This window comes from Nycticebus coucang, chromosome 4 (assembly GCF_027406575.1).
Source record: "Nycticebus coucang isolate mNycCou1 chromosome 4, mNycCou1.pri, whole genome shotgun sequence".
Lineage (NCBI taxonomy): Eukaryota > Metazoa > Chordata > Mammalia > Primates > Lorisidae > Nycticebus > Nycticebus coucang.
The window spans coordinates 36,770,238-36,842,326 of record NC_069783.1 but is presented as its reverse complement, the minus strand read 5'-3'; the positions used below and the strand labels follow the sequence as shown (position 1 = coordinate 36,842,326).

Genomic DNA, 72,089 nt, shown 5'->3' with positions numbered 1-72,089 from the left:
TTTCTCTGCCCCACTGCATGTGCTGATTCTGTCAATGCAACATAAGAAAGTGTCTTCAACTTCTAAATCTAGCACTGCTTTTCAGAACCCCCTAATGAGTCCACAGAACCAAATGAATTGGGGTAAAGTAGAGGTGAGGGGCGAGAGGCCATGTTTTCCTTTCTACTCTCTCCAGATTCTACCCTACTCAACCCCAGCCAGGGACAAGTCACTGTCCTTGCACTGTCAGTCCCAAGTAGCTGGAACTCAGTGCACTCCTGCACTGTCACTCAGGTTGTGAAGCAGTGGCAGAATCATAGCACACTGTACCCTTGAACTCCTGTGCTCAAGAGATCCTCCCACCTAGAACTGCAGGTTCATGCCACCATGTCTGGCCTCTCTCCAGATTCTTGTTCATAGCCTTTTTCCTTTTCCTTTCTTCCCCTCAAGTCTCCAGGCATAGCCCTCTAAGTCAAGCATCAAATACCCCTGTGGTTGTTTACTGAATCAAATATTATATATCCCCCAGAACAGGAGAGGGTGTGTGTTAACCATTCACAGCTGCATCTCTGTCAACTTTAGGTCCACTTGGTCACTGCTTATCAGAATAATGTTATTAAGACTAATAAAAACAGTTTTGGTTTTTTTTTTGAGACAGAGTCTCAACTATGTCGCCCTTGGAAGAGTACTGTGGTGTCACAGCTCACAGCAACCTCAAACTCTTGGGCTTAAGCTTCCCAAGTAGCTGGGACTACAGGCACCCACCACAATGCTTGGCTATTTTTTTTTTTTTTGTAGTTGTCATTGTCATTTAGCAGGTCCAGGTGGGGTTCGATCCCACCGGTGTATGTGGCCAGTGCCCTAACCACTGAGAAGCAAGCCTAAAAATAGTTTTAAATTAAACAGTTATAAAGGAGCAAGGAATAGAATGGCCACGTGAATGTTGACAATAATTTTATTTATTTATTTATTTATTTATGAGATAGAGTCTCAAGCTGTCACCCTGGGTACAGTGCGCGTCACAGCTCACAGCAACCTCCAACTCTTGGGCTTCAGCAATTCTCATGCCTCAGCATCCAAAGTAGCTGGGACTACAGGCGCCCACTACTACGCCCAGCTAATTTTTGTTGCAGTTGTCATTGTTGTTTAGCTGGCCCAGACTGGGTTTGAACCCGCCAGCCTTGGTGTATGTGGCTGATGCCATAACCACTGTGCTATGGGTGCCGACAATAATTGTATTTTCCCCAGTCCTACAGTAGCCTCTACTGTCTCTGTTCCATATCACATACTTGCCATGTTACTCAGCACATGCTCATAACTATGGTTTATTTTTTCTTGTGCTTAAATTCATTAAGTCAGAGAACGAACACTGTATTCTGCAAATGTTAAATGCTGTAATCCTTACCACATTGTTTTATAAAATTGGGAATTATCTAAATATTTTAGGTAACTTTTCTATTGCTGTCAAACATACATTAAATTCTTACTTAAAATCCCGTGCTGGGTATCACTGATAGAATAATTCTGAATTCATTTTGTAATACAAAATTTCCTTCGAAATTTCTTCTGAATCTTGGCAAGCTCCAAGAAGTATTCTGCAGAATAATTATGCCCAGTACTAATGAATCATTCTGTCCTTCTCCATTTGAATCACATGCCAGTTTTGGCTATATGGGTCTTGAAGAAAATGATTTTGCAATCATCTAAATATAGTTTATTTATTTATTTTTCAGACAGAGTTTCACTTTGTCACCCTTGGCATCCTAGCTCACAGCAAGCTCAAACTCTTGGGTTTAAGTGACTCTCTTGCCTCAGCCTCCCAGTCAGCTGGGACTATAGGCGCCCGTCACAAAGTCTGGCTATTTTTAGAGACAGGAGGTCTCACTCTTGCTTAGGCTGGTCTCGAACTCCTGAGTTCAGGCAATCCACTCATCTCAGCCTCCCAGAGTGCTAGGATTACAGGTGTGAGCCACTGCACCTACCTTAAATGTAGTTTCTTATGATGTTATTATAGTGGGAGGATTAAATTTTTCTCCAATCATAAAAATATATAAGTTTTCAAAATTAGAATTTCTTACAGAAGTTTGTGTATCTTAACAGTATTCAGTTTTTAATCCCCTTTAATATTTTTCTTTCTTTTTTTTTTTCTTAGCAGGCCCAGGCCAGTGTATGTAGCCAGTGCCCTAACCACTGAGCTACAGGTGCCGACCCCCCTTTAATATTTTTCTTGCAAAAATATTAGAGAATGTTTGAAAACTTCAATAACTTTATCATCCTATTAAAAATGTCCTTTTGATTTTTCCAAATCTCCTTCCAGCTTTGTCTATATATGCACGTATTTTACAGAGTTGTAACCATAGAGTATATACCCATGGTTCTCAACTGGGGGTAGTTTTGTCACCTCATGGAGAGTGGGGATACCTGGACACATTTTATCATTACTGTGCATGATAATGGTGCAACTGGTATCAGGGAGTAGAAGGCAAGGATGCTGCTAAACATTATGCAACATACAGCCCACCTCTCAGCAAAGGATCATCTGGTCCAAAATGTCAGTGGTGCCAGTTTGGAAAACCCTGGTATACACATACCCATGCGCATTACATTTTTTGTATTAGACTTTAAAAAACTTTCCAATAAATAACAAATCCTTTGTCATAACAGTTTCATTACCCCCTTAATACATCTAGTTAACAATCATAATTTAACAATTTTCTTACTCTTAGATGTCATAGATAATGTTATGACCACGTCGAATGTTTATGGCTTCTACATAAGTTCGGATTAAACTTAAATTCTTCTGAGTAATTACTCTGACAAAGGGTATTATCGTTTTTATGACACTTATATTTGATACAGGGATCTTATAAATGTTAACTTTGGCAAAACATATTCATAATTAAGTTTATCAAAGAGAATTAAAGTCTGCCTTTGACTATAGTTTCTAAAGCTATTATTTTGAAAGTGGGAAGTACCGGGGGAAGAGTCGACCTGACAGTTTTAACTTTTGAGTAGACGATGTGATTTTAGGCACAGGGTGGATATCTTTTTACCCACTCATGTTACCCACTGTGTTTGCAAAAGGTATAACCATCTGCTGTAGCCTTCTTTACAATATGTGCACTTGGCACGGACACAGAAAGGGTTGGAACTGTGTCTTATTCATCCCTATATCTGGGCCCACCACAGGATCAGGTTGAAGATGTATATCATAAAAGTTTGCTGGCAGGGGGTGGTGGCTCATGCCTATTATTCTAGGTAGCACTTTGGGAGGCTGAGGCTGGAGGATTATTTGAGCTCAGGAGTCTGAAACTATCCCGAGCAACAGTGAGACTCCATCTCTACTAAAAATACAACAAAAAAATCAGTCAGGTGTTGTGGTGGGTGTCTATAGTCCCAGCCACTCTGGAGGCTGAGGCAGGAGGATCACTAGAACCCAGGAGTCTGAGGTTGCTGTGAGCTAGGCTAATGCTATGGCATTCTAGCCTGGGCAACAGTGTCAGAGCCTGTCTTAAACAAACAAAATTTGTTGAATGTAGAAATGGTAATACATGAAGTAACTAGCTGAATGTAACTGACTTCACTGGGGCAGATGAGATGAAAGCATAGAAAGCTTTCCATAATGATTTTATGGAAACAGACAAAAGCCATCACCTCATGATTAGTCTTTACAGTTATCCTTATACTTAATGATTTAAAGATTGTTGCTTTTGTTATCAGACTCTGCTAGAAATATATGCTAAGGTTGGTGGTGGGAGCCCAGGTATCAAAGGTCTGGGGACAAATACATAGCTTTTCCTCCCAACCAAGACAAAAAACTCTAGGAAGATAATATCAATTTTTGTTTAATTTAACAGGATTACAAAGGCATTAACAAACGAATGGATTGATGGATTTTTAAAAACTAGAGAATATGCGTACTGGCACAAAAAATTGAAAAGTATACAAGAATACAGTATATAGAAACAAAGCTGTGGTTTCTAGCAATTCCGTTTCCCTGCTTGGAGGCTTACCATAGACATGTTAGGTATAGGCGAAAACCTGCTATAAATAACAGATCCCAAAATAAGGTACTTGAGCAAAATAGAAAATTGTGTCTCTCATGTAACAGTCTGGAAATGTGAGTTCCAGGCTGGGAGTGGGGGTGGTGACTCTGCTCCATAAAAATCATGCTGGCATAGAGTGCCTTTAATCTTACAGCAAGTGTGTGGTGGGAGCTGAGCACCTCATCTGTTCTCCTGCACGTGGGAAGGAGGTAGAGAGGACATGGGGGACAAACAATTTTTTTGAAGCAAATGATGCACAAGATGTGCTATCATTTCTCCTCATATTTCACTGGCAAGAACTTTGTCACACGACCACACCGAGCTGCAAGGAAGGCTGGGAAATGTATTCTCTAAGTGGGTGGCTGCATGCCAAGCTGAAACTCTTACTGCAGAAGAAGGAAGGCTAGAGGAGAAGGCTAGAACAGGAGTTGAGGGCAACTCATTTTGTAGCTGTGGGTGTCTGAGAATGAGAAACATTCTGTCACAGAATTGTATCAATGCTATCAACTGGATTATGAATCACTGAATCCGACCTAGTGTTGAACTGTGATGCCTGCAATGTCACAGATCCCTCCAAAATGCCAGGAAGTAAATTAAGTAGCAATCAATAGAGGCTTGAAGCTTCAATCCATTTAAAGTCTAGATCATTTGTCTTTTTTACCCTATTTAGCTCTGATATTTGAACGTAAGAGTGGGACTTAGATAATCTGGAGGACATTAGACAATCTTCCTTCTCCATGACAAGACTGGGCAGATCTAATCTTTTAAAAAGTTGTGAAGTAGATTAAATCTCATCTTTGATAATCTCAGTTTTCGTCACCCTTCTTTCCTCTTCTGGTGTCTTCCTTCCCTGGGTACAGTGTCCAGTGCCCTGGCAGGGTCTTGACCATTCAGAATGTCACATTACAGCGCACGTATAACTCCTCTGATTCCTCTTTAGCAAGGCTGTGGTTACAAAACTCTCTTCTTTTGTCACCCAGTATTTACTTCCCCTGGTGCTCCGCCTCTAGATGGTTGATGGGGCTGGGAAGTGTGGGGGGCCGGGTGGGAGGGGGGGCAGAAGAGGAGGTTACAAAGTAGTTGAAATGTTGCCACTTAGGAAAATAATTCCATCTGAGTAGGTAGAACTGTTGCCTTACCTAGTTTATAAAGATTAGAGTTTGTCTCACAGTCTGCAGGACCAGAAAAAACAAACAAACAAACAAACAAACAAAAAAACTTCTACGTGTCAATTGCAGATATACAAGTTAGTATTCATGTAGAAATGTTCCCGAGTCAATTCTGTAAATTTTCATTTCTTTTCAGTAAAAACCATTGAACTATGCAAACAATCATGCATATTAACTTTCTTCTTCATTCATATGGTCATATTGATATCATTTGTAGAAATGAAGCCATCTCAGAGGCCATGTTTTCAGATTGAGATAAAATGATATTAATACTTTTCTTCTCACTGAAATCTTATAATAAATCTTTATTATAAGAATCAATGTGGTGATACGCTAGTGGATTACTGCTATTTTTAGATCCTTAGTTCTCTTAATGTGTTCCAAGAATATTTAATGTTTTTTTCAATTTCTCTTTTTTTCTTTTTTTTTTTTTTTGTGGCCTGGGTAGAGTGCTGTGGCATCGCAGCTCATAGCAACCTCAAACTCTTGGGCTTAAGCGATTCTCTTGCCTCAGCCTCCCAAGTAGCTGGGACTACAGGCGCCCACCACAACGCTTGGCTATTTTTTGTTGTAGTTGTCATTGTTGTTTAGCTGGCTCGGGCTGGGTTCGAACCTGCCATCCTCCGTGTATGTGGCTGATGCCATAATCACTGTGCTACAGGTGCCAAGCCCCTCAATTTCTGATGCTAATAAAAGATTTGAAAAAGAGCATGCATGTTGGCCAATATTTGACCAAGACTCAGTAACTGGCATATTTTATTCAAATAGTGCAATGCTTCCTGTGTCATGGCACAGATAGAGAATATTAATATTTGTATGGCATACTGGTGTAAGAGTCAACTGGCCTGGAGGCTTTGCCTGAAGCTAACCTCACTGAGTTGCCCCAAGGGTTGGGAACATTATCTTAGCGTACTTCATTCACTGGGCAGCTGGGATGGAGAAGGCTTATCTAAAATGCTGCTATTCAAAATATGGTCTTCTCAGTCTGGGCTGGGTGGTTCATGCCTGTAGTCCTAGCACTCTGGGAGGCTGAGGCAGGTGGATTGCTTGAGCTCTGAGTCTGAGACCAGCCTGAGCAAAATTGAGACCCCAATCTCTACTAAAAATAGAAAAACTGAGGCAAGAGGATTGCTTGAGCCCAAGAGTTGGAGGTTGCTATCAACTATGACGCCAGAGCACTCTACCAGGGATGACAAAGTAAGACTCTGTCTCAAAACAAAAACAAAAACAAAAATAAAAACAAAATATGGTCTTCTTGTCAACAGCATCAGCATCACCTGGGAGCTTGTTAGATATGTAGAATTGCATGCTCCATCTCAGCCTACTGAATCAGAATTTTCATAAAATTTCCAGGTAATCTATATGCACATTGAAGTTTAAGAGTACCAATCGAGAAAATAGTGGGCAATATAACTAGACGGGATGTTGAACTTACAGGACATTAACAAAACAGCAAATCACTAAAATGTTCTTTTCTCCTGGTGGAACTTTTCCTAAAATGGCACTTCCTGGGATTTGAGGTTTGTTTAACCCTATGAATTTCTTTTCATCATGGAGTTTCTCTAATACATATGAGTAAGATTTTTCAGTATTCTACAAATGTGCAGTACGAAGTGTATGGTCTACTTAAACCAAACATTCAATTTCTTCAGGGAAGTGTGGAGGATAAAAAGGATTCACCTAATAGCCATTTCAACCTCCTTCAAGTATGCTTTCCTGTCTTAGAGACAGGAAAATTGCATCCTCCTGAATCTCTTGCAGCTATTATTATGCAAGTACTTAGGTTTCAACAACTGGATGCCTCTTATGAAGTATGAGATCTGGGAAGTAGTTTCTCATTCTGGGCATGGCTGTGGAGGCATTTTTTTCTTCTGTGACAGAGGTATAGAGGTTCTGATGTTCAGTTATTAGCTTCATGAACATCAGGAAGCATGGGTGGTGCATCTATTTTGCTGGTGCAGATTTTAGTTGGTGTGGTGTGATTCTGGAGCCGGCCACTGAAGTAGCAGGTTCCTGATCATTGTGGCTTCCAGACTGTGGCCACAGTGGTGTAGTGTTGGAACTGTCAGCTTCTCAATGAGGACGAGCATAGCTCTTTAGGTTTTCCAGTTCTGAGGAGTGCTTTTGAAAGTTACTCCATTAGTATTCTCAATTTCTCAAGTGCTTTAATACTTCTAGCTTAGATTAAGTGCAGGATATTATAGTCTCTGCAACTAATTGGCTGATATAGTCTGCTCTACCTGTTTGAAGGCTAACGCATATATTCATTGAAATTTTAGCATATATTTATTGAGGGTCTTATATAAACAGATACTGAGACAGATATTTTTTTCTTAGAGGTGTAAAACAATAGTTTTAGTTCACATAAATTATAGGTTGCTTAAAAAATTTTATGTCCAGGAAAGTAGATCTGTAGATCTACTTGTAGTAGATCAAATAGGGCAGAAAAATTTAAAATTTCAATTCCCATGTAGTCCATAGATAGTTCATATGTACTTGTTGATATAGTGAAAAGAAGATGGGAATTAGAGACCAAAGATTAGTCTTCCTGAACTTCATCTGCCAAATGGAGACAGAAAGGACCTGCTCTGTCTACTTCATAAGGTTTCTCTGAGAATCAAATGAGACAATGCATTTGACACTGTTTTGTGTATAGTGCTGTACAGGGCTGGTTATTTAATTGTGATTAGTAATAATACTAAATTTATCCTACAATGTTTTCAATTTCAGATGGTTATCATAACATCTTCAAAGAAAACTACATTTGTTTGCCTAATTCATCAATTCAGTGCAAATTCTGATTTTTATATAATGATGTATTTATTTATTTATGTATAATTTTTTTTTTTTTTTTGTAGAGACAGAGTTTCACTTCACCGCCCTTGGTAGAGTGCCATGACATCACAGGACTCACAGCAACCTCCAGCTCTTGGGCTTAAGCGATTCTCTTGCCTCAGCCTCCTGAGCAGCTGGGACTACAGGCGCCCACCACAACGCCCGGCTATTTTTTCGTTGCAGTTTGGCCGGGGCTGGGTTTGAACCTGCCACTCTTGGTATATGGGGCTGGCGCTATACTCACTGAGCTACTGGCACTGCCCATAATGATGTATTTAAAAGAAAATCAGAGAGTACTTGCTTTGTAAAGGAATTTTCACTTTTGAAAATATTCACAATAGGAAATTTTGTGTTCAATGCCTCTCTCACATTTATTATAATCAGTTGATTTACAGATTTAAATCATATGTATTTTGGTACATCTGGTACACAAAATGAGTCCTATCTGGTTACTTGAAAAATGAGGTTATATTTTAAAAGTGATGAGTAAGGAGAAAATAAAATTTTAGATCAGTCTTTGAGACACTTCTATAGACATAGTTTGTAAAACTTATGCTTTGTTTCCTGTGTCAGAGAAAGAGAGGCTTAATTTTATCAACAAACATCTAGTCAGTGCCAGGCAATGTTCTAGGTGTTAAAAACACAAAGATGAATGAGATACAGTTATTCCCTATGCTACAGCCCAGGCCAAGCCTGTCCAATGCGGTAGCCACTTTTTATGTGGCTGTTGATCACTTAACGTGTGGCTACTGGGACTCTGTGCATCACTCCTGTAGCTCCCATGTGTTCTTTGTAGTTTTTTAAAATTATTTGTTTATTTATTTTTTTTTGAGATAGAGCCTCACTTTGTTACCCTTGGCAGAGTGTTATGGCATCCATAGCTCACAGCAAACTCAATCTCTTGCTCTCAAGCGATCCTCTTGCCTCAGTTTTTCATTTTTAGTAGAGAAGGGGTTTCGCTCTTGCTCAGGCTGGTTTTGAACTCCTGAGCTCAAGCAATCCACCCATCTCGGCCTCCAGAGGGTTAGGATTAGAGGCGTGAGCCACCGTGCCCAGCCTCTGCAGCAGTTTTAAGTGTTTATGTGTGTTACTTGAAGAAGGTAGTGAAGACTCAAAAAACATGATAGTGAAGTTCAAAACTGCACTGACTGCCATTTAACTAAAATTGTATACTGCACTTATGAAGCTCTTTAAAAATATAGTCAAACTGTGTTATAGTAAGCAAAGTTTGTCTTTGTCTTAATTTGCTTTTAATTAGTATATTTCGATATTAAATTCAAATCAATATAGAGTTTATGGTACGGCATGGTATAGTATGGGGTATAGAATTAGTTAGGCCTATTTTTAATAGTAACTCTCAAGCAAACAGAAACCACATTTATTTGTAATCTACCAATTCCCATGGGTGCTGGATAAAGAGGAGATTACTGTAATTTAAATATTATCAATATTATTTTAAGATTAAGGTTAAGTGGCAGTAACCAATAACAAGAATCTGAATTTTGCCTGCCATTATCTGGTACATGTGTGAGTCCTTCTGAGGTCAATCTTTTATTTTTTTATTTTTTATTTTTTTGTAGACACAGAGTTTCACTTTATTGCCCTCGGTAGAGTGCCGTGGCATCACACAGCTCACAGCAACCTCCAACTCCTGGGCTTAGGCGATTCTCCTGCCTCAGTCTCCTGAGTAGCTGGGACTACAGGCGCCCGCCACAACGTCCGGCTATTTTTTTGTTGCAGTTTGGCCGGGGCTGGGTTTGAACCCGCCACCCTCGGTATATGGGGCCGACGCCCTGCTCACTGAGCCACAGGCACCACCCTCAATCTTTTATTTTTATCTTTTATCATAATTAATTTTTTTTTTTTTTGTAGAGACAGGGTCTCAGTTTATTGCCCTCAGTAGAGTGCCGTGTAGTCACACAGCTCACAGCAACCTCCAACTCCTGGGCCCAGGTGATTCTCTTGCCTCAGCCTCCCGAGCAGCTGGGACTACAGGTGCCCGCCACAACACCCGGCTATTTCTTTGTTGCAGTTTGGCCGGGCGGGGCTGGGTTTGAACCTGCCACCCTTGGTATCTGGGGCTGGCGCCCTGCTCACGGTGCCACAGGTGCCACCTGAAAGTTTTTTAACTTTCTTTTTTAAAGGCCACTGTGGCAGCGGGGGCCCCAGAGCAGCTGTGCTTGACAGTTTCTGACAAGAGTATACCACTGTGGTTACACTACACTGCACCTGGAGATAATATTGCTCAGGGCACTTCCTGTAGGGTGCATCCTCCTGGAGCTGTGGCTTCTTTTGACCATAACTAAGCAAATGTGGGTAGAATGAAAAGGGCTACTTTCAGCAACAGCACCAGAGTACTCCTTCTCCGTGATTGCTGTCAAACAAGCAAGGTCATATTATCAGAAATAGTGCACTCTGGATTTAGCAAAATTTCATAGAAATTAACTGATTTGTCTGTGAATAGCTGGATTTCATATTAAACATGTTGTCTTGATCATAACCTGTTTGGCTCTAATCCTTTGGAAATATGGCTCATAGTAAGATGTACATGAGGCTTTATTTGACTTTCATTATACAAGAGTTGAGGTAGGAAATAAGTTTTGTATAGTCAATGAAATGACAGCAATTTTTTCGGTGTGAAAACCTCACAATTTGCATTTCAACCTGTTCAAAGGAAGCATTTATTAGAAAATGGTGACACTTTTCACATAATTTCTGGGCTTTTTCTATAGAAATTAAATGTAAAAATTAACAGTACATTGTACTTGTAATTTCCTATGTTAGTAAATTGAATTTCCTTATATAATTACAAATGGTGAAAACTAATCTTTTTGGCCCTTCCCAGAATTACAGCTGCATAAATCCAGGTATAATTTAGAGAATAAATTAGTGACATGTTAAGTGACTATAAATTAGATCTATATGTCCAGGGGGTATTAAATAACACAATATTTAAATCATCATCCTTTTGATCAAAAGTACTGGCTCTGGAATCAGATTGCTTGAGTTCCAATCCTGGCTCTCCAGTTTATTAACTCCGACTGTAGGGGAGATTAGACTGTTTTTTTTAATTGCATAATGAGTAGAGTAACAATAATGCCTCTGGTAGAGGGTTTCTCTCAGAATTGTTAGCACAGTGACTGGCACACTATATGTGGTTGTTATTATAATTGCATGGGTATTATTGTACCTGTGCCTTGTAGCCTACCTCTTGGGTCTGTGCCCTTGTTCCTTTAACTCAGCTGCAGGTTTCAAGAGTGGGGGGACCAGCTCATACAGTTTTCAAGACCCCTCATCATCTAGCACAGTGTCTTATAAATTAGTTTACTTAGGTCAGTAATGAGATTTAAAACTAAGGGCAATTTAGGGATAAAGGCCCTTGAGTCTCAAGTTTCCGGATGCCTACCCTAGGCCTGTCTCCCACTCCAGTATTATTCCTGAATCCTCTTCAGGATGTGGCAATGGGAGCTTGTGGTTGCTGCCTGCTCTATTCAACAGCAGCCAATTCAATCAAGCACTCAGAAAGTTGGCCAAAGGTAATGCACAAGATGTTCCAGATGGTCATAGCATTTAGGAGTTGTTTCTCATTTTCTTGGGCATTTCTGGCTATTGGGCAGTGTGTCATTTATCTAGTTAAGTGAACCCATGCAGAATGCAATTTATGTCCTCTCTCTTTAGCTCTTCTCAGGACATAGTGATGAGCTAGCTAGCATTTTCCTTATCAAAGAACTTATTGTCCTGTCTGAACAACTCATCTACAACAAGCTCAAATGTCATTCACAATCAGCGAACTGACTGATGTCCTTTAAAACTGCTTCCTAAGTTTTACTTGTTCAATAATTTTTACTAAACATTTTGATTTGGACTAGTCATGAAAAGAATAAAGTTGAACATAGGCATCTATCTATCTATCTATCTATCCATCCATCCATACACACATATATTTTTGGAGGCCGAGTCTCACTCAATCACCCTGGGGTAGAGTGCCATGGTCTCATAGCTCACACCAATGTCCAACTCTTGGGCTCAAGTGAACCTCTTATCACAGCCTCCCAAGAAGTTGGGCACCTGCCACATTGCCCAGCTAGTTTTTCTACTTTTAGTAGAGATGGGGTCTGGCTCTTGCTCAGGCTGGTCTCCAGGAACTCCTGAGCTCAGGTAATCCAGCTGCCTTGACCTCCCAGAATGCTAGGATTACAGGCATGAGTCACCTCACCCAGCTTAATACAGGCAGATATTGACTCTTAACGTACTATGAGTAAAACGAATGCTGAGGACAGCAGAGTAGGTTTGGCAAGGCTGGGTTTCCTTACATATATAAGAGTTACATTTTATGACCTTGGTATAATCCATAGGTGAATTTAAAATATTTTCACCATCACATGTAATATTTGGATAGTTTGTATAAAACCTAATAAATTCACAGTTGGGAGTAAATCGAATTTACTCAAACTAAATTTACCTTGCATATGAAAATATAGATAACATTAACAAATTGTCGCTCATACTTAACAAAAGACAGTAAGTGCCACTGATCATTCTTAAATACCTCATGGATATTCTATTGTTTTGTTTTTTCTAGAGAAAAATAAGTCTAAGTTTTAAGCTCCCAAATTTTCTGTCTCTTTTAGTTTGGGCAAATTTAAAAAAGTCTTGGGAATGGCCTATCTCACTTCATCAAAGAAATTTCCTTTGTAAGCAAGTTTGCAAATTGATTCATTCTTTCCTGATCTTTGATGCTGCTGACACTACCACTAAAAGCACACTGTATTCTAAAGATAACACATAAACAAGGTTTTGGGTTTTTTCCCCCCTAACAAGCTCCTGCTCTGTCACCCAGGATGGAGTACAGTGGTGTCACCATAACTCACTGCAACCTGAATCTCCTGGGCTCAAGTGATCCTCCTGCTGCCTGAGAAGCTGGGACTACTGGCAGGTGACACTATGCCTAGCTAAATTTTGTATTTTTTGTAAAGTTGGGATCTACCTCTTGCTCAGGCTGGTCTCAAACTCCTGGCCTCAAGCAATCCTTCCACTTTGGCCTCCCAAAGAATACTGTGCCTGGTCCTAAACTAGGATTTTTAGACCTCAGTTTTTTGACCCTTTCTGTCTTAACATTCTGAAGGCCAGGCAATGTCACTGCATTCTGAATATGTTAGGCGACATTTAAATCAATAGACTAGGCTTTAAACGAAATTGTATAGTTGTTTCCCTTGTTGCTATTTACTTTCCCAAACCATTGCAACATTTTCTGCTGATGACATTTTTTCTCATCTATAGCCAGCTCTGTAGCTCCCTCTTTGATACTTCCATTTTATTTTAATTGAAAACAATTAGAATTGTTTTTTAGTTTATACATCTATCAATGCATACCTGCAGCCGCACACAAATTTGATTATGGCTGTACTGCGTTGTGGAACATCTTACAATTGGATTCTAAATGACAGGCAATGTAAATTATGAAGTACAAAACAACTTAAGTTAAAGCATTGTCAGCAATAAATAAAAATAGCTTTTGGGGAGGAAGTAACTTTGGAAAGGAGGGAACTGGGCTGGAGGAGGCAACAATCCACAGTTAGGAAAAGGGCACTTCTGAGAGAGAAGGACAACAGAACACAAGAGGCTGTTGATCTCTGGCAATCCTACAAAGGCTAACAAAGGGCAGTTAGGTTGCCTTCGACTTGCCAGTTTCTCTTCTGAAAGATACACTGGACTTTTATTTCCTAAGGACGACTCATTCAGCATTTTTGGGCGCCCAAATTGTGCCAGAGATTGTTCAAGAACTAGTTACAAAGATATAAAGTACACAGTTCCTGTCCTCAAGTGCTCCTATATATGTATATTTTTTAAAAAACAGAACATCTTAAGTAAGGTAAGTTTGCAAAGGGCCCTGTTGCAAAAAGAGAACGCAGAAATGAAAATCTTGGAAGAATCCTGAGGAAGAATCACAGAGGAAGTGAGCTGTGCTCCAGAGGACAAAACAGGATTTTGATAGGCTTTTGTAGCCCTTGAAAATAAATGATAAAGTGAAATAGATTGTCCAGAAGAGAAAGAATTGGAATGAAGGACGAAATTTAATATGGAAGGTTTAAAATTCAGGGTCCAGCAGGAGTAAGGACCTTCTGTGCTTGAGTGTGACATTGTTACAGAAGTACAAATAATTGCATTACAAATGCAAATAATGAGAATTACGGGGGGGGGGAAAGGCACAAATAACGCCGCGTTTTTATGAGCTGGTAATCTATACCGATCTTTCATTACAAAATCATAAGCACAAAAGGGTGTTATTTCTGCCGGACCCTCTATTTATTGGAGCAGGGACTTACGCAGACAAATCTCCTATGCTGTGGGTACAGAAAGGCCCAGATTCCAAGTCAGTGACAACCGCTCAAACTGACATTCGCCAGTGCAGAGCGTCAACTATGGACTCGCACTTCGCTGGCGCTCTGTAAACGTCGACAGCTGTTGTCTAATAACTAGTTAGGGGCGGGAGGACAGTCCGCCCACTTGTATTACATTTTGCACACGACATAGTGGGAAGGCTCGAAGGCAAATTTCATGGTTCTAAACCCTTTCCTCCCCTCATCCCTTGCAGTTTTAGGGCTCTGTGGGGGTGTATGTCGGCAGGGATTTTAGAGGTTTTCCTCATCCTCTTTTGAAGAGAATAAAAGCATTTAAATTAGCGGGAAGGTGGTTAACACCCGCAGCCCTGCCCCATGGCTCCCCGAAGCGCCCGCTGGGTTCACTCCAAGCCTGGGCTCGGGTAGGAGCCTCACCGCGCCAACGGCTGCAACCGCTCCCGCAGGCGCGGGGCGGGCGTTGCGCCGCCGGGGTTCACATGCCCGCGGCGAGTTCAGAAGGCGCAGGCCGGGAGGAGACCCGGGACGCGGGCAGTTTTTGACGAGCAGCACTCACAGCCAATGGCAAGGCTGGTCGACTTTTCCCCTGCCAATAGGGAGCAGGACCCAGGCTGGTGGGGGGGCGCGCTTCCCGCGGGCTGCGGCTGGATTCGATCCTGCGCGACGGCCGCTAAGGCGGGGGCGGAGGCTCAGCCTGGGCGGCGGAGAGCGGATTAGGGGAGGAGGGAAGACCGGAAGCCACGGTCGCGTCCCCGTCCTTAGATTCGCTCCCCCGGGCTCTCAGTGGAGACGGAGGAGCGAGAGGCTGCATGTTGGCTCGGTAATAAAGGGGAGCGGCCGCTCGGGAGCCTTCTCCCGGGGCGCCCCCTCTAAGGGCCCCGTTGTCCTCTGCCACCCGGCTCCTGGGCGCGCGGCCCCCGCGGACGGCCGGGCCGCGGAGACCTTCGTTGAAGAGGCGCTGCCCGCGGCGGGGACTGGTCGGCGGCATCCGAGGCCGGCGCCCCACCGCCACCACCACCCGCCTGCCCACCGGTCCCTCCGGCCGCCGCCATGTCCTCCTCCTCCTCTTCCCCCAGGGAGACGTACGAGGAGGACCGGGAGTACGAGAGCCAGGCCAAACGCCTCAAGACCGAGGAGGGGGAGATCGACTACTCGGCCGAGGAAGGCGAGAACCGCCGAGAAGCGGCGCCCCGGGGCGGGGGCGATGGCGGCGGCGGCGGCGGCCGGAGCTTCTCACAGCCGGTAACAAAGCGCGGCGTCCCGTCCGCTGTGCCTGGCGGTCCCGGGGAAGCAAGGCCGGCGGCGGGGCCTCTTGCCCGCTGCGTTTACCTTTCCTGCCGCGCTGACCCGCTGGGAAAGCGTCGACTCTTCCTTTTGGGGCTTCTCTTCTTGCCTCTGCCTGTTTCCCGCATCCCGATTGTGAACCGGGCCCCAGTCTGGCTGCAGGCCCCGCAGCGGACTCCGGGCCCTGAACTTGGGGAGGGTCGCGGGGCGGGGGCGGCGAGGAGGCGTTGCTTCCGCTCCGGGGGGCGATTAGCTCTTTTGTTAGTTTAACTCGTCGGGCTCCGGGCCAGCGTCGGGACCGCCGGCCGCCTGCAGCCCCTTCTGCCCGGTGTGGCCGGGCGCGGGTCACTGTCGCAGGATGGTTGCCTGGGTTCCACTGAGGGCAATAGGCTCCTCGGAGAGCTGTAACTGAACGACAAATTGCTCCCAGGCGTACGCTCCTTAGGTCCCTTAGAAAAAGTTAGCCTGTGCAAACACGGCGTGTCTTCTTTACTACCCGTTAGTTTTGCGATGATTGTTCCATACTTAACCTCTTCGGTTACAAAAGTGAGTTGGCAGGTGTTAGTATATCCCCACCTTCAAATAAAACAAATCTTAAAATTACTGAAGTTCTTTATCGGCAGTTTATTCCCTGTTAGCCCCAGAAAAGGAGGAACTGAAGTCAGGGCTGCATTAAATACTTTCCTAGAGTCTTGTCTTTCTCTTACCAGAAACCTTAACCAGAGGCGGAAGGAATGTAAAAATCATTTTATCCACAGCAAGTATTAAAGTTATTCAGCTTCAGTGGGATGGAGACTTTAAGGAAACAGAGCACAGCAAATGTTTTTGTCCTTTTATGGTGCACTTCCACTGTATTAATGACTTAGATGTTTTTAAAACCTGTACCACATTTGAATTGTGATGAATTCAGCCAACTTTTAACTGAAATTCACAAAGTTGTACACATATATTCTAGTATTAGGTAAAAATGTTTTTCATCTTCCTTTTATAAGAGGCAAATTAGAAGCCGTCTTTAGCTGTTTGAATTTTTATGTAAAAAATTCTGGTCAATAGTACTCAGCGTTATAGTTTCCAATTGCGAGAACGTGACGCCTCAGTTTCCAACACAGTTAAGGAACATTTTTTTCCTCTAAATAAAAATTTCCTATGGTTAGCTCTTACTCTTGTTCTTAGCTATTTGAAATATTCATAATGTAACTTGGAAGTGTGAAGAAAGGAAACATATTGAGCGGGGTCTGGGGAGAGTCTTAGCTAGGGTGCCATTTATGTGAGCTTCAGAAAGTTAATTACTACTCTGAGGTTTCTTAGTCTATAAAATATGAGAGTTGAACTTTCTCATCTGAAGCAGTAGTTCATGACTAAATTAATGCAGCATTTGAGTCACCCAGGCAGGACTTTATATTGAGTTATATAAATTCTGATTTTTATCTTCTCTGTTTATTAGGAAAGGGTTAATTGCTTTTAACAATAGAAGATATATATATATATATATATATTTTTTTTTAAACAGTCTCAAGCTGTCGCCCTGGGTAGAGTGCTGTGGCCTCACATTGCAGTTGTCATTGTTGTTTAGCAGGGCCAGGCTGGGTTCAAACCTGCCATCCTATTCACAGGGCTATGGGGGCTGCCCCAGTAGAAGCAATATTGTACAGAGGAATCTAAGGAAGGGCCAGGCATGGTGGCTTATACCCATATATAATCTAGTGCTTGGGAGTCTGAGATACCTCACTGTACTCTAGCCTAAGCAACAGAGCAAGATCCTGTGTTATCTTAGAAAAGAAGAAGAAGGAAAACTAAGGAAAGTTTTTTTCTTCATGTAATTTTTTTTTTCCTTTATTTCTTGGTTTTTATTTAATCAGTGCCCTTGGTGCTGAGTTTAGATCTTCCATGCAGTAAAACTCAGGTAGCCAACACTTCCCTGGAGAGTCATTTAATAATGGCCTTACTTCTTTAATTATACCATTTTGATACCAGAAATAATCACTTAAAATCACTTTAAAACATAATGTTTCAAGTTGTATAGGTTAATCAATTTGATAAAAGTAATTTGCATACCTTAACATGGAATATACACTTTATCACTAACAAGGTGTATATATCATCTTCATGTAATTTTTGGTACTATTTTTTTTTGATGCAGTGTTTCACTTTGTCCCATAGAGTGCAATGGCGTCACAGCTCACAGTAACTCCAGCTCTTGGGTTCAAACGATTCTCTTGCCTCAGCCTCTCAAGTAGCTGGGACTACAGGCACCTGCCACAATGCCTGGCTGTTACAGATGAGATCTCACTTTGGTCTCAAACCTGTGAGCTCAGCAATCCACCTGCCTCAGCCTCCCAGAGTGCTAAGATTACAGGCATGAGCCACCACGCCAGGCTCTTAATTTTTAGTACTATTTCGAAATCATTGCAACTATAGAAATCGTACATGATACTGATTGCAATAGGGACTTTACCTACCAAATGCAATCAGTGTAACCTGGCTTATTGTACCCTCAATGAATCCCCAACAATAAAAAAAAAAAAAAAGAAATTGTACGTGATAAAAGTCTGTCATTAGAATAGGCATTCTCTAGATAGACATCTACCATTTAGTGTTGCTTCATGGAGAAATATGGTAATTCATCTACTTGAAAATTGAGTTTGACACCTCCGTGGTCCTTTAGCCCAAAGAAGAAATATCTTTGTGGTCTCACTATTAAAGGAAATGCATATGGGCTGGGCTTGGTGGCTTAGACCTATAATCCTAGCACTCTGGGAGGCTGATGTGGGAAGAATTGCTTGAGCTCAGGAGTTGGAGACCAGCCTGAGCAAGAGCAAGACTGTCCTCTCTACTAAAAATAGAAAAATTAGGCTCAGTGCCCGTAGCACAGTGGTTATGGTGTCAGCCACATACACCGAGGCTGCCGGTTTCGAATACAGTCCGAGCTAGCTAAACAACAATGGCAACAACAACAAAAAAAATAGCTGGGTGTTGTGATGGGCATCTGTAGTCCCAGCTACTCAGGAGGCTGAGGAAGGAGCATCACTTGACCCAGAAGTTTGAGGTTGCTGTGTGAACTAGACTGATGCCACCGCAATCTACCCAAGTCAAGGGAGTGGGACTCTGTCCCCCCCAACCCCTACAAAAAAAAGGTAAATGTAGATTAGGTACAATGATAGGCAATCTTTTCATTCTAGTTGGAATTTGTAAAGTACAAAAGAAGACTTTGAAGATTTACATTGTTTGGTTTTATTAAGTTTCCGTAAGTGCTTTAATACTAGATTAACTAAATTTAAAGAGAAAAATGAATATTTAAGAACACCATCGTGGTTCTACAAATGCTCTTAAAGATGAATGGATCTTTGTGAATGATCATGATATTTGAAGGTGTAAATAGAGTTCTTTGGGTATGAAATACCACCCTTCAAATTTATGACTTCTGGCACATATTTGTTATGGAGCAAAACTTACAGGATTTTTTAGATTCACTGTGCTACATTGTCAAACAAGTGTTAATTATAGAGGTCCAGGCTGAGTACTATATGGTTACTTGTGGAGTAAATAGTGTTTTAAAATTTACTAGGCATGACCTTCAAGATCATGTTAATAGTTTCTGTATCTCCTTACTTTTAAGAAGGCATCTTGACTTCCAAATCTTAGAGCTTCTTTTGGCAAAACCACTTCAGCAATTGAATTGGGGTGGAGTGCTAATTTATGTCGGAGATTTTTAAGGTTTTTTTTGAGACAGTCTCCATTGTTGCCCTTGGTAAAGTGCTGTATCGTCATAGCTCACAGCAACCTCAAACTCTTGAGCTCAAGTGATCCTCTTGCCTCAGACTCCCAAGTAGTTGGGACTATAGGCTCCCACCACATGTCTGGCTATTTCTAGAGACAGGATCTCACTTTTGCTCAGGCTGGTCTCAAAGGTAAATTCATGTAATCCACTGGCCTCAGCCTCCCAGAGTGCTAGGGTTACAGGTGTGAGCCACCATGCCTGGCCTAAGTTTTTCTTTTACTCTATTTTGCTAATGAATAAACAGGCAAATCATAGTAGTTTATTTGTTAAGGAGTTTCTCAAACTTTTTTTTTCTTTTTTTGTTTTGAGACGAGTGTCACTTTATTGCCTTCAGTAGAGTTCTGTAGCATCATAGCTCACATCAACCTCCAACTCCTGGGCTTAGGCGATTCTTTTGCTTCAGCCTCCCGAGTAGCTGGGACTACAGGCTCCCGCCACAATGCCCGGCTATATTTTTTGTTACAGTTTGGCCGGGGCCGGGGCCGGGGCCAGGTTTGAACCTGCTACCATCTATGGGGCTAGCGCCCTACCCACTGAGGCACAGGTGCTGCCCGAGTTTCTCAAACTTTAATGCATAGATTTGCAAAATGGCAAAATCCCAAGTTAAAATTATAGCTCCTAGGTTTTCCAAACAGGATTGTATACTACACCGAGAATCTGGTTTGAATTCAAGATACACTATTGTACTTGCATGGTATGAATTACAGACATGATGGGACTGTTACTATGGTTTATTGGGTGAATGTGGGATTGGAGATGGGATGAAGTCATTGTGTTAGTTTAGCTCCCACAAGAGAAGTTTAAGACAGCGAGTATAGTAACCATGCTTCTGGAAATAAAATGGTTCAAGGAGTGTGTGCTAGAGCCTTAAGGCTTGCATAGCAGTAGTGTCTTGTGTCTCCTCTAGGTAAGCTGCTATAGTAAAGGAAGGATTGTTAAGCCTACTTTTGGGCAAGAAATGAAAAGCTGTAGGTTTTATTGTCTTTTGGCTTTTGGCTGGGACTGTTTCTTCATGTAAGTACAAATAGTGAAAAGAGCTGCTATAATAGAGCCAGTAGTGCACTCTAGCCACCCACGGTGGGTGTTTAGCTCTGCTAACAACAGACTTTCTGACTTAACCTCTTTGACACTCAGTGATCTTTATGATCTCTTACCTCATTGAAAAATAATAATAAAGCTTCTACCATGTGCCAGGTGTCCAACTTGGTGATAGGTATATAATGGTGAAAACATACTCCATATCTAAAAATCTTGTTATTCTGCATTATATATTGCCTTTTTCCTCCCTGAAATTGAATGCAAGTTTTAGGGATTATGGCCATAGCAACAGCTCAGATGAGCAAAAGTGGTATAGGGATAGGGAATTTATTGGCTCATGTAACTGGGAAAGCCAAATCGTGACACTATTCCAGGCATGGCTACCTTGAGGAATTTAGGTGATGTTATAGGGATTGATGCTGTCTCTTTCTATGTTTCAGTTCTGTAGAATGGTAAAGCTAGGGTTATATTTTTATATCTAGCAGATAAGGAGAGCACCCTCTTTCTCAAATCCCTTATTTAATCTACACCTCCCCCCCCCTTAAAAGAATGGGGACTGCTCTGTTGCTCAGGCTGGAGTACAAGGGTATGATTATAACTCACTGCAGCTCAGAACTCTTAGGCTCAAGTGATCCTCCTGCTTCAGCCTCCCAAGTAGCTGGGACTGGGACTATAGGGCGCAACACCAAGCCCATCTAATTAAAAAAAATTTCTTTTTGAGATAGAGGTTTTACTATTGTTGCCCAGGGTGGTTGTGAACTCCTGGCTTCAAATGAGCTTCCTTTCTCAGCCTCTGGTGTCTCTAGAAATTACAGGAGTGAGCTACCAAACCCGCTTCTGTCCCTTCTTATCAGCCATGTTTGTTCCTCTCCTCTCCCCCCAACTAATCAGTGGTCCACCTCTGAGGTTAGGGAGGAAGGCATAATTGTGTGATTGAAAATACTACTGTAATAATAGGGAGTTGAGTTTAAAAAAAGAAACAAAACAGAAGAAGTAGGGAAGAGATGTGTAACACTTGTGAATTGTGATGAATTCAGAAAACTTTTAACTGAAATTCACCAAGTTGTATCCAGATTCTAGTATTAGATAAAAATGTTTTTCACCTTCCTTTTGTAGAGGCAAGTTAGAAGCCCTTTCTAGCTGTTTGAAATTTTATGTAAAAAATTCTGGTCAGTAGTACCCAGTGTTAACAGTTTGCAATTACGAGACCAAGTAAAGTGATATAATTGTTTAATTTAGTAAGGAAGAAAAGAACATACGTGGTATAGGTTAACTCTGAGCATAGTGTGAGTTAAAATAATGTTTACTGCTGCCCTTTAAAACTTTGTCCTTGGTCTGTATGAAGTATCCAAAATAAAGAAGGGGATAATCTTATATACCTAGAAATACTGGACTCATTTCTTGGCACTATGTTGATAAATTCTGATGTATCCAGAGGGAGGAGTGTCAGAAGAATCTAGAGCATAGTTAGCTTGAAGGGTAAACTTAGGTGTGATTTAAGAAATCAGTACAAATTCAGGAATTGGAAAGTTATATAGGAGAGGGAGATGTAGATGAGGGTAGGGTGTGCCAACTTACATTTCTTGAACACTCAATAACTACATCTAGCATTATGCTGGACATATTATATGTGTTTCATTTATTGTAGTCATGCACAATAAGGAATTTATGAGTTTTTAATTTTTTTTATCTTTTAACAGAAACAGGCTCAGAAAGTAAAAGTAATTATCCTAAGATCACTGAGCCAGCAGATGTCCAAAGATTACTGGTTTGACTCCAAAAGCCATTTTGAATAGGGAACTATAGAAGACAGGTTTGGATACATATAATGAAGACTTTTCTAAAAATGTAATGAATAGGGCAGCACCTGTGGCTCAAAGGAGTAGGGTGCTGGCCCTATATATTGGAGGTGGCGGGTTCAAACCTGTCTGGGGGCCAAAACTGGGGGTTAGGGGAAATATATATATAATGAATGGATTGTCACCATGTAGTGTGTTTCGTGTCATTTGGAGGTGTTTAAGGAGAGTTTGCTTATTACTTGGCAGTGCTTCTGTACATGTTTGGTATTGAATTTTAGATTGATCTTTTAAAATTCTATAATTACAGGGGGGCAGAAAAGTTGTTTGGTGACTGTTGAGAATGTGTTGTGCATGGAGACAATTGAGAAAATAAAAAAGCTTTAAAGACATTGTACCTAACCTTTGAGTTTATAGTTTTGTTTTTACTATAGGGCCTTTGTCATTCCTTGTATTGTATTGTATTGTATTTTGTATTTATTTAGAGACAGAGTCTCACTCTGTTGCCTAGGCTAGAGTGCCATGGCATCAGCTTAGCCCACAGCGATCTCAAATTACTGGGGTCAGGAGATCTTCCAGGCTGTGCCTCCTAAGTAGCTGGGACTACAGTCACCCACCATAATGTTTGTCTAATTTGTTCTATTTTTAGTCAAGATGGGTCTCCTTCCCCAACAATTAAAAAAAAAAATATGGGTCTCTTTCTTGATCAGGCTGGTCTTGAACTCCTGAGCTAAAGTAGTCCTCCCATGGTACTAGGATTACAGGCATAAGCCACTGCTCCCTCACATTCCTTTTAGATGGAAGCTTCTTTTATACCCTACTGAGCTTCTCTTTTCAGTAGAGTGTGATTTTTTTTTTTTTTTTGAGACAGAGTCTCACTTTATAGCCCTCAGTAGAGTGCTGGGGTGTCATAGCTCACAGCAACCTCCAACTCCTGGGCTTAGGTGATTCTCTTGCCGTAGCCTTCCAAGTAGCTGGGACTACAGGCGCCTGCCACAAAAAATGCTTGGCTATATTTTGTTGCAGTTTGGCTGGGGCTGGGTTCTAACTCACCACCCTTGGTATATGGGGCCAGGTCCCTACTCACTGAGCCACAGGCGCCTCCTGAGTAGAGTGTGATGTTTAATCTGCAGTAGTCAAAATTACTACCAGTCTAGCCATAACCCTTCCAAACTACCAGTCCCTTAAAGGCCAGCCTATAATGGGGACCAATAATGCCTTCATTATAGTTAGCCCAGTTTACCTAAAGACAGGATTTTGCAATTTATAAAAAAGAAAGTATTTATACATTGTAAGCTGGCTATGCATGTGGAATGTTATTTCTAGACTGGTAAGTATTAGATATAATAGACCAGGAGAAAGCCTAGATAATTAAACATTTGAAATGGAAAAAACTTGTGCTTCTGTATGAGAAAAGATTAAAAAGTAGTGCTTAAGCTGGGAAAGATGTGACATACATATACATATACATATATATATATATATTGTGTGTGTGTGTGTGTGTGTGACAGTCTCACTTGTCACCCTCAGTAGAGTGCTGTGGTGTCCCAGCTTACAGCAACTTCAAACTTTTAGGCTCAAGTGATTTTCTTGCCTCAGCCCCCTGAGTAGCTGGGACACACAGTAGCACTACAATGCTTGGCTATTTTTAGAGACAGGGTCTCACTGTTGCTCAGGCTGGTCTCAAACCTGTGAGTTCAGGCAGTCCACCTGCCTCAGCCTCCCAGAGTGCTAGGATTACAGGCGTGAGCCACTGTACCCGGCCTCTCAATATATTAATACATGGATGGGGGTAAACAATACAGATTTTATCTATCAGTTTAGGGATCAGATGCATATTATGATGCTTAAAAGAGGTAATTTTAGGATAGGTAAAAGAAGCTCTACAAATGATTTCAGATTTCTTTTCACTAGTAAATGTAGTATAGGTAGAAAAAAGAAAGTGATTTAAAAAGGGTGTTAGTATTTTGGGGGGGAAAGACGGGGTAGAACTAAGATCTGGAGAGGATGTAGAAATAGTTTGAAAAGACATCATTAACATATCAGTTTTATATTTGGAAATAATCCTAGGATTTTTTAAAAATAAAACAGTACAGAAAGTTTGAGAAAATTTTAGGTTAAAGAAAAGGGCAAGTTTTTTTTTTTTTTTTTGTGACAGTCTCACTTTGTTCCCCTCAGTAGAATGCTGTGGCATCACAGTTCAGCATCCTCAAACTCTTGGGCTCAAGCCATTCTCTTGCCTCTGCCTTCTGAGTAGCTGGGACTACAGGTGCCTGCCACAACACGCAGCAAGTTGTTTTAGAGATGAAGTCTCAACTCTTGCTCAGTCTGGTCTCCAACTTCTGAGCTCAAGCAGTCCACTTGCCTTGGCTTCCCAGAGTGCTAGAATTATGGGATGAGCCATTGCTCCCTGCTCAAAAAGGGGAAGTAATTTAAAATTAGAGAAATATCCAGGTAGATACACTCATGAATGGCAGATTCATTGAGTGGGAATAAGGGAAATACTTGAGGTAGGGGATGTGTTTTCTATGTAGAGGTTGAGATACAGTGATATTATCTTCCCCTAAGTATCAAAGTAATTGTACTTAATGTACAATTAATTGTAATGTAATTAACATCTTCCAGCTTTTAGGGAATGATTTGGTCTCAAGCTATTCCATTTAAGAAACATAGTTAAATAATATATTAAAGTGAGATCTTGGAGGCATTTTTTAAATTGGTCCTATAATCCATTTCTTTATTAGAAGACCAATTTGAAAAGTAGTCACATTAATACTATATTCAGGTTATTGGTTACCTGTGATAGGAAGGGAAAGATAAGAAGAGGAGATGTGATCAATTGATTGGTGATGTTTTGCTTATTAAAGTGGATGGTGGGTTCATGGTTATTTTTTAATACTCTTTATACCTTTTTGTAGGTTTTAAATATAATATTATAACATCTTTTATTTACATAAAATGTTCAATTACAATATGCTCATAATCTAGATTCAGCAGTTTTGAACATTTTGCCACTTGGGGTTTATCTCTGTCTATCTATATTTATATATACATATTACTTTTCCCCCTAAACTATTTGAAAATAAGTTGTAGATGCCATGACACTTCATCCTTCAATATCCCGGCATGCCTAAGAATAAAGGTAGTCTTTCACATACAACCATTAGCTTTCAATACTTAAGACAGCAGTAATTCTGTCTGTTAATGTAACATCCTGTCTGTATTCACGTTTCTCCTCAGATATCCTTATTTGTCCCTACTATATTGTCTTTAGCAGTTTCAACTATTATAAAATGAAGGCTCGTTTGGTTGTTGTGTATTTTTAGTCTCAACCTAGAATCTTCCTTCTACTTCCTTCCTTTGCTATCAAAAAATACTAACTGAAGAGTTCAGGCCAGTACAGTTTTCTTTTGCCTTTTACCTTTCCCACCTGATTTCTAAGAATCGACTGAGATGACTATCTTAAGTATATTGTGCAGTTTTGTTGTTGTTTTGGAGGTGGAGTCTCATGTGTCACCTTGGATAGAGTACTGTGGCATCATCATAGTTCACAGCAACCTCACACCCATGGGCTCAAGTGATCCTCTTGCTTCAGCCTCTTGAATACCTGGCACTACAGGTGCCTGACGTAATGCCTGTCTAGTTTTTCTATTTTTAGTAGAGATGAGGCTTGGTTTGCTCAGGTTGGTCTCAAACTTCTGCATTCAAGCAGTCCTCGCCTCAGTCTCCCAGAGTGCTAGGATTACAGCTATGAGAACGGCTAATTGTGCAGTTTATTGTTGTCTAATTATTTTGAGAGTTAAACTTACTATGTTTTAAATATATACTCCAAATTCAATATTTAGAGCTTTTTTCCTTATTGTTCTCTGGTTACATTTAATAATGATGATAATGCATATTTGCTTGTTGAATTTCTTAGGCAGAGTCTCATTTGTTAATTTAATGTTGCTTAAGAGAGTATTGGTTTATATAGGGTACAGTCAGAGTGATTCATTTCAAATTTAAAGCATGTAATGACTATCTGTTTAGCCATAGAAAAGACTGAGCATAAGTAATTAACATGAAATTCAAAGGAGTTAGTATTTGCAAAGGACTGAATTTATTTGTAAGGTTTGACAAAAGTGTAAGAGTTGTCTTATGGTTATTTTATGTTTAAATCAATTTCTTTAAAATTTTGACAATTTTTCTTGGCAAGGTATTCTATTTGTTGTATTTTCCTACTAGTCTTATAATAAGAAAAGTTGTTGAGTTATTTGGATAGCCTTAAATTTGTTAAAGTAATTGTTAAGTTTGGTAAAATATTAGTGGTTTTAGTTAAGTTTGGTAAAATATTAGTGGTTTTAGATTAGTCGTTTATAGGAGGGAAAAAACCTTTACAACCTTTAATAGATTGCCTTTTGTATATACATGGATTATATTTGTAAGTTGTTTCTGATGTGATGTAAGAGAAGTGCCCAGTGGCATTGGTAAATAGAGATCTTTGTCTTAATGAAACTTGAGTAAGTAAATGAGATCTATTTCCATTTTAAAAGTAATTCTTACAGATAATGCATTTTAAAACAAACTTACACTTTTAGATTTTGAAACATCCTACTGGGCATACTCAACTATACATATTCAGTAGATGCCTAGGAGGGCTTGCAGTTTTGAGTACTCCTTGCTCATCAGCAAAGATGGTACCTTATATAAATTTAAGTTGTCATGAGTATTGACATGTTGAGTAACTTTAAGGTGTAGTAGGACTAAATTAACAGATAAAAGATGACATAAATCTATAATACAGGAAAAATGAATATTATATATAATCTTTCCATTAAGGGAAGATTTTTTTTTTTTTTTTTGGTTTTTGGCGGGGGCTGGGTTTGAACCCGCCACCTCCATCATATGGGACTGGCGCCCTACCCCTTGAGCCACAGGCACCGCCCTAAGGGAAGATTCTTAATTGGGACTTTTTGTTCATTTTGAATTACTTAAGTATTTGATTTTAGGGAGATAAAACTATGAAATTATGAGTATTGTATGTATTTACAATTGTAGCATGCCTAGTGTAATATGCTGAATTTTTTTTTCAAATTAATAAGAGGGTATAGGGCGGTGCCTATACCTCAAAGGGGTAGGGCACCGGCCCCATATGCCAGAGGTGGCGGGTTCAAACCCAGCCCCGGCCAAAAACCACAAAAAAACAAAACAAAACAAAACAAAAGAGGGTATAAATATTTAGGTTACATTGTTTTCAATTCTAAGGTAAAGTTCAAGTTGTAGTTGAACCCTTCACCCAGAGGCATGTTGAACACACCCTCACATTGTACACCTTAGGTGAGATCTCACCATTGCCCTCCCTTGTGCTGAATTATTTCTGAGATTTCTTTTAAGTTGAAATAAGTTGCTTAATAAGTTCTTTAAACTTTATATTAAGGCAGAATGTTCCCTTTTTAGACAAATAGTTAATTGATGATTTTATTCTCAGCTCCTTTTGCTAACTTGTAAATTGCAGTTTGGTTTGGGATTTATTTTAAATATTTGCTTTTTAATGCAGGTTGAATTTACTAAAAGATACAATTTTGATTTTTTTAAGTAGAAATTATTTTTTCTTGCTAGGAGGCAGGTGGAAGTCATCATAAAGTTTCTGTTTCACCCGTCGTCCATGTTCGAGGCCTCTGTGAATCCGTGGTGGAAGCAGACCTTGTGGAGGCTCTGGAAAAATTTGGGACAATATGGTAAGGACAGTAGAAACTTCATGCAGATTGAAAACTGTGATAGAATGAGGCTTGCTTGCTAGCTGCAAGGCTTGATGTTAGCATAGTATATATTATTTGCCTGTGACTATTTCTTCGGAACCTTTTAAGCTTGTTTTTTTTTTTTTTTGTAGAGACAGAGTTTCACTTTATCGTCCTTGGTGGAGTGCTGTGGTGTCACACAGTTCACAGCAACCTCCAACTCCTGGGCTTAGGTGATTCTCTTGCCTCAGCCTCCCAAGTAGCTGGGACTACAGGTGCCCACCACAATGCCCACTATTTTTTTGTTGCAGTTTGGCCAGGCCCGGGTTTGAACCCACCACCCTCATTGTATGGGGCTGGTGCCCTACCCACTGAGCCACAGGCACTACCCCCCCCCTTTTTTTTTTTTTTTGTAGAGACAGTGTCTCACTTTATGGCCCTCGGTAGAGTGCTTTGGCCTCACACAGCTCACAGCAACCTCCAACTCCTGGGCTTAAGCGATTCTCTTGCCTCAGCCTTCTGAGTAGCAGGGACTACAGGCGCCCGCCACAACGCCCGGCTATTTTTTGGTTGCAGTTTGGCCAGGGCTGGGTTTGAACCCGCCACCCTGGGTATATAGGGCTGGTGCCTTACTGACTGAGCCACAGGCGCCGCTCTTTTTTAAAGAAAGAGTCTCATTGTGTTGCCCTGGGTAGAGTCCTGTGGTGTTACAGCTCACAGCAACCTCAAACTCCTGGGCTCAAGCGAGCCTCTGTCTCAGCCTCCCAAGTAGCTGGGACTATAGGCACCCACCATAGTATCCCGCTAGTTTTTCTATTTTTAGTAAAGACAGGGTCTGTCTTTGCTTAGACTGGTCTCGAACTCCTGAGCTAAAGGGGTTCTCCTGCCTCGGCCTCCCTGAGTGCTAGGATTGCAGGCGTGAGCCACTGCACCTGGCCCCTTTTAAATTTGTTATTTTTAACCTTCCTGAGTGATGGATGGATGTATATTTGTGAACTATGATCACTTTTCACTACCCCCAACAAAGCTGTTTATAAAATTACATGCATTTTTCATCTGATTTTCAGAATCCATGATTGCTTCTCAAACACTGCTTTAAACTGATGAGCTGATAATGCCACTCATGTTCAGAGTTTCAAGTAGTATGTAGTACTTGAATATTGATTATTTTGTTTGTTTATTCTGTAACATTTAGGAATTAATTGGCAGCTAAATGTAGGTAGATTAAGGCTAGACATTATTTGCTATGTGCATATTGCCGAGTTCTTTTTTTTTTTTTTTTTGAGACAGAGTTTTACTTTGTTGCAACCTCTAACTCTTGAGCTCCAGTGACTCTCTTGCCTCAGCCTCCTGAGTAGCTAGGACTATAGGTGCCTGCCACAATGCCCACCTGTTTTTAGAGGTGGGGTCTCCCACTGGCTCAGGTTGGTCTTGAACCCGTGAGCTCAGGGAATCCACCTGCCTTAGCCTCCCAGAATGCTAGGATTACAGGCATGAGCCACCACCCCCGGCCTGGTATTGCTGAGTTCTTAATGCAGATTATGAGTTGTCAGTGTACCCTACTTTGTCTTCCTTTTGTACATTGAATTTTCTTTGGCTACTTTTTTCTCCTCCCACAGCTGATGTATGTTTACAAATATTAACATAAGTGAAAACATAATTAGAAAAGTGAATCTGAAAATTGAAAATAAATACTCAAAAACTCTCAAGTTATTTTTGGAGTATACCTGGCTTAGTGTTCTCTTCCTAGTACACTTATAATCTAGAGTTGATTTTATAATTTTTTTCATAATAGTGTTTGGGGTGTTTGTTATAGGCATTCAAAACAGACCAACTTGAAATACATAAACAGGAGAGAAATCTTAATACATTTGCTGAGATGGCTTATTTCAATTTTATAAAAATTCAGTAATTTGTTCCAATTATTTCATGAGTTTTTGAGTATTGGGAGGATAATTCATAAATAGATAGGGAGTGATCAGAGATGTCCAGCAGAAACAGATCATTCTTTTATGGAGTGGGAATATGTTAGGTGATGGCTTTCATCATGGTATCATTTTATGTCTTTGATGACCTCATTGAGAAATAGCTAACTTGGGCAGCGCCTGTGGCTCAGTTGGTAAGGCGCCGGCCCCATATATCGAGGGTGGCGGGTTCAAACCCGGCCCCGGCTGAACTGCAACCAAAAAATAGCCGGGCATTGTGGCAGGCGCCTGTAGTCCCAACTACTCGGGAGGCTGAGGCAAGAGAATCGCTTAAGCCCAGGAGTTGGAGGCTGCTGTGAGCTGTATGATGCCATGGCACTCTACCAAGGGCCATAAAGTGAAACTCTGTCTCTACCAAAAAAAAAAAAGAGAGAGAGAAATAGCTAACTTAATAAACATGTTATGCTCTACTTACACACGTCAGAACCAGTTAGGCATTGTTTGTCCTTGGATGTACAAATTGAGAATCCACAGAGACATTTTAAAGCCTGTAAGTTGAAAATGTATCTCTAAGATTGCCGTATCAATTCTAGTCATTTGGAGTGGATATTGGAAGCGAAGTCTGTTTTGAGAGTTATGCATTGAAGTGGGCAGACTCTTTAGACCTTCTTTAGCCTCACATGTTGGCGCTAGACTTAACCTTAGTCTGTGCAAGGACTTGCAAATGCTAAGTGGTGCATTGTCCCATGGAGTTATAAAAAGGTGAGTGTCTCTGGCTTCTTTTTCTCTATTCTTAAATATTTGGGGCTTTTAAAGTTATTTTCTTAGGCAAATGTCAGAAAATAAGTTAATGAGCACATTAACTTATTTTAAAACTCAGTTTTAAACTTGAGTGAAATAATAACTTTTGATGTTAATTAGTATCATGACCTTAGTGTTGGCGATTAAAGAAGTAGAACAATTTCTTTTTTTTTGAGACAGAGTCTCATTTTGTTGCCCTCAGTAGAATGCTGTGGCATCACAGCCTACAGCAACTTCAAACTCCTGGGCTTAACTGATTCTCTTGCCTCAGCCTCCCAAGTAACTGGGACTACAGGCGCCTGCTACAACGCCCGTCTATCTTTTTTTTTTTTTTTTTTTCTGTGGTTTTTTTTGGCCGGGGCTGGGTTTGAACCCACCACCTCCGGCATATGGGACTGGCGCCCTACTCCTTGAGCTACAGGCGCCGCCCAACGCCCGTCTATCTTTAGAGATGAGGTCTTGCTCTGGCTCAGGCTGGTGTTGAACTCCTGAGCTCAGGCAATCCACTTGTCTTGGCCTCCCAGAATGTTAGGATTACAGGTGTGAGCCACCATGCCTGGCCAGTAGAACAATTTTAATTTGGTAAGTTATTTGAGTTGCTCCTGGATAGCTTGTCCATTTTTAGTTGCTACATTTTTTGATAGTCTGGTATAAAGTCTTGCATATATGAATGTTATTCAGTTAATTTGAATTGCCCTCAAGATAAGGGTAGTTATGTGGATAGAAAAGTCATGAAATAATTGGAACAAATTACTGTATAATTAAGAGCTTAATTGGCTAAGTATAACGGGAAGGTACTCTGAAATGATCTTGAATAAGAGGAGGCTGCTAGTAAGGCTGAAGGTACCTCGAATAGCCTCCAGCAGTAGAAGTTGTATTTCACAAAGTTACAATTTTTCTCTTCCTTCTTTTTTTTTGAGACAATCTCTATCTGATGCTCCCCAGCTAGAGGCTAGAGTGCTGGGGCATCATAGCTCACAGCAACCTCAAACTCCCAAGTAACTGGGACTATAGGCACCCACCACAGTGTTTGGCTATTTTTTAGAGACAGGGCCTTGTACTGGCTCAGGCTGGTATCGAACTCCTGAGCTCAACTGATCCACCTGCCTCAACCTCCCAGTGTGCTTGGATTATAGGCATGAGCCACCGCACCTGGCCTGCTGCATATTAGTTTTAAAATAAGACTTTTGGGACCCAGTTTGTGCACTAAATTTATTGTCTTCTTACATGTTTTTATTTAAAAACTAGTAAAATTTTTTGATTCTGTGGAGTTAAAAGCATTGACCCTGCCATGTCCCGTAGACTTTTTGTTTATCCTTTTGTCTGTGGTCTTCTACTTTGTCATATTAGTGCTTTTTAAAGACTTTTTAAAAAGATTGTGCACCTGACAATTGAAGCACACGCTAAAATATTTTGTAACATTTTAATTTTTTCTTTATCTTCATAAGATGCTGCTTTTCTGGGCAACCTTTTTTTTACTTTTAAGTTTGTGCTTATAGCTCAGTTCTTTTAGTTATAGGAAGCAATTTTACAATGTCTAAGTCATACCTTTTTCTAGGAGTGTGTGTTTGTCTAGGAGTCATTATTGTCATAATAAAATAAAATTGACGATACATTTATATATTAAATTAACTTTTTTGTTTTATAGGAGAACATTTAGTCTTGAATATTCTTTAGCATAGGCCCGATTCTAGGGGTTTGTATTTTTCATATGCAAGACTTTAGAATTTCATTGAGGAGTCTGTTTTTAAAAGAAGTGTTTATTTCCTAGGATTTATATCTTGTAGTTATAGTTAATAAATCTTTAAAATTCAAGTTTCTGGATTTACTTTTTAAATTTTGAGCCACTAACAAGCCTTCTAGACTAACATGTATTGTGGGCTTGCTATGTGCCAGGCTCTGTTTCTAGCTTCTGAGGATATAAAGATGAGTATGGTGAGAGCTATAGAGAATACAGGAATAGTTACCTTTTACTGAGGGCCTACAGTGTGGTAGACACTCTGATGAACAATTTGTATGTGCAGTAACTCTCATCTTGATGGAAATTGTCCAAGTTTTATAAAAGAAGAAACTGAAAGTTTTCTTTTCTTTCTTTCTTTTTCTTTTTTTTTTTTTTTCAGACAGAGTCTGACCATGCCGCCCTAGGTGGAGTGCAATGGCGTCACAGCTCATAGCAACCTCCAACTCTTGGGCTTAAGCAATTCTCTTGCTTCAGCCTTTCAGGTAGCTGGGACTACAGGTGCCCACCACAACGCCCTGCTATTTTTTTGTTGTAGTTGTCATTGTTGTTTAGCTGGCCTGGGCCAGGTTCAAACCCGCCAGCCTCGTTGTATGTGGCTGGCGCCATAACCACTGTGCTACAGGAGCTGAGCCTTTTCTTTTTTTTTTAATTTGATAATAATAATTGGTCAGGCTGTAGGGTGGTCTATCTCTTACTAGTGCTGTACCATTTGTCAGTTTGTAAGGTGTAGTGGTAGGTCTGGGATGCCTGATGGAGAAGCAGTGATGTCCCTGATTACTGGACTTGATGTTATTTCTCTGGCCCTCTGCTATTGTAAAAACCATTTACTATATTTTGCCATGTATAATGCACACTTTTGCCTAAATTTTTTGAGGGGGCAATAAGGATGCACATTATTCATGGGTAGTTCTAATTTTGTTTCTATATTAATGTTTTTAATTCTTTTATTTATGCTTATGCATTAAAAGTGTAACTCTAGAAAGCAATAACAATATCCATACACAAATAATACCCTGACATGTAATCAGTTTTATTGAACTTATGATGAACTTGTGATGAGAGACCATGTTACCCGAAGTGCAAAAGCAATCACAGTGGACTTGAAACCCAACTTGCTGTAATACCTGGTGGGCTGACCAACTGATGGAAACCTCTTGATGTGTCAGTAAACAAGCCCTTTAAGGCTCTAATGAAAAAAGAGTGGACATGGTAGATATGGTTAGCTGGTAAGGATTTAACACCTAGAGTAGAATCAAGAAAGCATCCATCACTCAGGTTTGTGATTAGATTCTAAGATTGTGGAATGGTGTCAAGAAGGAAGTAGTTGTGAAGTCATTTACAAAATGTGGCATCAGCAATGCTATGGATGGAACTGAGAGGGAAAGTGACTCTTCAGAAGACACCAAAAAGGTAGAAATTGAGGAAGATGATACTTCTGATATTGTTAGTGACAGAGAGCTCTGGGCCTTCTTTGATGTGTAAAATGGTATATTTGTTATAAGGTACATAAAATTTCTTATACTTTTCTTTTTTAAACCTTTTTTATTTTTTTTATGTTTATTATTATTTTTTGTTGTTGTTGCAGTTTTTTGACCTGGGCTGGGTTTGAACCCGCCACCCTCGGTATATGGGACTGGTGCCCTACTCCCTGAGCCACAGGCGCTGCCCCAATTTCTTATACTTTTCTAATTGTTACATAAAATCTCTTGAACCAAGTTAATAAAGTAAATGCTAACATTCTTTTATAATATAAAAAATTACTTAAATATAAACAAAAAATCTGAATTAAAAAGCAAACTATTTTTTTCCTGAAAATTTGTGCCAAAAACATGAGTGTGCATTATAAACAGGAGGGCATTATACATGGGAAATACAGTAATTGCATTTTATTTTATTTTATTTTATTTTATTTTTTTGAGACAGAGCCTCAAGCTGTTGCCCTGGGTAGAGTGCCGTGGCGTCACAGCTCAAAGCAACCTCCAACTCCTGGACTTAAGCAATTCTCTTGCCTCAGCCTCCCAAGTAGCTGGGACTACAGGCGCCCACCACAGCGCCCAGCTATTTTTTGGTTGTAGTTGTCATTGTTGTTTGGTGGGCCCGGGCTGGATTCAAACCCGCCAGCTCTGGTGTCTGTTGCTGGAGCCTTATTAGCCACTTGAGCTACATGCGCCGAGCCAATAATTGCATTTTGAAATGTTTTTAAGGTTTTTTTTTTTGTTTTTTTTTGGTAGAGACAGAGTCTCACTTTACTGTCCCCTCGGTAGAGTGCCGTGGCGTCACACGGCTCACAGCAACCTCCAGCTCTTGGGCTTATGTGATTCTCTTGCCTCAGCCTCCCGAGCAGCTGGGACTACAGGCGCCCGCCACAAAGCCCAGCTATTTTTTTGTTGCAGTTCGGCCGGGGCTGGGTTTGAACCCACCACCTCGGTATATGGGGCCGGTGCCCTACTCACTGAGCCACAGGTGCTGCCCGTTTTTAAGGTTCTTATTCTGTGAATAGAGGACATCTTATTCCCTCTTTTGTGATTCAGGTGCAGTGATTTACTTTTCTCCCTTCATTTCTTTATTCATTATTTCTTCTATTAATATATAGTCTCCCGAAATTGAATGTACTCTGAAAAGTAAATAGCTCACCTTCCTGCCATAGGTAACCATATTACCATATTCTAGTATCATTTCATGGATTCTTTTTTTTTTTTCCTTAAGAGGTAAGGTTTTGCTGTGTAGCCCAGGCTGGACTCAAATTCTTGGGCTCAAATGATCAGTCTGCCCCAACCTCTCGTGTAGCTGCAACTATTGACACGCACTACCATGCCTGGCTTTTTCATGGATTACTTAATACTTGAAAATATTTTGGAGAAGATGATTTGTATGAACTTTGGGTCAGTCTGTGGTTGTTTCTATTTATCTCTTTGTTCCCTAATTTTTAATAAGATAAATAAAAGTATAGTCCATTCATAGTTATTAATGTTGGCATATATTTATTTGGAAAATTCAAGAGAGGTAATAGTTTTTGCTGTTAAGTAGGGGTTTTGCCTGTCCACCTTCTGTTGAGTTTTATCTGTTGATTTCTGTATCTTGTTATTTTCTAATACTGTTTGGGAGCAGCAGCTTGAAGAGTAAAGTGGGTGGTGTCATTAGTACCTGGTAATGGGGAATTGTGTTTAAGAAGGGGTGGATAAGCTTTTAATCACAGGGAGATAAGCTTTCAGATTTGTACCATTTACCTGTTATATCAGTTTATTTGGATGATTTAAGAATTGACTTATACTGGATAAAGGTAGTGAAGAATACTAATCTGTGTGATTTGACACATTTTTATTAAAGACTGATTTGATTGAGAAAAAATAATGTTAAGTCAACTTGTTGTATTTGTGTATTTCCTCCCAATCTTCCTTTTCAGCTATGTGATGATGATGCCATTTAAACGGCAGGCTCTTGTGGAATTTGAAAACATAGATAGTGCCAAAGAATGTGTGATGTTTGCTGCGGATGAACCTGTGTACATTGCTGGCCAACAAGCTTTTTTCAATTATTCTACAAGCAAAAGGATCACTCGGCCAGGAAATACTGATGATCCATCAGGAGGCAACAAAGTTCTTCTGCTTTCAATTCAGAATCCTCTTTATCCAATTACAGTGGTATGTATTTTAGTATGATAAATGAAAAGTTACTTTGTAGTTTGCTCTAGAGTGGCTCAAATGTAGTTTTCTTTACTGCTATCTAGATATTTGAAAAGTTTTTAAAAACATTATTAAAATTAATCTTAATTTGACTATCAATTTTAATGAACAAAAACATTGAGCACTGAAGCTAAGATAAGAAGCACGATTTTCTTAAATAGGCACATTAAAAATTTTATTGTTTATCATCAATGTCAATTCTGTTTCTCATAATAAGAGATTATAGACAGATTATTGGGAACTAGTTCAAGAAATCTCTCTTATTTGTATGCCAGCATATGTATAAGGGCATCTATTAGATAATAACAGACTCCCATAGTACAATAAGATGCACATATCATTATAAGCTATTCTGAGATAATATGTTTAAAAAACATGTCTTTGATTTGCTTGAAATTCTCTGCTGCTTCACCTTTTTATTTTTATTTGCTTGAAATTCTCTGCTGCTTCACCTTTTTATTTTTATTTTTATTTTTATTTTTTTTAATTTTTCTGTAGAGACAGAGTCTCACTTTATGGCCCTCGGTAGAGTGCCGTGGCCTCACACAGCTCACAGCAACCTCCAACTCCTGGGCTTAGGCGATTCTCTTGCCTCAGCCTCCCGAGTAACTGGGACCACAGGCGCCCGCCACAACGCCCAGCTATTTTTTTGGTTGCAGTTTGGCCGGGGCCGGGTTTGAACCCGCCGCCCTTGGTATATGGGGCCGGCGCCTTACCGAGTGAGCCACAGGCGCCACCCTGCTTCACCTTTTTAAAAAGTGACGTTAGTAGAATTTTTTTTTTTTTTTTTTTTGAGACAGAGTGTCATGCTGTTGCCCTCAGTAGAGCACTGTGGCATCACAGCTCACAGCAACCTCAAACTCCTCCTGAGCTTAAGCGATTCTCTTGCCTCAGCCTCCAAAGTAGCTGGGACCATAGCGCCTACCACAGCGCCCGGCTATTTTTTGGTTGCAATTGTCATTGTTTGGCAGGTCTGGGCTGGATTCGAATCTGCTAGCTCTGGTGTATGTGGCTGGCCCCTTAGCCACTTGAGCCACAGGTGCCAAGCCACATTAGTAGAATTTTAAAGAATTCATGCCTTGAACCAGTTGAATTTTCTACTTCCTAATCACATACTGTTTCATAATAAACTAGTGACAAAGACACTTGATTTTTATATTGAGTGGAAGAATGTCACAGTAAGGGAAGCTTTAATTGGTAATTTCTAGTATAAGTATATAATAATTGGGACATAAACTTAAAGCAAAGCGTTAAGATATTCTTTAGATTTAATTAGGGATTTTGATTGTTTACCTTTGTAAAGCTATAAACTTATTAATAGATAAGGGTTTTTTTTTTTGGTTTTTGTTTTCTTTTTGAGACAGTCTCACTTTGTTGCCCTCTGTAGAGTGCTGTTATTTCACAGCTCATAGCAACCTCAAACTGTTGGGCTTAACCGATTCTCTTGCCTCAGCCTCCCGAGTAGGTAGGACTACAGGTGCCCGCCACAATGCCCAGCTATTTTTTTTTTTTTTTTTTGTAGAGACAGAGTCTTACTGTACCGCCCTCGGGTAGAGTGCTGTGGTGTCACACGGCTCACAGCAACCTCTAACTCTTGGGCTTACACGATTCTCTTGCCTCAGCCTCCGGAGCAGCTGGGACTACAGGCGCCCACCACAACTCCCGGCTATTTTTTTGTTGCAGTTTGGCTGGGGCTGGGTTTGAACCCGCCACCCTCGGCATATGGGGCCGGCACCCTACTCACTGAGCCACAGGCGCCGCCCAATGCCCAGCTATTTTTTAGAGACAGAGTCTAGCTCTGGCTCAGGCTGGTTTCAAGTCTGTGAGCTCAGGCAATCCACTGCCCCGGCCTCCATAGATAATGCTTTTTTTTTTTTAACTTTATTCAAATTAATATGAGGGTATAATTTTTAGGTTACATTGTTCTCACTTCTAGGGTAAGGTTCCATTTGTAGAAGAGACCCTCACCCAGGGGGCGTGTTATACACCCTCACAATTCAGGGGTCCTCAAACTTTTTAAACAGGGGGCCAGTTCACTGTCCCTCTGACTGTTGGAGGGCCGGACTATAGTTAAAAAAACAAACAAAACTATGAACAAATTGCTATGCACACTGCACATATCTTATTTTGAAGTAAAAAAAACAAAACGGGAACAAATACAGTCACACTGCCTCATGTGGCCCGCGGGCCGCAGTTTGAGGACCCTTGAGTGAGATCCCGCCTCATGCCCTCTCCTCCCACTGCCTGCTTCCCTCTATCCCCGAACTGGACTATATTAGTTTTTTATTGTTCTTAGGAACATGTAATTGTTTATATATTGATTTCATATTCGTATGGGGTACATTGGATATTTATTTTTCTATTCTTGCAGTACTTTACTAAGAAGAATGTATCCAGGTAAATGTAAAAGATGTAAAGTCTCCATTTTTTTTAATGGCTGAATAATATTCCATGGTATACGTATACCACAGTTTATTGATCATGGGTTGATGGGCACTTAGGTTGCTTCCATGATTTGGCAATTATGAATTGAGCTGCAATAAACATTCTAGTGCAAATGTCTTTGTGGAATAATGTTAATATATTTACAATATTTAGTGTTTTGGGAAAAAGAATATAACTAATGTAGTATAGGTACTTTCATTTGTTTTTTGTTATATCCCTAGTGCCTAACAATACATCTGTGAATGATCTTTCTTAGATATTTTTCCTGTAGCGCTTGTTCCTTACAAAATGAGTATTAGTGTTGTTCTAACACTACCCCTTAATAAATATTTGTTATTATAATTTGATAATTCAAATAATTATAATATTAAACATTTCAGAGTCACATTTGAAAAAACAAATTAATTATAGTTATGATTTATTAATATCTTTTCAGAGTGAGGTAAAACTTGAGACTACATTTAGGAGATAAAATAGGTAACAATTGGGAGGCTGAGGCAAGAGAATCGCCTAAGCCCAGGAGTTGGAGGTTGCTGTGAGTGTGGTGATACCATGGCACTCTACCAAGGGCAATAAAGTAAGACTGTCTCTTTAAAAAAAAAAAGTAGCAGTACTTCTCAAATGTTTCATTGGAAGTACTCCAAAATGAGTGTATGTGTATGTATCTATTTATATTTAAAGTGTAGCAATTTTAAAAATTAGTTTAATTGGTAATTAATAGAAGTGACTTGACAGTTGTTGGTTTTTGGGTAAAACAAAATGAAATATATAGCTTTAATATTTTTCTAAATGTAAAATGTGAAGAAATCTTGTTTATTTCTTCATAGGATGTTTTATATACTGTATGCAACCCTGTTGGAAAAGTGCAGCGTATTGTTATATTCAAGAGAAATGGGATACAAGCAATGGTTGAATATCCTTTGTAAATTTTTTATTGATAATGTATGACTGTTGTATAGATTCATATGGATCTTATTTTTTCTGCTTAAGCATTTCTAGATAAGTAGTGTTTACTTTCTCTTCTCACAAAAATACATTTGGCTTAGATTTAAAAAATGGAATTGTAATACCCATAGAGAATTTTACTAGTCATTGTAAGAATAACTTGCTATTTGCTTGAGTGTAGGAATTCAAGACCAGCCTAGGCAACACAGTGAGACCTTGTTTCTGTGCAAAATAATACAAATTAGCCAGATGTGGTAGCATGCTCCTGTTGTCTCAGCTACACGGAGGATTGTCGCAGGTGTTGGAGGTTGCAGTGAACTGTGATTGTGCCACTCCACTCCAGCCTGGGTGACAGAATGAAACACTGTCTTAGGGAAAAAAAAAAAAGGAATAACTTGCTATCTTAAAACAGTCCAGTGCTTCATCTTGCAGTGTAAAATAACACTATATAATGACATGTACACTTGCACCTTATTATGTGTATGTATGTATTTATTTTTACACTTGCACCTTTTTAAAATTTATTGCCAGTAAACTGACCCTCTGATTCTTTCCTTACAATAGTTTGGAAGCACCAAAACTTTAGAGACTTTCTTACCTTTGTTTATTGAACTTTTTATTTTTTTGAATTTTTGAGACAAGAGCCTCACTCTGTTGCCCTGGATAGAGTGCCATCATCATGTCATAGCTCTCAGCAACCTCAAACTTTTGGGCTCAAGGATTTTGCCTCAGCCTCCTAGTAACTGGGACTACAGTGTCCACCACAACGCTCCACTGGTTTTTCTACTGTTTAGTAGAAATGGGGGTCTTGCTTTTGATCAGGCTAATATCAAATTCCTGAGCTCAAGCAATCCCCCTGCCTTAGCCTCCTAAAGTGCTAGGATTACAGGTGTGATCCTAGCCATGTTTGGCTCTTTATTGAACCTTTTTAATGGTCATGGTTTATCTAAGAACTACTCTATATTAAATTTGTTAATAAAAGTTGAGTAAAAAGAGGAAGTTGCAAAATAATATATGTAGGATAAACCCATTTAAAAATAATGATAATAGTAAAGAAAAATCCTTAACCTGTGTATGCATGTGCATGCATGGGAAAAGGTGGGGATATATAACAAACTCTTTTACTGTGGCAGTGCGGGTTTTTTGTTTTTTTTTTTACTTTATACACGTATATTTAATGTGATTCCATTTTTTAAAATGTAGATTAAAGTAATATTTTTTAAAAAGTAATAAAATTTCTGCCTTCTCAGAAATGTATAAAAATCATGTATTTGTTTTATTTTATTATTTTTTTTAGAGATGGAGTCTCACCTTATCATCCTTGGTAGAGTGCTGTGGTGTCACAGCTCACAGTAACCTCCAGTTCCTGGGCTTAGCTGATTCTCTTGCCTCAGCCTCCCAAGTAGCTGGGCTACAGGTGCCCACCACAATGCCTGGCTAGGTTTTGTTGTGCAGTTTGGCTGGGGCTGGGTTCGAACCTGCCACTCTCGGTATATGGGGCCAGCACTCTACCCACTGAGCCATAGGTGCTGCCCTATTCTTTTCTTTCAAGACAGAATCTTACTCTGTTGCTCAGGCTAGAGCGCTATGGCATTAGCATAGCTCACAGCATTTAAACTCCCATTCAAGTGATTCTCCTACCTCAGTCTCCCAAGTAGCTGGGACCATGGACACCTGCCATAACACCTGGCTAATTATTCTGTTCTTTAAATAGAGATGGGATCTTGCTCTTGCTCAGGCTGGTCTTGAATTTCCTGAGCTCAAGTTATTCTTAGCCTCCCAGAGAGCTAGAATTATAGGTGTGAGTCACTGCACCCAGCCTGTTTGTTTTTATATTATTTTGATTCTTTGTTGTTGTTGTTTTTTTTTTTTATAGAGACAGAGTCTCACTGTACCGCCCTCGGGTAGAGTGCCGTGGCGTCACACGGCTCACAGCAACCTCTAACTCCTGGGCTTACACGATTCTCTTGCCTCAGTCTCCCGAGCAGCTGGGACTACAGGCGCCCACCACAATGCCCGGCTATTTTTTTGTTGCAGTTTGGCTGGGCCTGGGTTTGAACCCGCCACCCCGGGCATATGGGGCCGGCACCCTACTCACTGAGCCACAGGCGCCGCCCAGATTCTTTGTTGTTCTTACATTTAAGTAAAATATTTTCTCTTTCAAGGTTGCATGGTTCTTTGCTAGGGAATGGGATCCTACTCCATTATCTCCCCTACTCCTAATTTATAAAGTACTTCTGATGACTTAGAAGCATTAATGTAGATAGTTTGGTTATACTTTACAGTAGAATCTCCATAGTTGACCATCTCCCTACATTGACCACCTTTTAAAGTTGACCTAATTTTTATAGATCAGACATGGACCACATGTACATATCAGTACAGTGGACCTCATTCTGTATGTTGGCCACCTCCATGTGTTGACCAGTTTGTTACAGTCCCTCGTGTGGTCAACTTACAGAGGGTCTACTGTATTTCTTCAGGCCCTTCAAGGTAAAAGTAAATTCTTTTACTAAAATTCAAGGAGTAGGGCACTGGCCCCATATACTGGAGGTGGCAGGTTCAAACCCGGCCCCGGCCAAAAAAATAAATATAAAATTCTTCTAGAAATTTTATGTGTTAAAACATTTCCAGAAGTAAAAAAGTTATTTCTGATTAATTTCAGTCTCTTTTCTTTGGAAGTGAATATGATTAAGTATCAGACACCTTAAATCAAATTTCCTTAATAGTGTCTACATTTGAATCAGTCCTTTGTGCCCAGAAGGCTAAAGCAGCACTCAATGGAGCAGATATATATGCAGGATGTTGCACACTAAAAATTGAATATGCAAGGGTAAATATTTTTTTCAACACTTTACCAAAGAATATTTATGCTTTTGATATACAATTTGAACTTACTTTATTTTCAATCTTAACAGCCAACTCGTCTAAATGTTATTAGGAATGACAATGACAGTTGGGACTACACTAAACCATATTTGGGAAGACGAGGTAGGTATTTTATGCATTTTAGAGAGTACTTACATCTCCTGACAAATTTTTAAATGCTGTTAGATTCCTTTTTCCTGAGGTGAGCTAGTTAATTCAAATAAAAACCTGTTGGTTAATGCTTTTGTTGCAAAAGGCCATGTAATGCTGGAAAATAACCTTGAACATTAGTGCCCCCTACTGATATGTGCTGAGCTATTTATATTTAGTTCAACAAGGAACCCACACATACAGGCACGCCCGCAGTTCAAGGACTTGCATTTCTCCAAGCAGCTCTCTCTCTTTGGAGGAGAGGAATCTGATTCAGAATATTCCTTACAAACTGCAAACTCGCACACTGCTTCTCTATGGAAAGGACTTTTCCCCCAAGCTGGACGAGGCATTAAGAAGGATAGAGGACTCCAGCAGGCTGACTCTACACTTCATCATGCACAACATCGGCATCAGCAAAAAGCCCTCTGAAAAACTCAGACTTGCAATTCACCTTGACTGCATACTGCATGCACCATCACCCCAAGTTTTTAAAGGAGGACACTTAACAATACTTCAGACTTGCATGGGATGAACACCATGATAGACTGTGCCCATTTATTCAAGTTGTATGTATATATTGGTCTGATCTCCCTTAAGGTTTCAGTTGTAGAATTTAAAACTTTTCACTGACGGAAACTAGGCTTTTATCTATAATGTTGTAAATCCGAATGCCCTTTACTGTAACTGTTTACAGCTTAGATTGAAATTGTTAACTGGCAAATACCCAGGGCCAGTTCATCCACAGGTCTTGGGAATTGATATTGCTCAACCAATCCACACAGATATCAAAAAATTAAGGGATTAGAAAGTGCATACTTTTGTTGCACTTACGTTTACTTTTTTGTTTTTTGGTTTTTCCTCAATTGTGGACTTTGAACAGAAATTCTAACATAATGAAAAGGTACATTATATGTAACATGTTTTTCTGTGTGGTTTGATTTTTGTAAAGTGGCTGTTTATAATTTGTCACTTTTTGTAACAATTTAAGGTTATCACTTATGTTAATTTGTGTAACTAGGAAATTTTAACTTTTCCAATGTAGGTGAAAGTAACATGTCTGTCCAAGGTAGAATATATTTAAACTTGCTAAATTCTGAAAAATAAGAGCATTTCATTTGAGATGCATTTTCACCTATAACCTATAAATGCTAGATTTCATGAGCATAGACATGACTGATAAATTGTTCAACTAACTGTGTGGCAATTCTGGTATATATAAATTAAAATGTGGATCTTGTAAAAACAAGGGGGCTGCAGTATTGGCTACATCTCAACTACAATATCAGTATTTGAACCATAGATTGGAAAAACTCAAGATGAATATGCCTGTAAAAGTCAATAATTTAGATAAAAATTTTATGACATCCAAAATATCTTGGGCAGTGGGTACTGTATAGTGCATGTACCGTAGCAAAAGAAAAGTAAAAGACAACATGATGATTGTTTGCATGTTCAAATGTTTAGGACTTTTGGATGATTGGTTCTTTTAAGTTTTTAGAAAATCATCTTGCCTTGTGCATGAGGTTGCAAGTAGGTTTGTTTTGTAATGTAGCTTTGCCCCATCTTTTTAAGCACTTAACGGAAATTCGCTCGGTCTAGACATAGTGCAGTCGAATGCAATATTAGAAAACGATCCCTTAGTACCAAACAACAGGACAAGTGGTTGATGAGAAATTTCTCACTTCTGTTAACTTAAAGTCAGTTATTGAACACCCAGGGTTTTTTTCTCATTTGAAATCGTTTTGGTTGCATTTCTCTTATGCCTCTTAAAACAGTTATAGATATGCTTCTTATTTTAACAGTTTTTACATCTATTCTATCAAAAGGCCTTAAGTTTACACAAAGCCAGCTTAAGTTTTTCATACAATTCTTGTTGGATAAGTTTAGAAATGTATATCGTAGATACTTAAATAGTGAAATATAATTAAAAGAAATAACATAGAATTTTAGTTGTTTATGCTTTCAAGGAAAAATTCTTTTTTAATTCTTTACAGATAGACTATAGCAGTTTATGGCTTGTTCCTACAGTGATCTGAGCACGTATTTGAGTTGATAGATTCGGAACTGTTTCGTTGCTATCCCTAAAGACCTTACTTTTTCGACCCTCCCCGCAAAAGGAGCTATTTCAAAAGCTTAACTTTATTTTAAAAATGTCCTTTTCAGCCCTAATTACATTTTAATGCAAATAATCCTTAGTCTAGACTCCAGGGAACCCCTCTAGAAATATAAAACAAAACTTGTGTATACATGTGCATCTTTTTGAGGAGAAGGTCCACAGCTTCCATCAGACTTCATTTGTATCTGTCAAAGCTCACTAACTAGTTTAGAAACTGATATATTTAGTGTTTGGCTTTTCTGTTCACTTCTATTTTATGTGACCTTACATCAGGTAGTGAATGCTTCAAATAAACTGAATTATTAATAATGAGAATGTTTGAAAGATACCTTGGAGATCATCTACTCTGACTCTTTATGAATGAAGATTGTGAGTTTCTGTGACTATATAGCAATTAGTGGTTAAGTTGGGATCATCTGATTTCCAACCCATTTCTCTTTCCTTTACGGTACACTATTAACTGTAGTAACGAAACTGAGTCATGAAGACATCATGGTGGTTTTGGTTTTAAGATTCCTAGGTCAGTTAAGGAATTGTATTTAGAGTTTGGCATATATACTTAAATCAGAGGAATGTTAATGGAATGGATTGGCAGATTGGATTAGTTCAAGAGGAGTGAGACCATATTTTGCCATGTATAATTCAAACATGTTTTACCCAGATTTTTGAGGGAAAAATAAGGATGCACATTATACATGGGTAATACTGACCATAACTATAAAAATGCTTTAAATTCTTTTATTTATGCTTATGTATTAAAAGTATAACTCTAGAAAGTAATAATGATATCTGTATACAAAATAATATCCTGGAATAATTGGTAATCAGTTTCGTTGAATTTACAACAAACTTGCAACAAAAGCATTTTCAACTACTGAAGAGTAGTTGTATTTCTCTTCGTACACTTTAGACGGGAGCTAGTAGTAGCTGGTATTTTTACAAAAATTCCTTTATAATATAAATACCCACCACCTAATATAAACAAATAAAATTTGAATTGAAATATTAAAATGAACGATTTTTTTCCTGAAAGTTTGGGCCAAAAACATGGGTGCATTTTATAAATGGGAGTGCATTATATATGGCAAAATACAGTAAATAATGAGACATATTGAAGTAGGAGGAACTGTGAATGTTTAGACTGGAGAAGAGATAATGGGGGATACAATAAATTTTTATTATTTAAAATAATAAATAATTTAAAGGGTGATAATAAATTTTCAAGCATTGGAAAGGGTTTTTAAACAAAGGCTAAGTCTGTGAGGCCCTAAGCAGGGTAGAATATGGATAGAGGATCAATTTCTATGCAGTATATAAATTAGAGGACTGTCTGAAAAGCAGAGGCTACTAGGGATGATATAAGACAATTTTTACGTGACTACAACTTGAACTAGATGATCTCCTAATCCTTTTCAATGCTGTAACTTGGAATAGGTAGTAAAAACTATACTTCACTGAAGTGAAAATTAAAGTATTTCTCATCTCCCATGAACCTGATTTGCATAGGTAACTAAGGATGTATGGAAAGCCTCTCTGAATTTTCAAAGATCAGGATGACCAAAGTTTTAAGATATTTATTTTTAAAGAATTATTTGGCCTGACAGTTTGATCAGGAGATTTTCTAAAAGTATTATGTAAGAATTTTAAAAATTTACTAAACATAGGAAGTGCTATTTTTAGAAGTCTACAAGTAATTTTTTTAATTAATGTCTCACATTAGATTGGGGAAAATTGGCATGCTTCCCTGAAAATGTAGCTAGAATAAAAATTATCCTTTATTGTAGTATTCTCATCCAATAATGTAGCCCCCTTGGTTAGCTCTATCTTGGCGTATTTAAACTTTGGGGGTTGCTCATAGTCCTGGCTGGTGTTAAGGTCTATAGGCAATGACCGATCCATGATATGAGCCAGTGATGTGCAAATTTTCAGCTCTCAGGTCAGTAGGTGTTTATAAATATGTATATATCCATATAAAATACTCTGTGTTTACTGATTGTGAAACCATGTAATACAGGTTGTTGTTGGCTTATGCTGAAACTTCTTGAAAGAAGCCTACTTTGAAAATGTGTTGCTGTTGAAGCTAATAGTATGATTCAGGTACTGTCTTTCAAAAGTACTGCACTTAAAGCTTGTTTTAAAGACATGTATTGGTAAAAACTTCTGTACAGTGTCAAACTCTAGCATTGTGTACATTCACTTTCTGAAAAGTATCCATTCTTCCCTTAAATTTGAAAGTGTGATTGTATTTGGCATTTGCCAAAAAGATATTTTCAAGTTAAGTGGAATTTGTTAGATAGAATTATTTTTTAAAACTTTTGGTGTTTGTATTTAAATCGGATATGAATGGATGTTTAAAGTTAACCAGGAATCATATTTCTTTTATGAATTGTAATAGATGTTTTGAATGGGTGTTTCCCATGTGAGAACTCCATTAAGTACTTGGATCAAAATTGTTAAAACAATGTTTCTACTTTTGTGTCAGATAGAGGAAAGGGTCGCCAGAGACAAGCCATTTTGGGAGAACACCCTTCTTCGTTTAGACATGATGGCTATGGTAAGTTTGTCAAGGCAGAAGGAAGGTAGTATAGATGAACTGTTAGAATTCTTGCATTTCTGATGAAGAATAGTACATTTCTTGTCTCTGCATTTTTCCTGCTCACCTGACTTGGTTTATATGGGATCAGTCCTTTATAATGAATGTACTCCCTAGAAATTGTCTAAAATCCCTTGTTTTCTTAGGATATTGATAAATCAAACAATTGTTGAGATAAATGAGAGCTATTGGTTGGGGATTGAAAACCTTTTTGCCATTATATTTTGTTTTGGTTTTGATTTGTAGTGGGCACTGGCCTATAAGCGGACCAGAAAGAAGTATTGCTCAGTAAGTGTATTTTCTTTCATTCCAGCAATTATGAGCAAAGAGGCAATTTGAGTTATAAAGGCAGAAAGAGTAGAGTATTTGTCAAAAAGGAAACATGCATAAGCAGTTGGCATTTTGGCTTTGGTTAAATTTGTTCATACTTAATTTCTCTTTAGAAACTTCTCAGCTTTTACTGTTTGTTACATTAAGATTATGAAACTTAGAATAACAGTCTTCACCAGGAACAAGTTAGGTTTCAGACTCTTGTTACTGTAAGTAAATGTTGAGAATTGCTATTGATAAGACTTTCAAATGGCTATAAGTTGTTTAAAAATATCTTTTAGTTTTTAAGGGTATTGTTCCTATCTATTCTGTGCTTTAAAGTTGAAGCACAAAATTATTAGAAAGTGTCAGAAAATAGAAATTGCTATATTGTATTTTGGGGATTTATTATTGAGAAGCCCCCAGTGTTGCCTGTTGTCCTAAATGTTTTTGGATTGCCAGCATACTTACTTTTAATGACCATTCTTAGCTGTGAGTTTTAATGACCATTCTTAGCTGTGAGTTTTAGCTTCTTCCCTTTTGTCTTTTTTTGAACTCTAGTAATTTATTACCTGTGTGTATGTATTTGTTGAAGTTTCCATTGTAGTCTGTATGACAGAAAAGATTGAAACAATATTGTGTTGAAACAGTGTATGATATATAATGAAACTCTTACTACAGTTTTAGGGAGATCAATTTTCTTCGTTCTTATGACTGATTAAATATTAAATATGGTTGTTTGGGCAGTAAAGAAACACTAGAAGCCTGTTATGCTTTGCATAATAGAGGGTTACAAAAAAGTTGCTAATTACAGGTTTGTAGTATAGTTATGGTATTAAATATGTCATGACAGTCAGCTGAAAGTTAAAACTAGTTAAATATTTTGCCAAAGAAGGCTAGAAAAATCTGCAAAAGAATAAACTAAGGATCTCTACTGTAGAAGTGTTAAAACAGATCATTTCCTTAGTTTAGGTTTGCCTTCCTTTGTAAAATGTATTATACTGAAAAACTGTATAAATAAAAATGTTATCTACCCTACAAAAAACTTTTATTTTTAAGAAATTTATTATGAAATTCTTTGGTAGTTGTAGTGGTATTGTGTAGGGATTCTGTGCTGTCCATATTAAGGTATTTATCTCTTAATTTGTTATACTTTTCTAGGGAAGTAAGCAGAATATGGGGTAGAGGAGGAGAGAGAATGACTGAAAAGAGGTAGAGAAGAGAAATAACGAGGAAATGATGGAAAAAGCAAAGATGGGGATGCGTGCTAGTGATATTGAACCTTTTTCCAAATATTGCAAATCACAGCTGTATCCCTTCAGATCAGCAGTTCAGCAAAACACGTTTATTTGCATTTTGACATCATATCATGGGTGGCTTTTCCTATATGATGGTCTGTAAGAAAGAGGTAATAGGAAAAGTTAATTAGTATATCTGATTGACGACTGAAAGGTTTTATGAGATTAATTTATTCTTTGGTTTACTATAGCAGTTTAAAATCTGCTAATCATCAGTTCTTTAAATCTTTTTTTTTTTTTTTTTTAACTGCAGTCTAGAGTAAATCTTTTAATTTGAGAAGCCCAGGCCTGTGAAAGGAACTGGTAGAAACTTTCATCTTTGAACAGTTTAAAAAAATGAATGTATACATTGATTTTGAGCCCAAGAAAAGCTCATATATATAATTGCTAGCATCTTTGGCTATGATTCTTGGACCAAAGATTTTAAAAGTTGATAGATAGGAAATACTCTGAAAATGTTAATAATACCATTTATGTAGCATTTATGTAGCGTTTTCCCAGGTAAAAAGTGAATTTTTTAAATACCTGAAGAAAGTGTCAGTCTTTTAAGTTACCCAGTCTGTTTACATTCTCTATTTAGTATAGAAAGCTTTTAAACGATATCCAATTTTTCTTATCTTAAACAATATAGGTAATTTAAATAGTGTAGATAACATAATTTAATTCTAATGGCTCAAAGTCATAATTGTAAACATCACTTACTCTTCTGCACTGATTTTGGTTGTTATGGTGGGCAGTTGATCTCAAAGTTTGTGGACCTTAGCCATTGTAAGCAAAGTGAAAGTTTCCACTGCATATCTTTCCACTTCCTATGAAAAAGAAAATTTAAGTATAGTAGTCAAGTGTCATTACTGTGTACAAGCAAGTGATAGTGGTGGGGAGGCAATATAGTACACCACATATACATGTACTTTTGAAATAGACATAATGATTGATATTTGAACCTTGATGTATGTAAAATAGTCTAAATTAGAGGCTGAAACATTTATAGTTGCAGCACATTCATAATGAGCTATATTGATTATTTTGGCAAAGTGCCAATTATAAGAAGCGCAATTGAAAACCCTGACCAATTTAAGGCAACTGATGGTGATACATTGATACAGAATTCCTCCTTAAAATTGCCGAACTTCACACTGTGTTCATATGTACTTAGTGGTAGTGTTGCTATGTTGTTATGAATGGCAGCTTTATTTAGAATACTGAAAAGTGGAATCCACTGTAAGCCCTAATAGCATGTTTAAATAGCAAAATATAGTAGTTCTTAGTAACTCACTTAGTAGACATAAAAGTGAAAGTCAGTGGCATTACATACTCTTCTTGAGAAATGAGGAAAGGACTTGGGTTCTTAGATTGGATTTTTGCACAACAGCAGGATCTTTGCATGCACTTCAGACTGTGCTTTTGTAATCACTAACTTAGGAACACCTGAGAGGTGTGGGGTTTATGTCTAGGCTGTGTATCTCCATCATAGTTGCTGTTGCATCTGACTTCTGCTTCTCTTCATGTGGCTGTAAAATGTGTCCTGTGCCTGCTTTTAGTATCAGTTTCTCCTCTCTGTAGCTTTATTTTTTTTTACTACTTCTAATCTGTTGCGGATGGAAAAATCAGATCAATTTGTTTAAGACTACTGTAAAGTTAGCAAGTTGATTCTTAATAAGGAAGTCTCAGTGTAAGAGATGTAACTTTGTGTATGTGTTTCCTTATAGCAGTTTTAGATCCTGGCTCAGGCATTATTTCCTTCTGGGTTTTTTTTTTTTTTGAGACAGTCTCTGTTGTCTAGGTTAGCATGTCGTGCTGTCAGCCTAGCACACAGCAATCTCAAACTCCTAGATTCAAAGGATCCTCCTGCCTCAGCTTCCCAAGTAGCTGAGACTACAGGTGCCCACCACAGTGCTTGGCTAATTTTTCTTTTCTTTTCCTCTCCTTCCCTCCCCTCTTGCTTAGGTTGGTCTCAGACTCCTGAGCTCAGGGGATCCTCTCTCCTTCCCCCATCCTGAGGTGCTAGGATTATGGGTGTGAGCCTGGCCCTTTCTAGGTTCTTGATACTGTCTCAAAAATGGAGATTGTAGACTAGTAAAACACCTGTATTTGGAAGTATTAACTAAACCTAGGGTTTTAACTTGATATAATTAAATTAAATACCAACCTGAAAGTATATTATAGTTAAATATATTCAAGGGGACTTCTCAGTGGAACTAAAGATACTCTTTTTGTTGTATTTGTGTAGAGACAGCTTCCTAGATTTCTCCGTATATTTTAATTTATTGCTCCTCCAAAAGACCTTGGTCGGAGATTTATTTTTTAAATTTACATACAGTGGCCCAAAGTTTTACATTGATTGCTCTGCCCCTCCTGCTATAGCCTAATTTTATATATTTATATATATATATACACACACACATACATTTTTGTTAAACTACTATTTTTTAAAAATACAAACTTACAGCCTTGTGTATGCAGATACAAGTCAGTATATCTGGATCTGGTACAAATAAATATAGATGTTATTACTTTCCCACAGGTTATGTTTAAATATTCATACCTTTGAGTTTTCTTTGGACATCAAACTAGCTAATATTGAGTTTATTTTTTATGTAAAGTATATCAAGTATTTATAACAGAATTATATGTTTTATTTATTTTGATCATTTTTATAGGATCCCATGGTCCATTATTGCCTTTACCGAGTCGTTACCGAATGGGCTCTCGAGATACACCTGAGCTTGTTGCTTATCCATTACCGCAGGCTTCTTCCTCTTACATGCATGGAGGAAATCCCTCTGGTTCAGTTGTAATGGTTAGTGGATTACATCAACTCAAAATGAATTGTTCCAGAGTCTTCAACCTATTCTGCTTATATGGGAATATTGAAAAGGTAAGTGTCATTTTATATTAGTTTCTTTTTTATTATTATTATATTAGTTTCTTTTGCTAGGATATTTGGTAGTAATTCTGAAAAGGCTACAAATACGTAAGTTATCTTCTACTTGTATCAGGAGCATCCAAGTTCTTTTAGTAGTCACCCATATAAGGTAAAATCCATTATATAAGAAATCAAGAAATTGTTTTTTGTTGGCAAATAATAAGTATAGTTTGTTGGTACTGAAATTGTTTTTAAAGTAATAAATATAAAAAGAAATATAAAGCAATGGTTTAATCAATTATTAGAGTATTGTAGGCATAAAACCTGTTTTTTGTTGATCACTTGAAGAGATTCTAGCATTTAACAAAATGAACCCTAAAATTTTGAAAGAGCATTTGCTTTCATAGAAGTAGGTATACATAAACAGAGCTTTGTCAGCAGTGAAATTTAGGAGAGTTCTAGGATTTATACACTTGTCTCCTAAATACTAGGGTTCTGGTATCTTCTGAGGAACAATATGCTTTCAGCACAATCAATATTTGAAACTGACCCGGTTTTATAGAACATATCCCAGACTTTTGGTATAGAAATTTACACTAAAAAAGTAGCAGAACATTTAAAATGTATGTGTTTTGAAAGTCTTTAAAAATGATAACTGTATTTTTACCACATAACTATGGTTTTCCTGAATATGTGACATTTTATTCCTTGATATCTTTCTTAACAAGTGCCTACAATAGTGCCTGACACAAAGTAGATGCTAAACTGATTTTTGAAGAATCATGAAAATTTACTTAGGGGAATGAATGGTAGTCTCAAGTTACCAACTATTTGATAACACTTGCTAATTTGAATTTCAGTACTATAGTATGTTATTTTTCCCAGTTGTTTTACGCGATTTTCGTGTTCTTTTCACAACAATAAGAAAGTATAGGCCAGGCACAGTGGCTCAGGCCTGTATTCTTAGCACTCTGGTAGGCTGAGGCAGGAGGATCAATTAAGGTCAGGAGTTCAAGAACAGGCCTCTGAGCAAGAGCAAGACCTCATCTTTACAAAAAATAAAAAATTTGGCTCAGTGGCTAGGCCGCCAGCCACATGCATGGGGGCTGGTGGGTTTGAACCCAGCCCAGGCCTGCCAAACAACAATGACAGCTACAACAAAAAAAGTAGCTGGGCATTATGGCAGGCACCTGTAGTCCCAGCTACTTGGGAGGCTAAGGCAAGAGAATGGCTTAAGCCCAAGAGTGTGAGGTTGCTGTGAGCTGTGACTCACAGCACTCTACCGAGGGCAACATAGTGAGACTCTGTCTCAAAAGAATAAAAAATAATAAAAAACTAGCTGGGTGTGGTGGTTTGTGCTTGCAGTCCCAGCTACTCAGGAAACTGAGGCAGGAGGATGGCTCCAGCCCAGGAGTTTGAGGTTGCTGTGAGCTATGATGACACTCTAGCCAGGACAACAGAATGAGGCCCTGGCTCAAAAAAAAAAAAAAAAAAAAAAGGAAGGTAGGTACAAGCCTGTGAGTTGTGTGTGGAAGAGAGCATGGTCTGAAAAGTTGATAGTTTTAGTTCTCAGAAAGTAACTCTTCTAGGTTCTGAAATAAGAATTTTCCTCAACTATTTGATCACAGAAAATAAAGAAAATGTCACATTTGGTCTGGGGGATAAGAATACATGGAATAGCTTTAGCAACGTCGGGAGAAATAGTTCAGATTTTTTTTATACAGACATTTATCTTAGACCCAGGTAAATGTCTAGGAACTGGATGATTGATAAGTAAATGGGCTTTAATATACAGGGTGTCCATAAAGTTCATGTGCAATTTAAAATATGGATGCCCTTATATATTTTAAGTTTCTTTACAGAGTTTTACTTTCCTGATTTACAGACAATCAGAATCAGGCAATTTAATCAACATCTTTGGTATAATCTTTGTCTTTGTGCTTTGAATCAGTTGTCTCATGATTTAGAAACCCAGACCACTTTTTATAATACAACTTACGTTTTCGTATGTTATTTCACTATTTCTATTATCTTTCACTCCACATCTCTCTAAAAGTTTTTAAACATTCTAAGTATGTTGTAATACATTAAATTCAAACCTTCAGAATTCTTTAAAGATTTATGTATAAATTTTTTTTTTTTTGAGACAGAGTCTCAAGCTGTCGTCTTGGTAGATGCTGTGGTGTCACATCTCACAGCAACTTCAAACTCTTGGGCTTAAGCCATTATCTTGCCTCAGCTTCCCAAGTAGCTGCTACTACAGGCCCCTGCCACAATGCCCAGCTATTTTTTGTTGTTGTTGTTGCAGTTGTCATTGTTGTTTTAGCTGGCCTAGGCTCAAACCCGCCAGCCTTGGTGGTATGTGGCCAGTGCCCTACCCACTGAGCTTTGGGCCCCGCCCAATGAATAGTTAATTTTTCCTAAGTTTCTTTTAGATATTTACCGATACAAGAACTAATACTTTTTAACATTAATACTTAGTCATTGTTAGATTTGTAGATTGCTATTGGACTAAATCAAAGGAGCGGAATTTTGCCCATAAGAAAAGTGATTTCAAAGAAAGCTGAAAAATCCTTCTATGATTGAGTTTTGTTCAAGTACAGGTGTGGTATATTCCATTAAAACTGATTGTTGAGGGCGGCCCCTGTGGCTCAAGGAGTAGGGCGCCGGTCCCATATGCCAGAGGTGGCTGGTTCAAACCCAGCCCCGGCCAAAAACCACAAAAAAAAAAAAAAAAAACTGATTGTTGAGTGATGGAGGTAAATGCCATCTTGCATTTTCATGTAAATATGTTCTCAGTATTCCTTTGAGGTTAATAGATAAGAAGGAAGTACATTTAAGGAGTTGGTTTTCCTTTATCCATGATTTCAATTACTTGTGGTTAACCCAGGTTTGAAAGTAAGTGAGTATAGGTGGGGTGCCCATAGCTTGGTGGTTAGGGCGCTGGCCGCATGCTCCAGGGCTGGTGGGTTCGAACCAGGTCTGGGCCTGCTACACAGAAAAAAATAGCCGGCCATTGTGGCCGGCGCCTGTTGTCCCAGGTACTTGGGAGGCTGAGGCAAGAGAATCGCTTAAGCCCAAGAGTTTGAAGTTGCTCTGAGCTGTGACGTCACAGCTCTCTACCGAAGGTGACAAAGTGAGACTCTGTCTCAATAAACAAAAGAAAAAAAGGAAAATAAGTGAGTGTAGTACAATGAGATACTTTGAGAGAGAGCATGTCACATAACTTCTATTACAGTATATTTTTATAATTGTCCTATTTTATTATTAGTTTTTAATCTCTTACTGTGCCTAATTTATAAATTAAACTTTGTGATAGGGACAGACAGTACATACATATTTTGTTACTATCTTGGTTTCAGGCATCCATTGGGGGCTTGGTGTATCCCTTGCAAATAAGGAGGAAGTGCTCTAAATAGCTACTTAAAGACCTTCCCATCTACCCTTTCACCATTATATAAACTAAAATTGCAATAGTGTAAAAAGGATAAGTATGGTCTCTGCTTAGCATGTCATGAAAACATGTGAAGTATTCACGTACTTTTTAAAACTTCCCCTATATTACACAAGTCTTTCTACTAACCATGCTATCTCATGGCCATTTTGTATTATTTCTTTGTTTTTGTTTATTTGTGAAGATGGAGTCTCACTTTGTTGCCTAAGCTGGCCTCAAGTGACCCTTCTGTGTTGGCCTCCCAAAATGCTGGGATTATAGGTGTAAGCCACAGTGCCCTGTATTAGTTCTTATGTAGCATCTCGTTTATTGCCTTAACATAACTCTGGACAGTTTATATAATAATAATAATTTGTTTACTTTTAAATTTCTGATCTATCTACTAGACTACGTATAAGGTTCAAGAATAAAATGTCTATTATGTTCACCATTAAATCCCCTAGCTCAGTGCTTATCAAAACATACAAGACAATTAATAAATATTTGTTGAATGAATAAATATTTAATGAGTCCTACCAGGTGTTAACTTCTGCATTTTATAGGGAGGAGTTAAGTAAATTGCCTCCCAAATCATGCAGTTAATAAATAACACAGCCAGGAAAAGCCTATGCTATTCTTCAGCATGCTATTCAATAGGATTATAGGGATTATAGTCCTCCTTTTTAATTTTACTGAATTTCGGTAAAGAGTTAAGGCATAACATGGCAGAATACAGTTAAGATTCTGGGTAATCTTCTGCATTTGACTTTAACCACTTAGATCATATTGTCTTTTACAAATTCTGTTATTGTACAAGGGAATTAAATGGTCACCTTTTGGGGATTTTTTCATTTGCAGGTAAAATTTATGAAGACCATTCCTGGTACAGCACTGGTAGAAATGGGTGATGAGTATGCAGTAGAAAGAGCTGTCACACACCTTAATAATGTCAAATTATTTGGGAAAAGACTTAATGTTTGGTAATTATCTTAAGTGATGAATTTTTAAAATATTTAAAAATTGTACTTTTTATTAGAGACATTAATTCGACTTCAGAATATTTTAATGTTCTGAACGGACTAGTTTAATGAAGTGAACTAGCCTAATGAAATGAACTAGTCTAATGAAGCTAGCAGCTTGAAGTATCGTCATTTTAGACAAGTTGTAGGGTCATGTAATTCAGATTTTGCTTAGCTATACCTAGTTTTTAATTTTATGATCATAAAACATGTTAAATTAGGCACGTTTTTAAGTTAAAGTTTTCCAATATGAGAATATATTTAATAGACTTTCTTTCTAATTGATGCCTAAACTGTAGGAATGATTGATTATAATCCAAACTAAATCCTTTATTTAAAACAAGTACATATGCCTTTTTTGGTGATGATCTATGCAAGCAAAGTATGTTAGCATTTTGAGACTATTTTTGCCTTTTATCTAACAAAGTGTGTTCTGTATGTTTTTCCTTTCAATCTTCAGTGTGTCTAAACAGCATTCAGTTGTCCCAAGTCAAATTTTTGAGCTGGAGGATGGTACAAGTAGCTACAAAGATTTTGCAATGAGCAAAAATAATCGCTTTACAAGTGCTGGCCAAGCATCTAAGAATATAATCCAGCCACCATCATGTGTGCTGCACTATTATAATGTTCCATTGTGTGTCACAGAAGAGACCTTCACAAAGGTAGACACCGAAATACAAACGTGTAGAGAATGTATTAGTTCTTATTTTAAATATATTTTAGCCTCAGTTTGAAGTCCTCTTGCTCTGTTTTCTGCCTTTGATGCTTTTAGTATTTTGTTATTTATTTGGTAGTTTGTACTTTTCTGGCCTCCATTCTTCATTGGTTTTCATTGGTTTGTGGCTCATTCCTTTAGAGAGTTGGAATTAGAATGGGATATCCTTACCCTTGCATACAGAAAGTTATTTTACCAGGTCCTTAAATCTCACCTGTAACAAAATTTTATGTAACCCTGCTTTTTTCCCTAACATAGGAAGTGCTAACTAGGAACTTTTAAGAAATGCTTCATGAAAGAAGTGATTTTCTGGAACTCTACTCCCTACCTTTGGTACTAGATAAATCCTGGTCAATTCTGAGAATATATGTTTAATTAACAAATCTGTGGTTTTATTGTACAGCACAAAGTTACGTAGATAGTTGATAGAATTTTACTATTTTTTTTCTTACAGCTTGATATTAGCCTGATTTAATTAATTCATGCCAGACTCAAAACTTAAATGGGGGGCATAAAGCTTACTATCTATAAAAAAAAGTGGGAATTTTATTTTGGCCATATTTTTAATGAAGTTTTCATCTTTCCTTGGCAGTTGTGTAATGACCATGAAGTCCTTACATTCATCAAATATAAAGTGTTTGATGCAAAACGTAAGTGAACAGTCCCTCTTTTAAGGTGTTTTGGTTAAGTTGATGACAAGCAAATAACAACTGGGTTTATGTTTCTTTGTTTTAGCATCTGCCAAAACACTTTCTGGTCTATTAGAATGGGAATGCAAAACTGATGCAGTGGAAGCCCTGACAGCACTTAATCACTACCAGATTAGAGTTCCAAGTAAGAAAAATGCCTTATGTTTGTTAAATAATTCAGTGGGAGTTACCTTCAGAAACATTGATAATAATTTTAAGATAACACTAGATTATTTTATTTTATTTTATTTATTTATTTTTGAGACAGAGCCTCAAGCTGTCGCCCTGGGTAGTAGTGCTGTGGCATCACAGTTCACAGCAACCTCCAACTCTTGGGCTCAAGTGATTCTCTTGCCTTAGCCTCCGGAGTAGCTGGGACTACAGGTGCCCACCACGATGCCTGGCTATTTTTAGAGACTCATCTTGCTGTTGCTCAGGCTGGTCTTGAACCTGTGAGCTCCGGCAATCCACCAGCCTTAGCCTCCCAGGTGCTGGGATTAAAGGCGTGAGCCACTGTGCTTGGTCTAACAATGTTTTTTGTAACTCAGTATTGGAAGTGACTTACCATCATTTATATTGTGTTCTTTTGGTCACACAGACCAACCATGGTACATTGTAGGAGGGGACTTATACATGGGTGTGAGCAGGAGGTAAGGATTGCTGAGGCCTCCTTGAAGGCTGGCTTCCACAATCTTTATTGACCATTTTAGAGGTAAGCAATACATATATTTGGTTCGAAAACTCAGGCAGTACATAAAGTACAAAAATAAAAAGTTATAGTTTTCTACAACATCCAGCCTTTTTTGTTTCATCCTTTTCTCCTTCCTAGTATGTGTATATACATTTTAAAACTTACACCAAATAGTTTCTCTACATATACTATTTGATGCCTTGCTGTTTTCACTTAATGAGTCTTGGATCTCTATTTTGGCATACCTAAAGCACTTTTCCAAATTTTAAAGCATCTTCATGGTAGCTATTCATAGTAGAGATGTTCCATGCAGTTTATCTCATCTCCCCACTGATGGTCATTCTGGTTGTGTCTTTGTTTTTTTGCAGTAAGTATCCTTAAAGTTGCATTGTTTAATGTGTATTTGTAGGGCAAAATTTGCCAGCAATTGAGGGCCTAAAGGGATTTATGTTTTGATAAAATGTCAGTAGATAGCCCTTTAGAAAGGTTGTACCAGTTTATCCCCTCTGTGTAGTATATGGAAATGCCCGTGGCCTATTACCACTTACACTGAGATGTTGAATTTTTACCAGTAGGATAGATAACAGTAGCACTCTGGGAGGCCAAGGTAGTGATTGCTTGAGGTCACAAGTTCAGGACCACCCTGAGCAAGAGCAAGACCGAGTGTCTAAAAATAGCCAGGTGTTATAGCGGGCGCCTATGGTTCCAGGTACTTAGGGAGGCTAAGGCAAGAGGATTACTTGAGCCCAAGAATTTGAGGTTGCTGTGAGCTTTGACAGCATTGTATTCTACCAAGGGTGATGAAGTGAGACTGTCTCAGAAAAAAAAAAAAAAAAAAAAGATAGCTATCAAATGGTATTCCATTGTTTTAATTTGTGTCATGTGTAATTGTAACTCTCTGTGTTTGTTATCTCCATAATGGCCAATGGCCTGTTTTTTACATGCATAGAACGCTCAAGTTTAACTTCTAAAAATTTGTGCCGTGTAATTTACTTTGTTCCTGGATCTAAAGGGTATTAAAACTTCATTGTTTTAAATAATAGGAGAAAATTATTATTAATTTTATTGAGTGTGGTGATGAATGGTGGTTAAGAAAAAGGAAAAATGCACAGTGAAGGATTTATGGGTAGGATAACACCTGAAATTTGCTTTAAAATATTCTAAATATTTTAAATAGTCTCAGCAATGCATGTGGAGCATGAGTAGATGAATGTCAGATGTTTACAATTATTAAAGCGGGATGAGGTATGGATTGTAAAATTCTTGGAGGGAGGTACAGTTATTATCTCTTTATCCCCTGCTGTGTCTCATACTTACTGTTTATGCATATTTTCTCTTATAGGAAAATTTTTTAAAGAAGCTATAGCTTTTAATACTAAAATTCTGGTACATTAAGATACTGAAATTGTTTCTTTGCTTTGATTTCTTATGTAAGCAATTGATGAAGAGTTATTTCTGCTTGATCTGAAAAGTTAAAGAAGGATTTATAAAGTAGCAATGTTTTTGTGACTTATACTTAATTTTTTTTAGTAATTTCAGAACTTCCTGAAATTAATCAGCCATACTGATGATCAGAGATTAATACTAGATTTCCTGGAACCTTTTGGGATGCTATATATGTTCATGTACATTCCAGTTATGTCCCACTCCCCAAGATGTGTTTGCATTGGCTTTTTTATCAATGTTTATCAAAACATTGATAATATTTTCTGCAAAGTGAGCTTTGGTGATGGATTATGTGGAATTCTGATACTACTTATCTTTAAGGATTAATTCACTAGAAATAATACTGAGTGCCTTCTGTTTGCTAGATAACATTTTAGAACAGTAGAAATAGAGCAATGTGCAAAATCCCTTTCTTCATGGAGCTTACCTTCTGGTAAATAGGAATAAAAATAATCTTTTGGCTAGGCATGGTGGCTTATACCTATTATAATCTTAGCACTTTGGGAGACCAAGGTGGGAGTATCACTTGAGCCCAGGAGTTGGAGACAGGCCTGAGCAACATAGCAAGAGCTGTCACTACAAAAACTACAAAACTTAGCTGAGCTTGGTGGTGTGCACCTGTACTGCCAGCTACTTGGGAAGCTGAGGCAAGATGACGTGACCCCTAGAATTTGAGGTTCTAGTGAGCTGTGATGATGCTACTACAGTCTAGCCTAGACAAAAGAGTGAGACCTTGTCTCAACAAAAATAAGTAAAAATAATTTCCCCTTATTTTACATAGATTTTTTCCTCCTTTATTTTTTGCTTCTAATTATTTATTTGCTAATTCAAAATGATCTTGAAAGTTCAATTAAGTGAACTATTAACTTTGTTTTTTTAATTTTTACAGATGGTTCCAATCCTTATACACTGAAGCTTTGCTTTTCTACATCATCTCATTTATAAGAAGAGAAGAGCATGTTAAAATTTATGTTAATCTTTATTACAATTTTAAAGCTATTCTTCATTAAAAATAACCTAAAATGGTTGATCTAATGTTGCCTTGCTTACTTTAAGATCCTGTTCTGTAATAAACATATTTTGCCTTGAGTAAGTTTGTTGTAAACTTAAATATCATTTTCATTTTAAGATAGAATATCATTATGTAGACTATCTACAGCTTCATTGTAGATTATATAAACATATGATTTCTAACCTTATTACTATAATTTTCTCCCACAGTAAAAATATATTTGCATTCTTAATGATAATTATCTGCAAGTATTTTTCCATTGTGTATGAGATTAATGCAGTTGAAAAGTATTGCATTTTAATATAGAATTCCTATTATATGTTTAGATATTTGAGTATGTTGCAGTTACTCCTATTAAACATAACTTGTATTTATTATTTTAATCAAGTTTGAGAATAACATTGCACATGTTGAATTTTAAGTACTACAGATTTAGCTGATTTTATATTTCTGAAGGCTAACAGACATGGTTACACTTGTATAATATGCGCTCAAACTTATTTAAATTGGTGTATTTTTTTTAAGTCATTGTCCATTTGTATTGACATGCCTCCGTTTCTAGTTCCAGTTTGGAGATTTTATAAAGTTAAAACGATGAGTTTATGTGTTCATCTTCATTTGTTGCATGTGACTTAAATCTTGAAAATACATTTGGTATTTGGCATTGAGATTTTATTTTAATAGAAGTTATGGTTAACAGTTCCTCTTATAGATAATAATCTGGGATCCATGGATGAGCTTTAGAAAGTCTGTGAACCCCTTAAAATTGCAGAATTTTGAGTATTTGCATTTTTATTTTTTACTCTTGGATCCATCAGTAATATATGTATTTTTCTATATGGTGCAAAATTTAAGGATCTGATTTTATTTTTATTCCAAACAGATAGCTATTTGTTTGAATACCATTTATTAAACATTCTTTCTCCCACCAAGTCTGTTTTTTTTCTTTTAAAAGTAATAGCACCTCATTATATATCAAGTAAAATTAAAAAAAAAAAACATGTTATTAATAGCACAACTCTTAACAAATTCACAACTTCTTCATAATAGAAAACTGATGTGACCATTTCGTTTTCATCTTTCAAAGCAGGGACAGTATGTGTCAATTATCTGTTTTAGAATAACTGCGAAGTCCATAGTTGGCAATCGCACTTTTGTGATCCTGAAAATTTGAAACAGATTTGGAAATGGAAGTTTCATTTAGAACTTTTGTAAAGACTTTGTTTTGAATTTTAATGTAAAAAAATCGTTAACCCTTTTGGAAAGGGGGCAGGGGCTTAAAAAATTTTTAAGAGCTATTAAATAGAAAGTTTAGATGGAAACTAAACATATGTTCATAATATTTCCCCTTAAATTTTGATGTCAGTGGACCAGTGTCCCCTTTATTCCTCTAAAATCTAGAAAAATTTAAATACAATTTAGAAGTATATTAGACCCTTGTCAATGAAATCCAGTAGTTTATGCCAAGGGTAACGTGTGAGTGAACTGTAAATATATGATACTAGGATATGTGTGTTTTTCATTCATTGCGATATTTATTTATTTATTTTTAAGAGACAGAGACTCACTTTGTTGTCCTCAGTCAAGTGCTGTGGCATCATAGCTCACAGCAACTTCAAACTCTTTGGCTCAAGCTATCCCCTTGCCTCAGCCTCTGAAGTAGGTGGGACTACAGGTGCCTGCCACAACCCACCAGCTAGTTTTCCTAGTTTTAGTAGAGATGGGGGTCTCGCTCTTGCTCAAGCTGATATCAAACTCCTGAGCTCAGGTGATCCACCTGCCTTGGCCTCCCAGAGTACTAGGATTGCAGGCCTGAACCCCTTGTACCTAGTCAATATTGACTTTTAGATAAGATTTCTACCTTTTAACACTCCCAACCAGAATGACAAGTGAATTCTTTAGGAATAAATTTGCTGGTAAGTTGGGACTGCCTGATGAATAGATTGTGTATAAGCCTTATACTTTTGCTGTCACTAATGTCTTTGATGGTTTACTTGTGCCTCACTGCTGTTAAATGGTGTTTACTTTATAAATTCCCTCTTTCCTTAGGCTTGACAATTAACATTCTTCTTTGAGCTGTCTGCTTTTTTTTTTTTTTTGAGACAAAGTCTCATTATGTTGTCCGTGGTAGAGTGCTGTGGTGTCACAGCTCACAGCAACCTCCAACTCTTGGGCTTAAGCGATTCTCTTGCTTCAGCCTCCCAAGTAGCTGGGACTACAGGTGCTCACCACAAAGCCTGGCTATTTTTTTGTTGTAGTTGTTTGGCAGGCCCCCTTTGGGTCTGCCAACTCTGGTGTATGTGCCTGGAGCCCTAGCCGCTGAGCTACAGGTGCCAAGCCTGTCTTTCTGCTTTTAAGAGAACACAAAAAAAGCAGATTTTAGAGCTATAAGAAAAAAATACTAGCTTTTTATTTATTTTTTAATATTGAAATCCCATCTCCATGGCCAAATCCCATTATATGTTTGGTAATAAATCTGCCAAATTGAGCTTTTGCTGAAGGTCTTACTCCACTAAATACTTATATTCTAGCGATTTGGTTATCTAAATTGAGTATGCTCTAGAACAGAACTGAGAAGGGAGAAAAGTGACCAAATGAGGTTATGTTTCAGGTTTTCTTTTCAATGCTATCTGCAGGGACAGATAGGTTGGATGTGAGGCAACTGCTTTTTAGTAGCTATCAGTGATACTTTATTTCTTTATGGGATAAAGACATTTTGAGTTTAGAACCTTTTTCCATAATCTCCTGGAGCACAAGGAGCTTTGCTTCACTGGCCAGGTGTGGTGGCTCATCCCTATAACCCTAGGACTTTGGGAGGCTGAGGTGGAAGCGTTGTTTGAGCCCAGGATTGGAGGTTAGGACAAGCTATGATCGTGCCACTGCATTCCAGCCTATGTGACAGAGCAAGACCCTATCTTGAAAAAAAATAATAATCTGGTAGCAAAAGTCCTCATAAGAAGGATAACTGCAAAAGCCTTCCTGTCTGTGTATAGCTGTTAAGACTTTTAGTCCATTGAGGGTGCACGTGAAGAGTAGCAAGGCTTTTAATTCGTAGTATCACTGATATGCTCGTAGAGAGAAGCCTTATAAAACAAGGATAGATGAAACAAAAAGTTAAGGTTTGTAAGTTCTCTGCCTCAGCATGCTTTATTCCTTCAGAATTTTTTTTTTTTTAATTATGGTATGGCAACCTAAAAGTAAGTGAATGTATAAATATGAATTCCATTTAAGCCAGAGAAGTTACTTGGAACTTTAAATCTAGTATTTAATCCATGATATCATTGTTTTTGCCTAAAATCTGGCATTTCCACCAAATGTTTAAAACCTAAAATATCATATTTTTGTTTAGCTGATCACCTTCCGGATCTTGGTTTTAATGTGTGTTGAACTTGGGAGGTGAACAAAGTCACTGGACTTTGCTTTACTAGTAAAAGTTGCTTTCATATAAAGACCTTCATCTAAGGGAACACTTGAAATTCTCTTAGTTTTAATTTCAGAACAAGGAAATTAGTAATGGTGGAGGTTGTTGTTGCCTCTCTGTCCTCCATTTCACCCTCCTTCATTTTGTAGCAGTAATCGAGGTTTGAATGCACCTGATTAACTCAGTCTTAGTTTTTTTTATTTTTATTTTTTGTAGAGACAGTTTCACTTTATTGCCCTCAGTAGAGTGCCGTGGTGTCACACAGCTCACAGCAACCTCCAACTCCTGGGCCAAGGCAATTCTCTTGCCTCAGCCTCCCAAGTGCCCACCACAATGCCCAGTTATTTTTTTTATTTTTTATTTTTGTAGAGACAGAGTTTCACTTTATGGCCCTCGGTAGAGTGCCGTGGCATCACACAGCTCACAGCAACCTCCAACTCCTGGGCTTAAGCAATTCTCTTGCCTCAGCCTCCTGAGTAGCTGGGACTACAGGCGCCCGCCACAACGCCTGGCTATTTTTTTGTTGCAGTTTGGCCGGGGCCAGGTTTGAACTCGCCACCCTCAGTATATGGGGCCGGCGCCCTGCTCACTGAGCCACAGGTGCCGCCCGATTAACTCAGTCTTATCACATCTAGCTCAGTGGCTGTTAATAAGGGAGGTACTACCTCCTAGGGGGCCATTTTAATAGTTTGAACTTTTATCTTTTTTTTTTTTTGTCTTAAAACAGGGTCTCAATCAGTTGCTGGGTCTAGAGTACAGTACTATAGCATCATCATAACTCACTGTAACCTGGGCTTAAGCAATTCTGCCTCAGCCTCCCAAGTAGCTGGGACTATAGCCATGCACCACCATACCCAGCTAGTTTTTTTATTTTTTGTAGAGATAAGATCTTGTTGTGTTGTTCAGGTTGGGTTCCAACTCCTGGCCTCAAGCGGTCCTGCCTTGACCTAAAGTGCCAGGATTATAGGCATGAGCCAACATACCCAGCCATTTTGATGCTTTGTAGGGGTGGGGTTTTTTGGTATTTGGGGACACTACAATATGACAGGGACCAGGAAGAATTTTAAATTATCTTTTGTCCTATATGATTTTCCAGTATCCCATCAGATACTTAAATTAGGTAAAGAACCTATTTTTAATGCTATGATCTTAGAATCTTTTTTTTTTTTTTTTTTTTTTTTTTGCCCTTGGTAGAGTGCTATAGCATCACAGCTCACAGCAACCTCAAACTCTTGGGCTTAAGCAGTTCTCTTGCCTCAGCCTCCCAAGTAGCTGGGACTACAGGCGTTTGCCAAAACTCCTGGCTATTTTATTTTTTTTGTTGTTGTAGTTGTCATTGTTATTTGGCAGGCCTGGGCTGGGTTCGAAATGCCAGCCCTGGTGCATGTGCCAGGTGCCCTAACCACTTGAGCTACAGGTGCCAAGTCTGTCTCTATATTTGTTAATGGATTTTTTTTTTAGAGTTTTAAAATTTAATTGGCAAACTGTATACAATAGTATATACAACATGATGTTTCTTTGTGTACATGGTGGAATAGCTAAATCAAGCTAATTAACAACCATTACATTATGTACTTTTTGTGGTAAAACATTTAAAATTTAATCTAGGTTCACTTTATTTTCAAGAGCAAAAAGCTTATATACTTGCAACTTTGAAATTCTAATATGTACATTAATACTTTTACTGTAAGTCATATAGAACTGTTAATTAAGTAAAAGCCATGAATTTGTGGCAATTTCTGATTTTGAAATTTACACAGCTCCCTTGTGGTATGACATGGTAATCAGATGGGCTAAGCTGCTGAACAACCTTGAAATGTTTGCTTTGGGATGATTTGATTATCATTACTTGGTTGTTGGGTTTTTTTGTTTTTTTTGTTGTTTTTTTTTTTGTTTCCTCAGTAATACCAAGAGAAATTAAGAGGTAATATTAATATTTTCTGGGTAGTAATGATGGTTTATTGAGAGCTTGAAGAGCCTGAAAGATGATTGTTACCATAATTTTAGTTTAGCTTATTTGATAAGGGAATACCAGTTTGGGGCTGTGAAACTTGATTACAGTTTATGATTGTAAAACTTAGGTTATTAAGATGATTTTTGGATATGATTTTATTTGAAATAAATTCATTTTGGGGAAAGGAGAAAAAAAGACAAAGTAGGCAATGCCTATATTGCACAGTAATAGTAGTGCTTCTCAATAGGAAAAGAATGTATTCTTTTGGGGGGGAAGGAGCTTTCATGTATTGAAATTAGAATCATGTGGGGGAACTTTTAAAAAATACTAATATTCTGAGTCATGTGCAGATTCTGATTTAATTAGCTGGTATGTATATATTTGTGTGTATGTGTCTATTCAAAGCAAGTATTATCCATTGACTTCCATTTAAACTTTATCTTTGTGATTTTTTTCATGTCACAAAGCATGAATGCAAGCAAAGTAGATGAGATTTTTGTCATAATGTAGAAATCCAAAGAAACAATGACCAAACAGCCTTCAGTTTCTACAAAAACCATTTTAGAATCGTCACACAACCGTTTGGCTTCTTGCGTGTCTATTTATTCTAATGTCTATTCAAGTGCACATAATGTGCCGGACCTAAGTTCAGACAGCTTAAAGAAGGCAATAGGTTAATTTGATCTTTGAGGGAAAGCAACAGAAAAATGGCTAAGGCATTGTTCTAGACATGAGGCAAAACACTTATTTCCTAAATACTTTGGAGAAACTAAACATTGATTAGTGACTCTTTAGTCTTTGAGTAATGTAATCTAAGTCGGTTTTGGCTTTTATGAATTCCATTAGAAAATGGAAAAATGAGGTCAAGGAGTGATCAGCATTCCTGGTGGGAGCAGGTATGATAATTCCATTTTACAAGTTAGTGAATGGAGACCCAGATTTTGTGATCTGCTTAAGTTTAATGTAATAAACCTATGGGGATATGACTTGAATTCAGATGTTAACCCTCAATTTTTATACCAAAAGCCCCTTTCATTGAAATAATTGACCCTTCTCAGTGACTGGAAGTATTCGCTATATGAATGAAAACAATTTTAATTGCTTTGGTAAATGGTTAGAAAGGAAAATGGAAGTTGCATGCTGGGATTCTTAGGGGTATAACTACTAATGGGTTCAAGATTTCTTTTGGAGTGGTGAAAATGCTTTGGAACTGGATAATGGTAATGGGTGTATACATTGTGACTGTACTAAATACCACTGAGTCATACAATTAGAAATGGTAAAAATGGCGATTTAATGTATAGTTTGTTGTTGTTGCAGTTGTCATTGTTTTAGCTGGCTGGGGCCAGGTTTGAACCCGCCAGCCTCGGTGTGTGTGGCTGGTGCTATAACCACGGTGCTACAGGTGCCGAGTCAAATGTGTATTTTACTACAATAATACAAAAGTAATGGTCTAGTCCAGCAATCCTTCAGTTTAAACAAGCAGTGGTATTAGCCTCAGGGCTTTAATATGGCTGTTAGATACATTGAGAAAAGTGTGTAGGGAGGATCTATGAGTTAGTTCACACCCACAAAAGAAGGAGATATGATTCTAAGTCTGGTTTATTGAATTGCTATGGTGGCTGGATAGGACAAGAGAATTGGGACCAGGGAAGAGAGCCCAGTGGGGTGAAGAGCAGTGGTTCTCAACCTTCCTAATGCCACAGTGTATTTTCATTTTTACAAAGGGGTTGCAACCCACTGAGTTAGAGGATTTGAGGATGAGGAGGGGACGATTGCATGAGTAGAAAATAGAATTTCTCTGCATTCCTATACTGGTCTGGTTGCTTAGTTTAGCTTCTGCTGGGACTCTACCCTAACTAGTTTTGAACTATTTTCACTGAATCTCAATCTGTGGAAAGATTCTATTCATGAATGTATTAAAATTTCTTGAAAATTAGAATATTTTATCAAGTTTACCCAGCTTTATTTAGACTTTTACCCACATGCTAACATACAAAATCTTGAAGAGGAACCCAGTAAGATTGATTTATATAAACAACTGCATAAAAACAAAAATTATGAGTTCAATGTATTTATAAATCCTTCAGAGGGCTTTTGGAGTCTTTTTAAAACTCTAAAATGAGATAGCTAATGCATTTTGTTTTATGCACCTGTATGTATAGTATAAAACTTGAGATTTTCTGCCAGAAAATTAAGAGGATCCATACCAATATCAAAGATCTCAGTCATGGCAGGACTCCTTGCTAGACTGTTATAAGGATAAATAACATTTACAGGACTGGTTCCAATACAAATCTAAGCTTGTTCTACAAAGGCCTACTGTGGTCATCTTTAATGCCATAGCATTTCTCAGCAAGGTGCCTGTATTTGAGCTGAAATTTCTACCACTTGACCAAAAAGCCTCAAATAGCTCTTACAGCCTGTTGTACTTCCTCCTGCTGTGTAATAACCTTTTGCTCCCTATAGTTTCTGCTCTAAACACCAGTCTCAGCAGTAAAACCTGTTATTTTCATTAGTTTATTTATGTTGAGGAAGGTAGGACTGCTCTGGCAAATTATTGCCATTATGAGTGAATAAAGACCACATGGTTTATAAATCATAGATCAAGACACTGAAAATGCACAGGAAAACATCTTAGAATTCATCTTCAACCTGCATGTCACTGGGTGCAGCACAGGGGATGGAACAGCAACCTAGGGCTGTGTGGTGGTCTTCAACGAAGAACATGAGAAGGCCGAGGCTGAGGAGTAGTGGGACCTGGATTTGAGTAATCTCTGCCCTAACTCTATTTGGTCTTGGGCAACTCAGTGCCTAGGTCTAGTTCTAATTCCTCATCTATACAATGTAGAGTTTAGGCTAGATGGCATGGGTTTGTTCAAGAATCGTGTTCTATTCAATTATATATATATTTTTAATTCTTTTCTGGCTCAGTTATCACTTGTGGAAAGGGTTTGTTGAAATTATTTGAATAAAATAGATAAAACTTACTGAGTATATGGGTTTTATTCTTATCTGAATTATCTAGATAGATTTCTTAAGTTACCAAGTTAATCATTTTCTTCCCTAATAAATTTGCTTTGTAGCAACAGTTTTAGTGAGTAAGGGAAAGGATCGAGTTGCACGCCAATTTCCTGCATCATGAAAAGTGCTGGTATGAGAATCCTTGAAGCCAGTATCAGACAGGTAGCTTAGACAGGGAACTTCCTATCCCAGGATATGGTGAACTAGCTGAGGAAATGGTTATTAAACAGCAGTGGTTCCATGCCATGGATCCCCAAATGACATCAGTGACTTCCTCTTATTTAAGTTATGAGGAAGGTGAATTGGGTGGGGGCAGGATATGGGTTAGGTTGATAAGGGGAGGGGAATGATAGTGTTGGCACACCTAGCCATTGGATTTGGATATTTTGAAAGCTGGGCTCTTCAAGGACTGGCCTTTCTGGGGTTGAAGAAATCTCTGGGTATACAAGGTCCTAACTCAGCCTTGAGAAAAAGAGACACAGTAGTAGTTAGAACTTTGATGTGTTGTTTCCCCCTGCAGTCATGTTATTTTGTGATATGCCTATACTGCGCATTCATGATAACAAGAAATCCTCACTGTGCCTTTGGCCATCTAGTGGTGGGAAAGAGTGATCATAGGCATTGTAAAAGAGACCTTGCTGGGAAGACCTGGATCCAGGGTTGAGGAACCTGGGGCCTTGGGGCCACATGTGGCCTTCTGGATCCTTGAGTGTGATCTTTTGACTGAACTCAATTTTACAGAACAAATTCTTTTGATAAAAGATTAACAAAGGATTCCTACTTTGCTCATGTATACATCTTGCCGGGTCCCAAAATTTCTTGGAAGAAGTAACTGTGCTGGCAGGTAACTTGGTTAAACTGTGGGAAAGAATGGTATTTTTAATTGAGGCACAGTTTATGTGTATCCCAATATAATGTGCTGGAATTAAGAAGGGACAGAAACAGAACTCATTACATTCTGGTTTTGCATGAGCCAAAATAATTCCCAATAACTTCGAAATGGCATTGTGCAGGAGAGCTCTGTGTACTTGTCTCATTTCATTATCATGAAATAATATGCAGGAAAGTACTTAGGTTGGGGGGGCCTCAATATGAATCTTGAGAGACAAGGACATTTCCATTCTAGAAAGGCCTGGCACTACCACAAGACTGACACAGGGAAGAAAATGTCAGCTGCCACAATCCATTCATTGTCATTGTGAGTGCACGTTTGGCTGCTCCTTTGAGATTTTTTTCAGTAATACACACGGATTTTATAGACTAAAAAGTAGCCTAGCTTAGGTAGTAAAAAATAACAGCAAATTGGCAATTCAAATTGTTCTAACCTACCTGGATAAGCTTTTTCCCCTCCCAAGGGTTCTCATTATGTACCTCAGGCTGGAGTGGAGTGGCCTGATCGTAGTGCACAGCAGCCTTGAACTCCTGGGCTCAAGGGAGCATCCTCCCTCAGCCTCCCAAGTAGCTGGGAGTATAGGCATGTTGCTACCATGCCTGGCTCTTTTTTTTTTTAACCTTAAAGATTTACCTAATTTATATATCAAAATCCCTCCCAAATTCTAAAGGTAGGTAGAGTTAATATTTTAACTACTAAGTTTAAGGGAAATTTATGATAGGACTTTTAGTATATAAAAATTACATTTGTATACATGGTTTATAGTAAATGGAATTTCCTTAAGAATCTAGGAAGTGATACATATAGACCCTTCTATTTTTAAGAATATGGAGTTTTGCCTGTAGTCTCAGCTACTCGGGAGGCTGAGGCAGGAGAATCGCCTAAGCCCAGGAGTTGGAGGTTGCTGTGAGCTGTGGGACACCACGGCACTCTACTGAGGGCAATAAAGTGGAACTCTGTCTCTACAAAAACAATACAAAAAACAAAAAAAGAATATGGAGTTTTCCAGTCACAATATTGGATTTTAATATTATGTTGGCCATATCTGTAGTTTACTTGACATCTCCTTGGTTGGAACCCCCTCATCATACTGCTGTTCATATGGAAAACACAATTTAATGATTCCATTTATGGTTTTTTCCCAGGAATTAACGGCATAAAGAATGCCTGCCTGAATATTTCTGGCTAGCACCCTTTATGGAAGTAAAGAATTTAATAAATTTGTTTTCTGCTCTGTGAAGAGGTATTTTAATATGAATCCGAAGGGTGCCATATTACAGTAAACAGTCCCTGTATTAGGGGTCCTCAGACTTTTTAAACGGGGCCAGTTCACTGTCCCTCAGACCGTTGGAGGGATGGACTATAGTTTAAAAAAAAAAAACTATGAACAAATGCTTATGCACACTGCACATATCTTATTTTGAAGTAAAAAAACAAAACGTGAATAAATACAATCACACTGCCTCATGTGGCCCGCGGGCCGCAGTTTGAGGACCCCTGTTCGTCTTACCAGTCTGGATTTGGTAGATTTTTTTCCTCAACAGTAGCATTTCTAGGCAGAAGAGTCCCAATTTTCTTTTTTCCTTTCTTTTCTATTTTTTTCTTTTTTAGTTTATTCTAATTAAGCAGCTCTTCATCAGTGCCTCAAGATTTCTTCCATCATTTAGTTGTCCACCTTCTGAGGCTTTTCAGGTTCTGGAAGCAGACCTGTGGCAGACCCTACTCCAGTTTCAGATAAGCATAGGAAGCTAGTTTCCATTTTAGTTTCCATATCCTCAGGGGGAAAACTTGCTGACAGGGAGGGGGTTTAGGACTTGGATCCATGTCCTCCCTCTGTCCTTTATTAGCTATATTCCCCTGTATAATAGATCTGAGCCTTAGTTGTTTTTGTTAATCTATAAAATAGGGATGTTCATGTCTCCCTTATTTATCTCATTTATCTATTTAAACTCTGAGAGGTATAGAGTAGGCCTTGAATACCACTGCAGTGACCTTACATTTTTCATTTTTTTGTGAACATGGCCATTAGACCATGAACTAATGAACTCT

At 38.4% G+C, this 72,089-nt stretch overlaps 1 protein-coding gene across 3 annotated transcripts; it reads left to right on the top strand.

Annotated features, from left to right (window-relative positions):
* Nucleotides 1-15,034: 15,034 nt before the first annotated feature.
* On the top strand, nt 15,035-61,347 carry HNRNPLL (heterogeneous nuclear ribonucleoprotein L like). 3 transcript variants are annotated; one of them, XM_053587718.1, is made up of 14 exons: nt 15,035-15,208; nt 15,465-15,630; nt 27,883-28,001; nt 35,872-36,109; nt 39,424-39,511; nt 42,280-42,374; nt 42,460-42,532; nt 47,161-47,232; nt 51,539-51,756; nt 56,036-56,157; nt 56,657-56,858; nt 57,504-57,561; nt 57,647-57,745; nt 60,627-61,347. In XM_053587718.1, exons 1-14 carry the CDS (start codon nt 15,198-15,200, stop codon nt 60,680-60,682), a joined length of 1,617 nt encoding a protein of 538 aa, XP_053443693.1. In that variant the 5' UTR covers nt 15,035-15,197; the 3' UTR covers nt 60,683-61,347. The 3 variants fall into 3 exon arrangements, with proteins under 3 accessions (XP_053443693.1, XP_053443694.1, XP_053443695.1); XM_053587719.1 differs by lacking the exons at nt 39,424-39,511; nt 42,280-42,374 and having other exon boundaries at nt 15,101-15,630; XM_053587720.1 differs by lacking the exons at nt 39,424-39,511; nt 42,280-42,374; nt 47,161-47,232 and having other exon boundaries at nt 15,101-15,630.
* Nucleotides 61,348-72,089: the final 10,742 nt, after the last annotated feature.

Coding starts and splice junctions, on each gene's coding strand:
- HNRNPLL (XM_053587718.1), top strand. Junction 39,512..42,279: donor GATACAAGCAATGGTTGAAT/ATCCTTTGTAAA, acceptor TAGTGTCTACAT/TTGAATCAGTCCTTTGTGCC. Junction 42,533..47,160: donor ACCATATTTGGGAAGACGAG/GTAGGTATTTTA, acceptor CTTTTGTGTCAG/ATAGAGGAAAGGGTCGCCAG.